This window comes from Natrix helvetica (genome assembly GCF_964273705.1).
Source record: "Natrix helvetica genome assembly, chromosome: 2".
Taxonomy (NCBI): Eukaryota; Metazoa; Chordata; class Lepidosauria; order Squamata; family Natricidae; genus Natrix; species Natrix helvetica.
Window position 1 is genome coordinate 7262827 of NC_138552.1, and position 69435 is coordinate 7332261.

Sequence of the window (69435 nt, forward strand, 5' to 3'; positions counted from 1 at the left end):
TCGGAGGAAATTGATGAAGAGGAGGTGAGAAGGCATGCAACTGTATGGGACAAATCATAACTATGGTGTTAAATAACATGGATTGACAGCTGAAGTCGATCCAGGCAGTTTGCAAGCAGCCCTCAAATTATGACTACGACAACTGACACCCAAATATCCTTTTGCTAAGAAAGAGTCGTTAGTTGCGTTTTGTGCCATTTTACAATCTTTTTTGCCACTGTTGTTAAGCCAATCGCTGTGGTTGATAAGTGAATCACGCAGTCATTAAGTGAACTGGTTTTTCCTTACTGATCTTGCTTGTTGAAATCTGGCTAGAAATGGTGATTCCATAATTCTGGGAGAGTGCATTGAACAGTGATAAGTACACGTCAGTTGCCCAGCGTTTGCATTTTGATCAGGTGGCCATGGGGGATGCTGCAATGGCTGTCAGTGTGAAAAATTGGCCGTGAGTCACTTTCAGGGCTGTCGTAACTTCAGTTGGTCGCTAAACAAATGGTTGTAGGCCAAGGACTAGCTGTAGAAAATGAGGTTGAATGGGCTCTAGAAAATAGCATTAGCCACAAGGCTGCAGAGCTGATGGCAGAGCAGAAGGCGATTTGAACATTGCACAGGAAAACAAGTGTTGAGGGATCTGAGACTTGTAACCAGCACGAGAACCAGTTTGGTGTAGTGCTTAAGGTGCTGACCTGTAAACCAGGAGATTGTGAGTTCTAGTCTGGCCTTAGGCATGAAAGGGTGTATTACTTGGAACTCTGACAGCAGCTTTGGACCAGTCCGTTTCTTTCCCCCCATCCCACCTCACAGAGTTGTTATTGTGAGGAAAAAAGGACGATGAAGGAATGCTGGATATGTTTGGAAGAGGAAGAGAGGGAGGAGGAAGAGGAGAACTGTGTGCTTTCTGAGCTTGGTGGGTTTTTTTTTTTTTTTGCAGATGTTTCATTATCCAAATAGGTAACATCATTAGTCCTAGAAGGAAGTGGGTTTGTGAAGAGGAGGAGGAAGAAGGAAGAGGGAGAGAGAGGGAGAGGAGGAGAAGAAAAGGGAAGAGAAGAAGAAAAGGGAGGAGAAGAAGGAAGGGGGAGGAGGAAGAGGAGGAGGAGGAGGAGAAAGAGAAAGGGGAGGAGGAGGAAGAAGAAGAAGAAGAGGAGGAAGAGGGAGGAAGGGGGAGGAGGAGGAGGAGGAGAAAGAGAAAGGGGAGGAGGAGGAAGAAGAAGAAGAGGAGGAAGAGGGAGGAGGGGGTAAGGAGGAGGAGGAAGAGGAGAACTGTGCAGTCCTCGGTGCCTTCTGAGCTTGGTGGGTTTTTTGCAGATGTTTCATTATCCAACTAGGTAACATCATTAGTCCTAGAAGGAAGTGGGTTTGTGAAGAGGAGGAGGAAGAAGGAAGAGGGAGAGAGAGGGAGAGGAGGAGAAGAAAAGGGAAGAGAAGAAGAAAAGGGAGGAGAAGAAGGAAGGAGGAGGAGGAGGAGAAAGAGAAAGGGGAGGAGGAGGAAGAAGAAGAAGAAGAGGAGGAAGAGGGAGGAGGGGGTAAGGAGGAGGAGGAAGAGGAGAACTGTGCAGTCCTCGGTGCCTTCTGAGCTTGGTGGGTTTTTTGCAGATGTTTCATTATCCAACTAGGTAACATCATTAGTCCTAGAAGGAAGTGGGTTTGTGAAGAGGAGGAGGAAGAAGGAAGAGGGAGAGAGAGGGAGAGGAGGAGAAGAAAAGGGAAGAGAAGAAGAAAAGGGAGGAGAAGAAGGAAGGAGGAGGAGGAGGAGGAGGAGGAGGAGGAGGAGGAGGAGGAGGAGAAAGAGAAAGGGGAGGAGGAGGGAGAAGAAGAAGAAGAGGAGGAAGAGGGAGGAAGGGGGAGGAGGAGGAGGAGGAGGAGGAGAAAGAGAAAGGGGAGGAGGAGGAAGAAGAAGAAGAAGAGGAGGAAGAGGGAGGAGGTGGTAAGGAGGAGGAGGAAGAGGAGAACTGTGCAGTCCTCGGTGCCTTCTGAGCTTGGTGGGTTTTTTGCAGATGTTTCATTATCCAAATGGGTAACATCATTAGTCCTAGAAGGAAGTGGGTTTGTGAAGAGGAGGAGAGGGGAGAAGGAGGAGATCCTTGATGCTCTGTGACCTTGCCTGTTTTCTTGCAGACATTTCATTACCCAACTAGATGACATCATCAGTACTAGAAGGGAGTGTGGTTTGTATAGAGGAAGAGGAGGGGGAGATGGAAGTAGGAGGGGTAGAGGTAGGGGGAGGACTGTGGGGTCTTTGTTCTCTGAGCTTGGTAGTTTTCTTACAGGTGTTTCATTACCCAACTAAGTAAGATCATCAGTGCTAGAAGGGAGTGTGGTTTGTGGAGAGGAGGAGGAGGAAAACTGTGGGGCCCTTGGTGTTTTCTAAGCTTGGTGGTTTTCTTACAAATGTTTCATTACCCAGCTAGGTAATTTTAATGCTAGAAGGGTGTGGGGTTTGGGAGGGAGAGGAGGAAGAAGAGCTGGAGGAGGAGGAGGAGGAGGAGGAGGAGGAGGAGGAGGAGGAGGAGGAGGAGGAGGAGGAGGAGGAGGAGGAGGAGGAGGAGGAGAACATCACCAAAGGTGACAATAATAAAGGAGGATATTTGTAGTTCAGGGTTGAAATGAGGTCCTTGGTGCTCTCTGAACTTGGTTGTTTTCTTACAGATGTTTCACTACACAACTACATAACATTATCAATGCTAAAAGGGAGTGGGGTTTGCGGAGTGGTGGAGGAGGAGGAGGAAGAAGAAGAGGAATACATGTGTGGAGTCCTTGATGTTTTCTGAGCTTGGTTGTTTTCTTGCAGACGTTTCACTACCCAACTAGATTACATCATCAGTGCTGAACCAGAGCGGGATTTGTGGAGAGGAGGAGAAGGAGAACTGTGGGGTCCCAGCACTGATGATGTTATTTCATTTGGGTAATTAAACACCTGCAAGAAAACAACCAATTTCGAAGAGCACCAAGGACCCCTCAAGGTGATAATAATTCCCAAACTGTTCCTTTATAGGAAATACTCCATTGACACCAAAAGCTTTTGCAGCCCAAAGTGGAAGAGTGCTGTTTTCCCAGATCATCTCAGAGAGAAAAAAACCTATTGAACTTTTTATTTTAGATTTTCATATTTTAATTGCTAAACACTGAAAGAGCATTGGTTCGCATTGACATTTAGCTACCATTAAATATAGCTAACATTTATTACTCTCCAGTCACATATTCATTTTTTCACCTTATTACCCCTTATTAAAAATTGCAATTTAGCCACAATTGCTGGAGGTCTCTGGAAACTTAACTTTTACAGCTTTGGAAACCATGCGGAGGCCTTGAAACCTGGGCTAAGGTTGTTTGCAACAGAGGAACATGGTTGAATGGTTGGTAACCCTTAACCAGGTCACACAAAACTCAGAAGCTTCTTTTACACAACCTGCTAATTTTCTCTAGCTTGGCCTACTGCACAAACTTAGTGTCAGGGTTCCAAATAGCATCCAAAATAGTAAATCAGAGTCCAAGACAAAGTATTGCTCAAAGTTCCAATTTATTAAGAGAGCCATGTTGGCACATCTGGGAAAACCCAAATCTGAACGCTTCCTGGTTTTCCCCACCCAGTTGAAAGTTCAAGATCTTGCCCCCACACCCACAAGTCCATCACATGATCCAATCTCCCACTGCCATGCTGGCAGTTCCACTCATCCAATTCCCGTCAGGTGCAGAGGTGCAAAGACAATGGATGACCTTGGCTTTCTAGAAAGGATGTTGTTATGGCTACATATCATCTAACTCCATACAATCACCCCTCCCATTTTCCCACAATAGAAAATGCATAGTAGAATAATAGAAAGTGTGGCAGGCCAAAGGTCCAAAAGAAAAGATGGCTGCAGGGCTGACACCTAGCTTATATAATTGGATATTGACAATGCAAACCCTGGAGGAATCAATCTGAGAGCAAGTCTGGCTAATAGTGAGCAGGCTGGCCAAGAAACCAGGAGATGGTGAATTGTAGTCCTGCCTTAAGTATGAAGATCAGAAGAGCGACTTTAGGCCAGAGGTGTCATACTCGATTTCATTGAGGGATGTATCAGGGTTATGTTTGACAGCGGTGGACTGTGGAGTAGGCATGGCCGGGATGGGCATGACTGGGGTGGGTGTGGCCAGCTTGACGTCACTCATCATTTTCTTCCATGATGGCCCCCTTCAGCCCTCTGCCAGTGAAAACGGAGCCCAGGTGGCAGAGGTGGTATTCAGTAGGTTCTGAACAGTTCTGGAGAACCGGTAGTGGACATTTTGGGTAGTTTAGAGAACCATTAAATACTACCTCTGATTGTCCCCGCCCCCCATCTATTCTCTGCCTCCTGAGTCTCAGCTAATCAGGAGGGAATGGGGATTTTACAGTATCCTTCCCTTGCCAGGCCCACCAAGCCACACCTACTAAGCCATGCCTTGCCCTCCAAGCCACGCCCACAGAACCTGTGTGGACCTTTTAATCTATGTTTTTGCTGGCAGGGGCATCATGGGCCAGTCCACCACTGTTTCCACAGAACCCCACGGGCCAGATCTAAGCAACCCGTGGGCTGGATCTGGCCCTCGGGCCTTGAGTTTGACACCCATGCTTTAGGCCAATCACCAGGAGTGAGTTCTAGTCCTACCCAAAGCACAAAATTTGACTGGGTGATTTTGGGCCAGTGACTAGGAGAGGGTAAGTTCTACTTTCACTTTGTCACAAAAGTCAGGTGGGTGACTTTGGGCCAATGAGAAAGGAGATGGTTGTGTTCTCGTCCTCCTTTAGGCATCTGGGTGACTTGGGGCTAGTGGCCAGGAGATGGTGAGTTCTAATCCTGCCTTAGACATGAAAGCCAGATGGGTGACTTTGGGCCATTCCTTCTCTTCTCTCAGCCCAACCCACCTCACAGGGCTGTTGTTGTGGAGAAAAGAGGAGGTAGAAGGAATATTAGGCATGTTCACCACCATGAGTTACTTACAAAGTAATAAAGGTGGAAAAAAATCTAATAGATAGATGATGGATGATGGGTGATGGGTGATGGGTGATGGGTGATGGGTGATGGGTGATGGGTGATGGGTGATGGATGGTGGTGATGGATGGACGGATGGAAGGATGGATGGATCAGACCAGACAGATATAATGAAACAAAACCAGGTTGGACCAAGACAACTTTTTCATCACTTTCCACCAAACTGGAGGGGGGGAATGAAATATATATATAGAAATGGTTAAAACCAGGTGCAAGCTGTGCTTTGGAGTACTTTGGAGTGCTGTTACCAAACTTCTCCCTTTTCTTATTTTAAGGCTATCGCCCTTTATAGCTAGATAAATGTTTGCTCTCAGACATCTGTCAGCACCAAATGCTCAACAATGTTAATCCCCCATGATGGATGTCCCTTATGGATGCATAGAAAGGTACCTCTGGGGTCATTAGTTACCATTCCCTTTTTTTAAAAAAAGGGATATGGAGAATTTATAATGATGCCCAGCCTCTCCCGGATCGAGAAGAAAGGTCTGATGGACACCGATATCCATTCTCCTCTTTCAATGGGGCGTCAATGCAATTACTGATAATTTATAAAAACTAATAATTTAGCAAAATAATAAAAAAAAGGAGAGCTTCGAATTGCTTTGGCCTTTGTCACTGTATAATCAGCTGAGCTGAGACTTTTCTGTGGATGTGCCGTGAACAGAAATGATGATGATGATGATGATGATGATGATGATGATGATGATGATAATAATAATAATAATAATAATAATAATAATAATAATACTAATAATAATAATTTGGACTGAAAAACCAGAAAACTAATAATGACAATGCACGACTACAGTTTACATCCACGTGGTGACACTGATAGACTATACCTGCCCCGAAAATCAGGTGGCAGAGGATTATTACAAGTGAAGCAAATAGTTGAAGAAGAAAAACATGCACTGGCAGATTATTTAAAAGAAAGTCAAGAACATCTATTAATCGAAGTAAAGAACAAAAATCTACTGAAGGCCCAACAGACGAAACAAGAATACAGAAAAGATGTGATAAAATCAAGAATGGAGAGTTGGCAGAACAAAGCATTACATGGTCAATTTCTGGAAAAAATAAAATATAAAGTGGACAGTGAAAAAACTTGGTTATGGTTAACAGCAGGTACATTAAAGAAAGAAACAGAGTCACTAATCCTGGCTGCGCAAGAACAAGCTATCCGAACAAATGCCATTAAGGCCAAAATCGAAAAATCCTCTGATGATGCCAAATGCAGACTCTGCAAAGAAGTTGATGAAACTGTTGACCACATACTCAGCTGCTGTAAAAAAATCACGCAGACTGATTATAAATTGCGGCACAATTCAGTAGCACAAATGATCCACTGGAATTTGTGCAAAAATTATAATATTAAAACAACAACAAACTGGTGGGAACATAAGCCTGAAAAAGTCACCGAGAATCACATGGTCAAGATCCTGTGGGATTTTCGTATACAAACAGACAAAATACTAGCACATAACACACCAGACATCACACTGATTGAGAAAAGTAAAGTTACAATCATAGACATCGCAATACCAGGTGATGGCAGGGTCGACGAGAAGGAACATGAAAAAATCGCGAAATACCAGGACCTAAAAATTGAAATTCAATGATTATGGCACAAACCAGCAGTGGTAATCGGCACACTGGGTGCTATTCCAAAAGCACTGGAATTACATTTAAAACAGTTAAAACTTGACAAAATCACCATCAGTCAAATGCAAAAAGCTGCAGTGCTTGGATCCGCACGTATCTTACGAAAATACGTTACGACGTCCTAGGCCCCTGGGTGGGGCCCGACTAGTAATCAATGCCAAATCCGGCGAAACAACTGGCAGCTGTGATACAATTGAATAATAATAATATCGCTGTTCCTGGAGATGCCAAAGTCGAAGAAAAAGAACTAGAAAAAATAATGAAATATCGCGACTTGGCCATCAAAACTACATGGCTATGGAGGAAGCATGTAACAGTGATACCCATTGTCATCAGGGCACTTGGCATGAATAAAGTATATAATAATAATAATAAAATTATTTTATATTAATTCTTTAAAAAAAAATAAAAGTATTAAAGTATTAAAAATCCTTTGTTATCTCCTTTGCTTCCCATTATTATATACTTTATTCATTAAACATGAAACTCAGCCAACTGAACATTCAAAAATGCATTGCAAATACCAGTGACTGGTGCTAATGGTTGATACGGTTTGCTGCCAGCATCCTAGGTATCAACCAAGGACCTTCTTAAAATATAAGATGCTCCAAGTAGCTCAGTTTTTTGCAGTTCCGCTGGTGTTATTGCAGGGAGCTGCAATTTGTTGGTGTCTCTTGTAAAATTCTTGGACCTGGTGCCAAGTGCCCCGATGACAATGGGTATCACTCTTACATGCTTCATCCATAGCCATGTAGTTTCGATGGCCAAGTCGCGATATTTCATGATTTTTTCTAGTTCTTTTTCTTCAACTGTGGCATCTCCAGGAACAGCGATATCAATAAACTATTCACTTCGGCCCTCTACAACCGTGATATCCGGCGTGTTGTGCTTCAAATGAAGATCCGTTTGTATTCAAAAGTCCCACAAGATCTTCACCATCTCATTTTCGATAACTTTTTCCACTTTATGCTCCCATGACTTCCTGGATATGGGTAAATCATATTTTTTCATAATGACCAGTGAATTAATTTAGCAACTCGGTCGTGTCTAGCTTTATAATCAGTTTTGCGCGATTTGGCTACACTCACATATTAAATGTGAAACAGTTTTGACTTTGTCATTGCAAAGTTGGTAGTTTGGATTGTCAGTGGATTTTTGTATCTTTGTTTTCATGACATTAGTTTGTAGTGCTTGTTCTTGAGAAATAAAGATTAAATCTTTCTTTCTTTCTTGACAGTTCCCTTCTTAAGCCATGCCCATCTCAAGTTGTTATCACATTTTCCTTCAATGTTTTTCAATTGCTGTCCATGTAAAGTTTTGGTTTTCTATCCATTTCATTGTGTCATCCAGCTGTTTTTCCTTATATTCTGCCTTTGTTTCTGTTGTTTTTATCATGTTCTTCATTTCCCAGCCTGCCGCAACTTTTCTGTACTTTGGTTCACATAATCATTCAAACTTCGTTTTTCTTCTTCTACAGTTTGATGGATTTGCAATAGCCCTCAATCAAAAATCAAACAGGTACCAGGGGTGCCAAACTGAGCCATCTTCCTGCCTTTAAGGACACCAACCCTGAGAAAACAATTTACAACCACACCAGAGGCACCTGGTTCCCAAAACATTGGAACGGGACCTGATTGGACTGCTCCCAAAGTGGTGGAGGGATTTGGACATTGGAGAATTGCTTTCAATATATGATTTTCACACAGATTTTCCTCAGAGCTTGCCTCACTTGTGCTGCACCCAGCTCCCTCATCAAAGTACCTTTTTTCTAGCACCTATAGCAGTGATGGTGAACCTTTTTTTTATATATATTGCAAAATTTTTATTGATTTAAAAATATATAGGGAAGGGTAAAGGGGTGTACAAAAATTTGTTTGCAGCTTCCACACTGGTGGTGAAAATCCCTCCAAGAAACTCACAAACTTAACAATCTTAAAAATAAAATATAAAAGAAAGCATCAGAACAAATTTAACCAATATTATCAAACATGTGCTCTACTATTTTTCTTTGTTACTTTCTGTAATATCAACAATTACAATTATTCCAAATACATTCATTTTTGTGATCTGTCTTTTCGATATTGCTTTTTCTTCCCTGCCCCCCGGAGGGGCCTCAATGCCCCCCCTCCTTATCTTGCGTCTTGCTGTCTTTTTCTCTACTCCCACTAAATTCCTCCTCTGGGGGGGGGGGGAAGATTTTTTTTGATAAAGGCTTCCGCCTCTTGAATTGTATTAATTCTGATCCTATTTCCCTCCCAGAACATCATCATCCCCTCTGGTAACAGCCATCTAAACCAGACCCCCATGTTGTATAATTTTTTTGATAAGGAGGAATATTTCCTCCTTCTCTCTCTTATTTTTTGGGGGATCTGTTTGAGAATGGTGATCTGTTCCTCTTTGTATTTCAATGGTCACTCCCTTTGGGTCGCAAGCACCTCATCCCTTGTGGATCTCCTGACAAATTTAACATGTACCTCTCTTGGAACGTTATGACTTCTGGCATATGCTGAATTTATCCTCTTATTTCTCTTCAGATCGTATAAATCTTTCGCCTTTTACTAAGTGAACCTTTTTTGGCTCGCGTGCCATAAGTGCGGGGAGCACAGGGGGGTCGTTTGCAGGTGTGCCGCATCCATAATGCAATGTGTGACACCCCCCCCATGCACATCCGCGCACTACAGGTGCCCCCCCCATTTTTGCATGCTTTTTTCATGCAAAAAACAGCCTCCCCCGCCCCGCCCCCGGTATCCCTCCAGAGGCTTCAGAGACCTTCAGGAGGCTTCCCTGAAGCCTCCGGAGCAGTCAAAATGACCCTCTGAGCAAACAGGAAGTCTGTTCCCGAACGTCCGGTTTGCCTGTAGGGCCTGTTTTTTTGTGCTTCTTCAGGGGGGACGTACGGGGAGGCTCTTTTCACCCTCCCCAGGCTCCTATAAAGGCTCTGGAGACTTGGGAGGGCAAAAAATGGCTTTAAAAAAGGGTGAACTCAGCTGGCCAGCATGCACAGGAGGCTTCAGGGAAGCTCATTGCGCTCTGGAGGCTTCAGGGAAGCTCATTAAGCCTCCGGAAGGCCCTGACAAATGGCTCTGCATGTCACCTGTAGCACGCGTGCCATAGGTTCGCCATCACTGACCTATAGCGTCAAGAAGCATTCTTTCCAGAGGTAGCCATAACAAAATTCTTTCTAGAAAGCCAAGGTCATCCTTTGTCTTTGCACCTCTGCACCTGACCAGAGCTGAATGGGTGAAACTGCCAGCATGGCAGTGGGAGATTAGATCATGTGATGGACTTGTGGGTGGGGTGGGGGCAAGATCTTGAACTTTCAACAAGGTGGGGAAAACCAGGAAGCTTTCAGATTTGAGTTTTCGCAGATGTGCCAACATGGCTCTCTTAATAAATTGGAACTTTGAGCAATACTTTGCCTTGGATTCTGATTTACTTTTGGATGCTATTTGGAACCCTGACAGAGAGAATGGAGATTTTGCAGTATCCTTCCCCTGCCACACCCACCAAGCCATGTCCACCAAGCCATGCCCACAGAACCAGTAGTAAAAAAAATGGAATCCCACCACTGGTTCGTTCCTAGGAGCCAAGCTGGGGTCTGTCTGACAATTGTGTTGTTAGGTGTTTGCAACTAGCAAATGGGCTTGCTTGCAGTGTCAAAAGTTATTTTTATGCAGGAAAGTTAAAATGCTTATTTAAAACTTTGGAAGCTGGGAAATGAAACTCTCACCTTTGCTTTTTATAGTTCTTTGTTCGCTTGCAACAATCTATAATGTATTTTACTTCCAGTGATAAACTGGCTTTCAGTAGATGTTCTGTAGGGTTTTAATGAATAGCTCTTTGGCCTTCAAAAGGAAAGTGGTGCTGTGGAACATGTCAATTCCTGACATCCACTGCATCTTTTCCCATGATCCTGTGGAGGAAGAGCAGGCAGAGCTGGGAGAGGTGGAGTTAAGCATGTCATCAACTTAGGGTTATTACGTGGCCACAAATGGTACAACTCCAAACTCAGAACTAGATCCAGAATAGCAATAACACTTAAACTTATATACCGCTTCGTAGTGCTTTTACAGCCTTCTCTAAGCGGTTTACAGAGTCAGCATATTTACCCCGAACAATCTGGGTCCTCATTTTACCCACCTTGAACTGCATTCTAACCACTGCGCGACCACGGCTCATTCCGAATGCAGATGCCAGGCCTGCAGCCATCTTTTCTTTCGGATCTTTGGCCTGCCAGACTTTCTATTATTCTACTATGCATTTTCTATTGTGGGAAAATGGGAGGAGGGATTGTATGAAGTTAGATGATAGGTAGCCATAACAAAATCCTTTCTAGAAAGCCAAGGCCATCCTTTGTCTTTGCACCGCTGCACCTGACCGGAATTGGAAGGGTGGAACAGCCAGCATGGCAGTGAGAGATTAGATCATGTGATGGACTTGTGGGTGGGGTGGAGGAAAGATCTTGAACTTTCAACTGGGTGGGGAAAACCGGGAAGCTTTCAGATTCAGTTTTTCCCAGATGTGCCAACATGGCTCTCTTAATAAATTGGAACTTTGAGCAATCCTTTGCCTTGACTCTGATTTACTTTTGGATGCTATTTGGAATGCTGATAGCAGAATCACGGAGTTGGAAGGGACCTTCTGACATGTCACATGATAAAACCTGCTTCAGTTCTTTGCAGAATCCTTTTGCTTTTGTTACCTAAGCAGCAGGATGTCACTTCACCTTTCAGCCAGTCCCATTGACAAGTCATGCTTTAATTCCACCTTCCCCAGTAGGAATGCCTTCCAGGTATTGAAATGAACTTCATTTCCCAGAATCCTCAGCAATGACCTTGATGCCCCACCTTCCTCCCAATAAGGTACTCTGGGATAAATTAACCTTTCATGATGTGGACCAACTGGAATGCTTTACAGCAGGAGTGTCAAACTGACGCCCCATGGGGCGGATGTGCCATGCACAGGCCACACCCACCCCAGCTCCCCGAAGGCGGAACATGTCACAGAATGTCACGTGATGGCAACATTACGCAGCAAGGTTGACACTCGTGTTTTACAGCAATGTGGCTTTGGAAATTTGGGCAAGAACTACCAGAGTTTGTAGATGGATTGTTTTTCCTTCAAGGTCTAAAAAAAGTTAGCTCTGAGCAAAGGTTTAATTGCAAGCCTGCTTCAGCTTGTGGTTGTGGTTGTTGTTGTTGTTGTTGTTGTTGTTGTTGTTGTTCTTCTTCTTCTTCTTCTTCTTCTTCTTCTTCTTCTTCTTCTTCTTCTTCTTCTTCGCCTCCTCCTCCTTCCTCCTCCTCTCTGCTGCCGCTTCTTCTTCTTCTTCTTCTTCTTCTTCTTCTTCTTCTTCTTCTTCTTCTTCTTCTTCTTCTTCTTCTTCTTCTTCTTCTTCTTCTTCTTCTTCTTCTTCTTCTTCTTCTTCTTCCTCTTCTTCTTCTCCTCCTCCTCCTCCTCCTCCTCCTCCTCCTTCTCCTCCTTCTTCCTCCCCCTACTTCCTCCCCCTACTTCCTCCCCTCCCCTCCTTCCTTTTCCTCTTCCTACTTTCCTTCTTCCTCCTCATAATCTTCTTCCTCCTCCTCCTTCCTCCTCCTCCATTGACTATAACCTGCATGTGATGTTATTGTGATGATTCTAGACAACTCTTATGGCTAGCAAAGTCACCCTTCTGCAGCTGAGAGCTACATTTGCAACCTTCTCACAGAATTTGAGATCTCCATCTCACCCTCAGGGTGACAGACACATCCAGTTCCTGTCACTGAACTGCCTTTCCCATTTTCCGCCCTCCTCCCTCCTTCCCTCCCCTGATGATGCTACACAACACAAAGATCCTAAGCAGCCATAAAGGATCATCATGAAGTTCGTAATTCTGAGTTTCCAAGGTTTTACACCATCCGAGAGCCTCTATAAAGGGAAAACATTTATTGCTGCTAATATAACAGGAGAAGCTGAAGGGAAGCAAGTTACCCTTCCTCTCCTTCTCAAGGGAGGAAGATAAATGAATTAAATCTAAAGTACAAATGTATGTTTAATAAAACTTGGTTTTTTTTTTCCTGGGTAAACAATCTTTTCCTCAGAGGGACCTATAGCAGAATAATTGATAAGACTCTTAACATGAAGAAAGCTTCAAATTAAATAACCCAGCATTAGGCTAACAACATTTCTAGGTATTTCAGAGAATTATTTTCTGTTTCTGCTTTCCATCACTCAAGGACTGTGGATTATTAACTTAGTACACAGAGAGTGACAAATATCTGACTCAAGGGGACACAGGAATCAAAACTTAGTCTTAACAAGGTGAGTTCAAGAAAAAACTGAATTTACCTCAGTGCAATGACAAGAACATTTCATTGTATGAAAATGTATTAACAGGGAGATAGAATCAAGATCACGTGAAGGGTTATTACTGCTTTATAAGGCCTTGGTAAGGCCACACTTGGAATACTGCATTCAGTTCTGGTCGCCACAATGTAGAAAAGATGTGGAGACTCTAGAAAGAGTGCAGAGAAGAGCAACAAAGATGATTAGGGGACTGGAGGCTGAAACATATGAAGAACGGTTGCAGGAACAGGGTATGTCTAGTTTAATAGAAAGAAGCACCAGGGGAGACATGATAGCAGTGTTCCAATATCTCAGGGGCTTCCACAAAGAAGAGGGAGTCAAGCTATTCTCCAAAGCACCTGAAGGCAGGACAAGAACTAATGGGTGGAAACTAATCAAAGAGAGAAGCAACTTAGAACTAAGGAGAAATTTCCTGACAGAACAATTAATCAGTGGAACAGCTTGCCTCCAGAAGTTGTGAATGCTCCAACACTTTGTTCTGACCTAGGCTTCCTCAAACCACGAAGCAGGCTCCTTGTCCTGACAAAAAATCCTTTTTATTAAGTTACTGTGAATTCCTCTCATTCACATCCAGCAAAGTCTTTCGAGGGAGGATTTACAGTCACAGACCTTATCTGTTATGGAGAGCTGCCAGGCCAATATCTTCAAAACTTGGCAAGGAGCCACTAAGAGTCACAAACCAATTAAGCGAACTAATGGTCTCCTTCAAACTCAACTCCCCTTTTGCTCCTCTTTTATTTCCTCTGGGGGGGGGGGCATTCATCATCCACCTGTGCCCTTACTCCCAATTCAACCCCTGTTCTTTAGCTGTTCCCTTCGTCTGGCAACTCTGCACATGTGCACACTGGGAACAGGCTCCAGCTGTTCCTCTGCCTCACTAATGTCTGACTCCGAAGGCAGCTGATAACTGGCATACGGTTCTGGCCCCATCTCTGCCTCCGACACAGAGCCCTCATCAGAGCCCTCTGCAGGCTCCAGGACTGGCCCATGTTCCTCCCCAACCTCCTCACTGTCCAAATCTGCTGTCAGCTCTGCAGGCCACTGGCGGGCCACAACACACTGGAAGTTTTAAAGAAGATGTTGTATAACCATTTGTCCGAAGTGGTATAGGGTTTCCTGCCTAAGCTGGGCGTTGGACTAGAAGACCTCCAAGGTCCCTTCCAACTTCGTTATTCTGTTATTTTGTACAAATAACAAACTGTGGCAAACCTATCCAACAGCAATTCCCCCTCGTGTTTTTTCCACAACCATATCCCTGTGAGGTGTGTTGGGCTGAGGGAAAGTGACTGGCCCCAAGTAACCCAGCTGGTTTTCATGCCTAAGGTGGTACTAGAACTCACAATCTCCTGGTGATTGGGCCAAAGTCTCCCAGCTACCTTTCATGGCCGAGGAGGGGACTAGAACTCGCCATGGTTGGCCCAAAACCATCCAATCAGCTTTCAGACCTAAGGCAGGACTTGAACTCATGGTCTCCTGATTTCTACCTGGTGCCTTAATGCTATACCAAAGTGCTTCTCAGTTGGTGTACAAATTAAGCAGGATAGTAAAAATGAGAGGCAGCCAAAAAGAAAGAGAAAGAAATGTCAAACGGAAGAGGGAAAAAAGAAGAAAGAAACGAGCAAGAGAAGAAATGGATATCTTCATCGTGACTTTGGTCTGACTCGATTTATGGTTTACTTAACCACCATCCCCAATTGATATTCAATATCGGTATTGATAGTGATAGTGATGAATTATTGTTTACTTAAACAGCATATATGATTCAAATAGCCCTTAGCAGGAAAAGAAAAATGCTAATTCATCCTCTAAAAAGTAATATTTGTCTTAGAGGCTGAAGCTTTGGAAAGAAAGAAAAAAAAAATAAGTGAGCTAAAGTTGAGGTCTGTAGTAATGTATGTAGGAACCGAAGTGAAAATTGGTTACTATAAATCAGCCTGGCAAGATGAGAAGAAAGAAATGTGGTTTTTTTTCCTCCCCCAAAAAGAGAGTTTTAAAGGAATGAGAATAAAAGCTAAAAGGTTAAGGGTTCCCTTGTCCAGTCATATCCGACTCTTTGGCATGGTGCTCACCTCTTTTTCTTGACCGAGGGAGACATGTGTTGTCCAAAGACAATTTCCAAAGTCATGTGGCCAGCATGGCTATATGCCAAAGACTCACAGAATGCTATTAGCTTCAAGGATGGGATTCAGCTAGTTTGGACAGGTTCGGACAAAATGGATTCTAGTTTTACATCTGGTTCGTCGATCTGGTTGTTGCAAGGACTGGCTGGCTCCACCCACTCCGCATCTCACCTCTCAGGAGTCTCCATGTGGCCCATTCATCATGCCGGGTAAGTACAGGGGCCGCGAGGAGGGTCTGGAAGGGCAAAAAATGGGTGTTCCGGAAGTCCCAGAAAATAGGCCCATTTCTGGCCTCTGGAGGGCCTCTGGAGCCTGGGGAAGACCATTTTTGCCCTCCCGGAGGCTTGGAGCTTCCTCAAAGTTCCATTGTATTAGAGATGTCATATTGGCACATCTGGGAAAACCCAAATCTGAAAGCTTCCAGGTTTTCCCCAACCAAGTGAAAGTTCAAGTCCCTGCCCATCACCCACATGTCCATCACATGGCCCAATCAGGTACCCTCCCAACTGGAGATATCTTCTAGTCACGCCCTTCCAGGTGCAGGGCAAGATGTCCTTGACTCTCTGAGAAATAATGTTATTATGACTATATATCTCCCATATATAGGAGATATAATTGCCCCTCCCATTTTCCTACAGCTAAAGGTGGCAGGCCTGAAGGCCCAATGCAAAAGAGAGAGAGAGAGAGAGAGAGAGAAGAGAGAGAGAGAGAGAGAGAGAGAGAGAAGGGAGGGAGAGAGGGGGGAGGGAGGGAGAAAGAAGGAGAGAAGAGGAGGAGGAGGGAGGGAGACAGAGAAGGAGGGAAGGAGGGAGATAGAAGGAGGAGGGAAGGAGGGAGAGATAGAGGAGGAGGGAGGGGGAGAGAGAAAAGAAGGAGGGAGGGAGAGAGAAGGAGAGAGGGAGGGAGAGAGAGAAATGAAGGAGGGAGGGAGAGAGGGAGGGAGAGAGAGGAAGAGAGAAAAGGAGGAGGAGGGAGGGAGGGAGGGAGACAGAGAAGGAGGGAAGGAGGGAGATAGAAGGAGGAGGGAAGGAGGGAGAGATAGAGGAGGAGGGAGGGGGAGAGAGAAAAGAAGGAGGGAGGGAGAGAGAGAAATGAAGGAGGGAGGGAGAGAGGGAGGGAGGGAGAGGAAGAGAGAAAAGGAGGAGGAGGAGGGAGGGAGACAGAGAAGGAGGGAAGGAGGGAGATAGAAGGAGGAGGGAAGGAGGGAGAGATAGAGGAGGAGGGAGGGGGAGAGAGAAAAGAAGGAGGGAGGGAGAGAGAAGGAGAGAGGGAGGGAGAGAGAGAAATGAAGGAGGGAGGGAGAGAGGGAGGGAGAGAGAGGAAGAGAGAAAAGGAGGAGGAGGGAGGGAGGGAGACAGAGAAGGAGGGAAGGAGGGAGATAGAAGGAGGAGGGAAGGAGGGAGAGATAGAGGAGGAGGGAGGGGGAGAGAGAAAAGAAGGAGGGAGGGAGAGAGAAGGAGAGAGGGATGGGGAGAGAGAAAAGAAGGAGGGAGGGAGAGAGAAGGAGAGAGGGAGGGAGAGAGAGAAATGAAGGAGGGAGGGAGAGAGGGAGGGAGAGAGAGGAAGAGAGATATTGACAGTAGTAAATGCCTATGGAGATTCTCACTCATCCACGTCATGATTGTCCCAAAGGTGCTTTTTTTCAAGTAGCAACTGGGCTTTCTGGTTTTCCTTTGAAGACATTTTGCTTTACATCCAAGAAGCTTCTTCAGCTCTGATTAGATGGGGAAGAAGGGAAAGCTTCATACTCCTTTCAGACAGCTGGACATTTGCCTTCTTCTAATACCACTCAGGTAACCCTGAGGACACAGACAAACCTCCAAGTGGCCTCAACGACTCTCTTAAAGGATGCACATGACCAGCTGTCTGCAAGGAGTATAAATCTTTCCATTCCCCACCATCCAGTCAGAGCTGAAGAAGCTTCTTGGATGAGAAGTGAAACGTCTTGAAAGAGAAGCAAGGAAGTCCAGTTGCTTCCTGAAAAAGCACCTTTGGGATTGACAGTAGACATAGTACAGTCAGCAGTCACAACATTCCATTAACAGCTATCATAATGAGATGACTGTGGCATATCTTCTCTCTTTTTTATGACACTTTACTCCCTTTATTAACCGTTGGGGAACAGAAGTCAGTCTCTAATAAATTAATATGCCCAAGGAAAGTAGGGTGCAGCCAGTGCTTCCATCTGTAAGTGCCACCTCCAGGGGTTACGGGGGTCCTTGTAAGAGACCGTCACCCACCGAAAACTCAGCCAGTGCAAGAGGGAAGGAGGGAAAGGGGCTCCCCTTAGGAGAGAAGAACCAATGGGGGAAGATAAACATGGCTACAGCTTGCTGGAAGCCGGCTGCTCTTCTCCTGCACCCGAATTACTCCTTCCTGGGCATAGCTGACCGCCAACACGCCATCTCTGCACCACAAGCGGCCCTGCACCAAGCCCCAGCTGCCACCGACCCAGGGGCTCTTGCACTCGTACAGCATCCACTGGTTGGCTCTGACGGGCGCGTGGAACCACATGGTGTGATCGAGTGAGGCCATGACCATCACTCTGCGGTGCTGGTGCGGCAACAGGGCCATCCGCAGGAACGCGTAGTCCGAGATGTTCGCAGCCACTCAGCAGTGCAGCTTCATGTCGCAATCACTGATGTAGCCCTTGGCACGCACCCAGAAGAGCTGCTTGGGTTTCTGGGAGTTCTGGTGGAAAAAGTCAGGCAGGTTCACCAGCTTCATCTCGATCGGAACCTCCCGGGCCAGCATTCTCCAGAGTCCCTGCCGGTATCTCTCTAGAACAGTGATGCGAACCTATGGCACGCGTGCCACAGGTGGCACACGGAGCCATTTGTCAGGGCACGCGAGATGCTGCCTCTTCCCTGAATCCTCTGGAGCGCAAAAAACTGGCCCTACGGGCAAACCGGAAGTTTGGGAATGGACTTCCTGTTTGCTTAGAGGGTCGTTTTAAGCGCTCCAAAGGGTTCAGGGACTTTCAAGAGGCTTCTCTGAAGCCTTCAGGGCGCTCAAAATGACCCTCCAAGCAAACCGGAAGTGACCTCTTGAAGGTCCCTTAAGCCTTCGGAGTGCGGTTTTGCTCGGAGGGTAATTTTGAGTGCTCCGGTGACTTCAGGGAAGCCTCTTGAAGGTCCATGAAGCCTTCGGAGTGCTTAAAACGACCCTCTGAGCAAACCAGAAGTGACTTCCGGTTTGCTCGGAGGGTTGTTTTGACTGCTTCGGAGGCTTCAGGGAAGCCTCCTGAAAGTCCCTGAAGCCTCCTGAGGGCTTCCGGTGGGGCTGGGGAGGCTGTTTTCGCCCTCCCCAGGCTCCTATAAAGCCTCTGGAGCCTGGGCGGGCAAAAAAAGCATGCAAAAATGGGGGGTGTCACGCCTGTAGTGCACGCATGCGCACTGGGGGGTCGCACATTGCATTATGGGTGCAGCACGCCTGCACACTACCCCCCCCCCGTGCTCCCCCCACTTATGGCATGCAAGCCAAAAAAGGTTCGCCATCGCTGCTCTAGAAGGTTGGGGTCCCATAGGTACTTCTGGATCAACTGCTCCTGGGTCATCAGTTCCTCTGGGAGCGGCACAGCCAGCATATGGAACTGGTACTGCATCGAGTTGGGCTGCCCCTGTTGGAAGGAAGCCTGGTATATAAAGATGGGCTTCCCGTACTGGATGGCCTTGACCAAGCACACCGAAAAACTCCTCCCGGTACGGGTGCGCTCCACCTGATACAGAACAGGCACAGTGGGGTCCCCTGCCCTCACAAAGTAGCAATGGAGCAAATGGACTTCCAGGTCGTCCATCACGGCCTTTGATGCTGCCACCAGTGCCTGGCCCACTATCTGCCTTCCAAAAAGACACTGCGTGACCGGCACCCAGTACCGCCTTCCCCAGAAGAGGTCAACATCCAGAGGCTCCAGCTGCAAGATGCTGATCAGTAGGACGCTGTGCAGGTCCACCGCTGGCTCCAGCCCCTGTTCGGTCTCGGGCGCCTCGCCGCTTTTCCACTAGAGGACACCATCTTCGACTGTGCCATATCTTGTTAGTTGCGAAGTCATGTCCAACCCATCGCGACCCCATGGACAACGTTCCTCCAGGCCTTCCTGTCTTCTACCATCCCCTAGAATCCATTTAAGCTTCATGCCTACTCCAGCCAGCCACCTCATTCTCTGTCGTCCCCTTCTTCTTTTGTCCTCCATCTTTCCCAGCATGAGGCTCTTCTCCAGGGAGTCCTTCCTTCTCATTAGGTGGCCAAAGTCTTTGAGTTTCATCTTCAGGATCTGGCCTTCTAAAGAGCAGTCAGGGTTGACCTCCTCTAGGACAGACCGGTTTGATCACCTTGCAGTCCAAGGGTCTCGCAGGAGTCTTCTCCAGCACCAGAGTTCAAAGGCCTCCATTCTTTGGCGCTGAGCCTTCCTTATGGTCCAACTTTGACAGCCATCCATTGCAACTGGGGAAACTGTAGCCCTGACTATACACACTTTTGTTGACAGAGTGATGATTATCACTGGGGAAAAAAAATAAAATGCTGAGCAGAACAAATGAGGAAGACCATTATTTTTACATCTTGAGATGTGAAATAAATGTGTTCAATAAATGTGGGGCTTAATCCAACCGAGCTATTTTTTATATTCTTAGATGTTGTGATAATGCTACATAGAAGCAAAATGAGGGGGTGCTATGTTTTGTGGACTGCAAGGAGTTTACCTGCAGTTTCTAAACAGGGAAATAGATGAGTCTATTGTTGAATATGGTTGAAAATGAGGGTTTTTTCCCCAGAATAATAAAGAATAATAAAACCCAAGATAAAACTGCACCTATTGCTAAATTAGGGACAGTTATCTCTGAATTATGCATGTAGTGAATGTTGTATTAAAACAAACCATTTAAAACTAGATTGAAATATTTGGGGATGTCAGGAATTGAAATAAATACATAAGGATTAAAAAAGAAAATCAACACAATAAATAGCATGTTCATTGCTTATTGTACGAAAAGAGTGACAGGGGAGAGAGAAAGAGAGGGAGGGAGAGAGAGAGAGAAAGAGAGGGAGAGGGAGAGAGAGAGAAAGAGAAGGGGAGAGAGAAGGAGAGAGAGAGAAAGAGAGGGGGAAGAGGGAGAGAGAAAGAGAGGGGGAGAGAGAAGGAGAGAGAGAGAAGGAGAGGGGGAAGAGGGAGAGAGAAAGAGACAGAGAGAGGGAGAGAGAGGGAGAGGGAGAGAGAGAGAAAGAGAAAGAGAGGGAGAAAGAGAGGGAGAGAGAGAAAGAAAGGAGAGAGGGAGAGAGAGAAATAGAGGGAGAGAGAGAGAGAAAGAGAGGGGGAGAGAGAAGGAGAGAGAGAGAAAGAGAGGGGGAAGAGGGAGAGAGAAAGAGACAGAGAGAGGGAGAGAGAGGGAGAGGGAGAGAGAGAGAAAGAGAAAGAGAGGGAGAAAGAGAGGGAGAGAGGGAGAGAGAAAGAAAAAAGGGAGAGGGAGAGAAAGGGGGAGAGGGAGAAAGAGAGGGAGAGAGAGAAAGAGAGGAGAGAGGGAGAGAGAGAAAGAGGGGGAGAGGGAGAGAGAAAGAGACAAAGAGAGGGAGAGAGAGGAAGAGGGAGAGAGAGAGAAAGATAAAGAGAGGGAGAAAGAGAGGGAGTGAGAGAAAGAAAGGAGAGAGGGAGAGAGAGAAAGAGAGGGAGAGAGAGAGAGAGAGAGAGAGAGAGAGAGAGAGAGAGAGAGGCTGGGGGGTGGGTTTCCAGCTGAATTGTTATTTCCTAAAATCCAGAATTGCAAGTCATCATATTGATATTTCATGAATATTTTATTGCTTTTGGAAGAGCTCTCTGTTTAGAAGCCGGAGTTAATTGCATGTCACTCAACAAAAATAGGAAGATAATTGTTTTAGATGATGGGAGAGACTTCATTAATGATTGTAAAGTTGATGATTTGGCAATTGTCTCCCTACGTATCTGGAAATATTTAGCTTCACCCTTTTAACTCCCTGCCCCCTCCTCAGACTCTCTGTGCAGCTGTCACATTCAGATTCTAGTTAGAGAGAGAGAAAGAGAGAGAGATTCTGCAGTAAAAATGAAAAATATGGTTAGTATGTACATAACCTAGTTTGGTGCTATAAGAAATCTAAAAAGGCATCACATCCTCCCTCCCTGCCTCCCTCCCTCCCTGAACTTACTTACTTATTTACTTCCTTCCTTCCTCCCATTTCAACTCCTTTCTTCTTTCCTCCCTCTCTCCTTCCCTCCCTTCTTTTCTCCTTTCCTCCCTCTCTATTGTGGTCCGCCGGCAGCCTGGCAGCAGAGAGGGACAGTGAGAACATTGGGGAGGAACATGGGCCAGTCCTGGAGTCTGGAGAAGGCTCATCCAAGGGCTCTGCATTGGAGGCAGAGAGTGGGTCAAGGCCATCTGGTAGTTATGTGCTGCCTCCAGAACCTCCGGAGTCTGACATCAGCAAGGTAGAAGAACAGTGTGAGCCTGTTCCCACCGTGCGCATGCGCAGAGCTTCCAGAAGGCAAGAACAATTAAGACAAATAGGGTAACTCGGGAGTAAAGATTGGAGAAGATTGGTCCCCCCCCATAAGACATAAAAGAGGAGCAAAGGGACGTGAGTCTTTGCAGGAAGCAACTTTGTTCATTCTGGTCGGTTCAAACTCTGAGAAGCACCGTTTGTGCTCCGTTTGGCCTTGGTTAATTAGATCTCTGGCTGTGTTTCAAGGGAAATAAAGCATTACCTTAAAAGACTGTGGCAGACATCTGGTGGACTCTTTACAGACTGTTTGTGGATCATTATGGGCTGTGAACGACCATAATTCACAGCCGTTTAAATAAAAGAGGGTTTTTGGGACTAAGCGTGTGATTTATGCTTTATCAGGAAGCCTAGGTCAGAACACTCCCTTCCTTCCTGTACTCCTCCTTCCTTCCTTCCTTCCTTCCTTCCTTCCTTCCTTCCTTCCTTCCTTCCTTCCTTCCTTCCTTCCTTCCTTCCTTCCCTCCCTCCCTCCCTTCCCTCCCCCATTTGAATACCTTCCTTCCTTCTTTCCTCCATCCCTCCCTTACTTACTTCCTCCCTTCTTTTCTCCCTGCCTCCCTTCCTCCTGTTTCCACATGCTGTTTAAGAAGGTATAATGGACACTACAACCAGGACAATTCTAAGAAACACAATTGTTAAGGTGTGGAAAGGCAAAAATTAGGCATAAGGGAACAAGAGGAATCTGCTTTTTCTGCGTCGGATGAGAAGAGCACATCTTTCTCCTTCTATCCTGGCCACCTTTTACAGAGGCACAATTGAGAGAGTTTTAACAAACTGCATCGTGGAAGCAGTGCCTTAGATAGAAAGTCCCTACAGAGAGTGGTGAGGACAACCAAGAAGATTATAGGAATCTTGCTTCCCATTATTCAGGATACTGCTTTTAAGGACTATGTGCTTAGAGCTCAAACCATTATTAGAGACCCCACAGACCCACTTCATGGTCTGTTTCTGTTGCTCCCCTCTGGGAGGAGGTTTCAAACTTGCAGGCCTTCCAGATTCTGTAACAGCTTTGTTCCCTATGCCATCCATCTAGTAAACTCTCAAGATTTGTTTTTCTTGCCACGTACATGTATACATTGGAAGTAGACCGCGTTGTTTCTCTGCGTCATAGAATATATGTGGGTTTGTGCAAAATTATTTATTTATTTATTTTGTCATGTTTATGCAGTGAATAATTGGAGGTGATGACCCATTGAGAGCTGTACGCAGTGAAATTTCATTTTAATAGCATGCCAATTAGTGTACATTCAAAGTAACAATAAAGTTATTCTAAGTCTAATCTCAGAAAGTATTTTCTAAAAATACTTGTGCTTGTTGGGGATTTTGTTTCATGCTATGTGTAGCCCTTGTTTTGACAAAACTGTCAAAACACCAGTAAAAAATGACTTCTATTTAGAAATAATCTGCTTTTTTTTCTCACTTAGGAATCATTGGCATCCAAAACAATTTATAGCTATAGACCAGGGGTGTCAAACTGGATTTCTTTGAGGGCTGGATCAGCACTGTAGTTCTCCATAACCTGGCAGTGGCAGTGATAGAGGACAGACAGGGAGCGGTGGGGAGGGATGGATGGGATGGATGCCTCCTGCAGTACCCTGTACTAGTTTATGGATAAGCATGTTCTACTACAGTGATGGTATTTGTCGTCGGGTGCTAAAGCACGACCCCCGGTGTGTGCCCCACCACCTATGCATATGCGCATGATCCTCCACATATGCACATGCATCCCCCGGACTCCCCCTTTCCCGTGCATGTACCCAGTCCCCCACTCGCACATTTTTTCTTCCAGATTGGTGGAGAAGGTTTTCCAGGTCCAAAATGAGGCGCTGAGGGGGGGGGGGAAGGCTTGTGTGGCTTATTTGTGAGCCTAGAATGTGGGGTTCCACATGTATGAACCTGTCTACCATGAATGGATGAATTGATGGACAATTTGATGGATGAGTGCCGAGGTGGTATTCAACAGGTTCTGACCAGTTCTGGAGAACTGGTAGCGGAAATTTAGAGTAGTTTGGAGAATTGGTAAATACCACCTCTGGCTGGCCCCGCCCCATCTATTCTCTGCCTCCCGAGTCCCAAGTGATTGGGAGGGAATGAGGATTTTGCAGTAAACTCCTCCTGGAGTGGGGTAGAAATGGAGATTTTGCAGTATCCTTCCCCTGCCACGCTCAGAAGCCATGCCCACCAAGCACACCACACCCACCACGCCCACCAAGCCACACCCACAGAACCGGTAGTAAAAATGTTTGAATCCCATCACTGTATGGGTGGGTGCATATACACAACATACACACATTAAAAATTATTCCTTTTTGTTAAGCTACTCATAGGGGGTAGGGGTTAAGCCACCAGGGTAGAAACAAAGAGAGTTCTAGTCCAACCTTAGGTATGAAAACCAGCTGGGTGACTTTGGTCCAATCACCAGGAGCCTGCGAGTTCTAGTCCTGCCTTTGGCATGAAAGCTGGTTCAGTGACTTTGAGCCAATCACCAGGAGACTGGGAATTCTAATTCTGGCTTTGGATAATTTCTCTTCCCAGTAAAATCCAATGAAAAAGTTCAGCGAAAATTAGTTTTCAGATTGTTAAATAAACAAGTTTAAATAGAAGGACGGTATCTTAGTTCAGAAATCTTATCAGAACATTCTCATGACAAACTCTTCCTTTCAATATGTAAATCATCTCTTCTTTCTCCTCCTCCTCCTCTTCCTCTGCTCTTCCTCCTCCTCCTCCTCCTCCTCCTCCTCCTCCTCCTCCTCCTCCTCCTCCTCCTAAAAAGTCCAATTGCCTCCTAAAAAAAGAGCAGAGTTCAGTCATCCATACTGGAAGTGACTAAGAAAGGAATGACTGTGAGCACTGATAGAAGAAAATATTTGTAGCTCAAGGTTGAACTATGATATCCTTGGTGGTCTCTGAGCTTGGTGGTTTCCTTGCAGATGTTTCATTACCCAACTAGGTAGCTGTGGGAACAGCTGTTTGCACAGTTACCTCATTTGGTAATGAAATGCCTGCAAGAAAACCACCAAGCTCAGAGAGCCCCAAGGACTCCAGGAGTTTTATATGTTCCGCGTCTTGCCTGCCACTGAAATAATTCATGTTGATCCTTACAGCGGCAGGTTTCTCCCATCTCATTCATTATTTTTCATGTACAGATCTGGCCAGTCTCAGATTCCAGAAGGACGGAGCATGAATATATACAACTGTTGCCGCTTGCTCGTATCCCTGAAATGCATCTCCACTGTCTCCTTTGCTTTATTGCTATTCCTTCTAGCAAATGCCGGCCCTTTGCAATCAATGAAATTTCCAGCACCATGGAGAGCATACAAAGGGAGACCGGTTGCGCCTTTTGGAAGCTGTCATTGGTTATATATATATATGCACACAGTTATCGCTCCAAGTCTAACTGATAGGAAATCAATGGGCCGCTGAAGAATCACTGCAAACTCCAGAAAAGTCCAGCAGAAAGTTAAGGGATGAAGTCCCACCTGGCTAGCCATACTTGCATCTGATTCATTTCTAAAGTGAAGGCCTAACTTCGGGGATTTCAAACTTGGAGCTCCCCAAAGTCGGCTGCTGTCAGGGTTTAGAAGATCGCAAAGCACTTATTTTCTGAAAAAGAGACTAGCAAGAATCCTAATTTGTTTATTTTCTGGAGGGAGAAAAATGGCCCTACGGGCAACCCAGAAGTTCAGGAACAGGAGCCTCTGGGAGGGGGGCAGGGGAGGCTGTTTTTGCCCTCCCCAGGTTCCTAGAAAGCCTCTGGAGCTTGGGGAGGGTGAAAAAGGGGTCCATTGTGTGTCAAAAGCGGGAAGAGGGGAGGGCAGGGTCATGCACACATAGAATTATGGGTCTGGGCACGCCCACACATGACCCCCCTGTGCTCCCCCCACTTTGGGCACACAATGAGAAAAAGGTTGGGCGTCACTGTAGTACAGGGGTGTCCAAACTTGGGAACTTTAAGACTTGTGGACTTCAACTCCCAGAATTCTGGGAGTTGAAGTCCACAAGTCTTAAAGTTCCCAAGTTTGGACACCCCTGCTGTAGTAGAACATGCTTATGCATAAACTATTCAAATTTCCAAGTACTAACAGATCCGGTGCTATTTAGTTTGGTTTCCCCAAGGAAACTACACACTGTAGCCACTTTAATTATTATCACAAAAACTACGCACCTTAATGCCTGCCTTCTGAGGGGTACAGAGTGAACTGATGTTCTGATGTGCAGCTCTAAATCTGATTTCTTCATTTGCAAATGCACAGAGAAACTGAATTGGATTAAGCTCATGGTATGTGGAACGATTCAGCTGTGAGTCCCTCATCTCCCTCCGTTTACTACAACCAATAAAAAATATATATTTCCCTCGGTTTTGCATCCCTACACAAATAAAAGTCTTTTAAAAGCAGGAGGTTTAACACAAACATTTTAAAGAAATAAAATAATAGAGCGGGGGGCGGGGGGGGGAGAGATATAATCAAAAGAATCAACCCTGGAAGGGAGCTGAATAGTACCCATTTCCTAGACCATATCATTTGCAGCTAAGAAGCATGAAAATAAAAATAAGATTTAAGCAGTTCATTTCCCACGCCAGTGTCTGCAGTCTTTCAATCAGCCCTAATTCTTCCTGTTGACTGTTAAGATCCATAATAGTCTCCCTCATCCCAATAAAAATTCCAGCTCATGAAATGAGCATAAAGATATGCACGGCGCTGCTTACCGCTTATTTAAATGTAGATTGAGACGATTATATTTTTGCATGTTTGGTCTAGTGGTTGAGGCACCAGGCTTGAAAGTGGGAGATGGTGAATTCCAGTCCCTCCTTAGGCATGAAAACCGACTGGGTGACTTTCGGTCTGTGATGGCGAACTTATGGCACGCTTGCCCAAAGTGGCACACGAAGCCATGTTGCCCAGCACGCACGGCCTTGTCTGTTTGTCTTCCGGGTTTTTGGCACACATGCCGATCAGCTGTCCTTTGCGCACATGGCAGTGACAAAAATTGGGGTGCAAATGCATGTCAGCCAGCTGATTGTCAGGTGCGTATGCGAGCCAGAACTTGGAAGTTTGACTTTTCCAAAGCACCGACCCACGCATGGGTCAGTGCTGAAAATACACGCCATTCAGCTGGTCAACAGGTGTCCATGCACACTAGAACCGGGAAGTTTGGCTTTTCTGGAGTGTGGCCCCGATGAGCGCGATGTTTCTGCATGACCTTTTAGGCACTTGAAGCCAAAAAGGTTCGCCATCACTGGTATAAGTATAAGATGCACCTTTTCCCCCCCTAAGAGAGCGTGGAAATGTTGGTGCGTCTTATATACTGAATGCAGCCATTTTTGGCCTCCTGAAGCCCCACCCCGGCATCTCATTTTTTGTGAAAAATGGGTGGAAAATGGGCCATTTTTTGCAAAAATAGGGGTGGCTTCAGCAGGGCTGGGGGAAGGGAAAAGTGCTCCCATTTTGTTTGTTTGTTTGTTTTATTGGATTTATATGCCACCCTTCTCCCAAAGGACTCAGAGCGGCGTACAGCATTAAAAAACACATATTACAAAACTTAAACAGGTTGTTTTTCCCCAAAATGGGGGTGTTTTTGCCTTCCCCCACCCCCCAGAAACACTCTGCAGGCTTCAGCAGGGCTGGGGGAAGGGAAAATGCTCCCATTTCTGTGAAAAATGATGGCATTTTGCCTCCCACCTTCATCCCTGCCGAAGCCTGCAGAGTGCTCCTGGGGGCCGGGGAGGACAAAAACTTTTTTTTTCTTACTTAGCTCTTCGAAATCTTGGTGCGTCTTATACACCGGTGCATCTTATGTTCCGAAAAATACGCTATGTATTGGAGGTGGTGGCCCTCTGAGAGCTGAATGCAATGAAATTTCATTTTAATGTATGTCGATTGGTGTACATTTGAAGTGACAATAAAGTTAGTTTAAGTCTCACGCATATGAGAAGAGCATATTCGAAGTCTAAGTTGTTAGGTTGATAACAGATTAATTGAATCGGGCTTCCCCGTTGATTTGATTTTTCAGAAGGTCGTAAAAGGAGGATCACCAGGTGACCAGGGACATTGCTACCGTCATAAGTACGAGGCAGTTGCCAAGTGTCTGAATTTGGATCATGGAACTATGGTGATGCTGCAATGGTCGTAAGTGTGTGAAACCGTCATAAGTCCCTTTTCTACAGTGCCGTTGTAACTTTGAATGGTCACTAAATAAACTGTTTTAAAACAAGGACTGTCCCTAGAATGCAATGGCATGCTCAGCTGGGGCTATCTGTCCCCCCTATCCAAACATTTCCCCACCAAGCATAAAAATGGTAATTTTAATGGGAATGGAAGAGAAGAATAATTAATGTTTAGGAATCAATCTTCACTGCTGATTTTAATTTACCTTAATTCTAATTCCGATTTCAATTTCCAGAGCTAAGGGTAATCCTCAGCCTGGAAAAAAGTTTGCCTTCCCTTGATTAAAATGTAAATAGTGGGAAATGAAGCTCTAACAAAAATTGCGAGACAATAACCCAAACTGGAAATAGAACATTTTTTTTTCCTATCTCCGTTCAGGCAGTGTAATCAAAATAGAAATTCCATAGAGAAATGTTTCTCAACCTTGGTAGCTTAAAGATTGGTAGACGTCAGCGTTCCAAATATCATCCAGAATTAAATCAGAGTTCAAGGCATAGCTTTCATCAAAGTTCCAATTTAATAAGAGAGACATGTTGGTACATCTGTGGAAACCTGAATCTGAAAGCTTCCGGGGTTTCCCACCCAGTTGAAAGTTCAAGACCTTGTCCCCACACCCATAAGTCCATCACATGCTCCAATCTTCTTCTGCCACGCTGGCATTTCCACTTCCATCCACTTCCAGTCAGGTGCAGAGGTGCAAAGACGAAGGATGACCTTGGGCTTCTAGAAAGGAATGTTTTATTTTGACAACAACACTGTTAGATACTGGTGTCAACTACAGTGGTTTCCACCAAGGTCCTCTGTTCTGGCGGGAACAGAGGTTTAATCCTATTGGTCAAAGGGTCTGACAGCTCCCTATAAAAGGGCTGCTGTCAGACTCAACCTTCGCTGGATTGTTCTCACTTGTTGTACTTTAACAAAGAGCTGTTGTTGCCTTTAGCCTTGTGTGCATTTCCATTACCTGATCTAACGAACACATTCTACAATTCTACTCCTTACTATTCCTCCTCCCAACTACCCCACTAATGAAACAGCATAGTAAAATAATAGAGAGTGTGGCAGGCCAAAGATCCTAAAAGGAATATGACTGCAGGCCTGACATAGACTTCAACTCCCAGAATTCCCCAGTCAGCTGTGGGGAATAGGACAAGGAGTGATACGATAGAACTGCTCCAACATCTCAGGGGCTGCCACAAAGAAAGAAGAGGGAGTCAAGCTATTCTCCAAAGCGCCTGAAAGCAGGACAAGAAACAATGGGTGGAAACTAATCAAGGAGAGAAGCAACTTAGAACTGAGGCTCTCACAGGGAGGGCCTTCTCCTGGTGCCGTCCATGAGGCAATGCCAACGGGCGACACCAAGGAGTAGGGCCTTCTCTGTGATGGGCCCAACCCTCTGGAATGACCTCCCCCCCGATATTAGAACCACTACTGACCTCCGCTCCTTCCGACAGAAACTGAAAACACACCTGTTCCGACTGGCTGGTTTGGCATAATTTTAACGTTTACCTCCTGGCATACACACTCTTACTGGTTTTTAGAGGGATATTGTTTTAAATTTAACTTGATATTTTAAACTTTTGTATTGATTTATTTATTAGCTGTATGGTTTGGCATATTTTACCCTCCTCATATACATGTATTTATATAGTTATTTCTACGTTTTAATCTGTTGTATTTTGGTACGGACTGTACACCGCCCCGAGTCCCTTTCGGGAGAGGGGGCGGTATATAAACGCTAATAATAAATAAATAAATAAATAAATAAAGGAGAAATTTCCTAACAGTGAGAACAATCAATCAGTGGAACGACGTGTCTCCAGAAGTTGTGAATTCCCCAACACTGGAAGCTTTTAAGAAGATGTTGGATAACCATTTGTCTGAAGTGGTATAGGGTTTCCTGCCTAGCCAGGGGATTGGACTCAATCTACATTTAAATAAGTGATAAGTGGCCCCGTGCATATTTTTATGCTCATTTCATGAGCTGGAATTTTTATTGGGATGAGGGAGACTATTATGGATCGGAAACCATTTGTCTGGAATGCTATAGGCAGGGGTGGGATTGAAAATTTTTAGCAACTGGTTATCTGCCCAGTTGCTGGGTGGGCGTGGCCATGGTGGGCATGGCCTACTGAGCCTCCTGCACCATGGTGGGAGGAGGGGCATTTTCACCCTCCTTAGGCTTCAGAGGTTTTCCTTGAGCCTCGAGGAGGACAAAAACGGGCTCTGGAGCCCTTGTGGAGGCTGGAAACGGGCCCATTTCCAGACTTCTGGAACTTCCAGGAGGCCCGTTTTTCACCCTCCCGGAGCCTCCGTGCAGGCCCTGCCCTTACCTGGCATCCAAAATGGGCCATGTGGAGACTCCTGGGAGGGGCGGAGCCAGTCAGTCTTTTCAACTACCGGTTCGGCAAACCCGATATAAAAATAGCATCCAGTTCACCCGAACTGGTTGGATCCCACCCCTGGATGTAGGATTTCCTGCTTGAGTAGGGTATTGGTCTACAAGACCTTCAAAGTCCCTTTCAACTCTGCTATTCTGTTCTGTTATTTTCCTATTCAGTTATTTTCTAACTTAAGGGTATAATTAACTTAATGTATCTATTTCATGTTCTCTGTTTACTCTGGAAAAGAAACAACTGGGCATGAAAGGAAAGTAGAGTCGAAAAATGCATGAACGTCTGATATTGGGGATCAAGATGACCCTTTGCCACACAAGAGGATCAAAGTAGATCCTTTCATCATCTGGCTGTGTCTCAAAACCTTTGGCAGAATGGCCAAAGACGAGACAACTCTTTCTGGCAGACAAAACCAGGTATTTTCTGCTAGGGCTCCCAGCTGGAATTTGTTACAACCTCCTTGAATTTCCTTATCTATGTTGTCAAAGGGAACATCTGTTTTGAGGACAGCTTCATTCCTGTTGATCGTGTGGACATAAGCATGTTGTTTTCTTGACACTAAGTTGGTAGGTATACAGCCAACACCCCAGAAGATGAATTCAAGATCCAGAGTGATCTTGACAGACTTGAATATGCTGGGCCCTATCCAGGAGCAGTATTCACTTACTTTTCTTACCGGTTCGCAAATGTGAGCATGCGTGCTAGCTTTGAACATGCCCCATCCACGCATGCGCTCGGCCTTCCATGCATGCACTTGGATTGTGCACGTGGCTTGAAAAAGTGCTGAAATAGGACAGTATAGAGCCAGGGCAAATGAGTGGGCAGCCACCCACAATTTCCACTACAGGTGCAGGTGAACTAGTCTCAACCAGCTTAATACCACCTCTGGACCTATCTAACGAAATGAAATTCAATGTAGATAAAAGTCAGATTTTACACTTAGGCAAGAAAAACCAACTCTATAGGTACAGACTGGGTCCGTGATGAACCTATGGCATACGTGCCCAAAGTGGCACGCGAAGCCATGTCTCCCAGCATGCACAGCCCTGCCTGTTTGTCTTCTGCATTTCTGGCGCGCATGCACACACGACGGTTAGCTGTCCTTCACACACATGGCAGTGCCGAAAACTGGTGTGCACATGCACTCCAGCTAGCAGATTTTTGGGTGCGCAGGCACGCTAGAATCCAGAAGTTCAGCTTTTCTGGAGCATGGCCCTGACGATAGCACGTGCACCATTTCTGGGTGAGCTTCCTTTCACCATCACTGGACTAGGTGAAACTTGGCCTAATGCTGGTAACTGTGACAGGGATCTTGGAGTCCTAGTGGACAATCACTTAAAATGATCCCCCAAAAGTCAAAAAAATCAATGCAATGCTAGGCTGCATTAATAGAGGAATGGAATCAAGATCACGTGCAAATACCACCTCTGGCTGGCCTCGCCCTCCTGCCCCCGCTGTTCCCTGTCCTATATTCCCTTATTTATTAGCTCAGCTGATTCGTGCTTTCTGTCTCCAGGAACATGTTTCTCTATTTCTCTTTTAGCGAAAGATAATATTCTGCCTTTTAAAGAATATTTCTCAAAATATTTCATTCTTCTAGGAGAGGGTAAGGTGGCTTCCTATACTGGTTTCTGGCATGACACAGCTCAGTGCCAGTTGTTGGAGACCCTTACTCTAAGTCACAATATCATACTTTATGCAGGGGTGGGCTTCAAAAATTTCAGCAACAGGTTCTCTGCCTGGTTGCTGGGTGGGCGTGGCCATGATGGGTGTGGCCTAGTCGGCCTTCTGCACCATGGTGAGGGGGGGGAGTTTTCACTTTCCCCAGGCTCCAGAGGCTTTTCTTGAGCCTCTGGGAGGGCGAAAACTGCCTCCCCCAGCCTCCGGAAGCCTGGAACGGGCCCGTTTCCAACCTTCCAGAACTTTCCCCCTCCCTGAGCTTCCCCATTGGCCCTGCACTTACCTTGCATCCAAAATGGGCTGCCAGACTCCTGGGAGGGGTGGGGTGGGGTGGGCAGGGACAGCTGGGGTGGGATCTGGATGTTCTCCAAACCGGCCATAATGTTAGCTACGTGTTCTCCTGAACCTGGGCGAACCCGTAGCAGCTCACCCCCGACTCTATGCCACATCATTTTCGCTTTCTCTGGTTTCCACCAGATATGACAGTTAAATATACTGGCATCCTATCGCACCATGAATTCCCAAACCATTCACTTTAGAGGTGAATCCAATTTTAAGGTGAAAAAAACCCAAACACCTCTATTCAAAATCACACCATAGCCAATTGGCAAATTCAGGGCTTTATAAAAAAAATTTTAAGCAAAAAGATATGTAAATAAATGAAAATTCTGTTGCTCTTCCCTCGCTCAAAATGTGGCCTACTAGGTATGTGAATGTGCTTGCAAATCTCTCCCTTGGTATCTGTGATTTCCCTGTTGCCTCCTGACTTTATTTTCCCACCTAATTTGTTTAATTACCACTAAAGTAATGGAGGGCAGCATGCAATGGAGCAAAGATATCCCATTTGCAGCATCAGATTTAATTCATAAGAATCCTTCTGGGCCCTACCTAGATACCGCCAGCACTCTTTAAAAATGAATAATAAATTGGTGGATAATTCCCAGCTGGTGAGTTGCTTGACAGTGTGTGGTTTACATATGAGAGAAAAGATGGATAGATAGAGAAAGAGAGGGAAGAGGGAGAGAGATGATGCAGAGGGAGATACAGATGCATAGAGATGGGGGGGGGGGGAGAGGATAGATGATAGATAGATAGATAGATAGATAGATAGATAGATAGATAGATAGATAGACAGACAGACAGACAGACAGACAGACAGACAGACAGACAGACAGACAAACAGAGACAGACAGATGTAGACGTAGAGAGACAGAGACAGAGAAAGACAGAGAGAAAGGATAAAGACAGAGAGAGAGGGAAAGGGAAATTAGATGATAGATAGATAGATAGATAGATAGATAGATAGATAGATAGATAGATAGACAGACAGACAGACAGATTAGATAAGATAGATGGATTAGATAGATAGATAGAAAGAAACAGAGAGAGGGAGAGAAAAAAGATAGAGAGGAGATAAATATAAAGATACATAGATAGATAGAGAAAGATATATATATATAGATCATATTTAGATAGATAGAGTGATGGATGGATGGATGGATGGATGGATGGATGGATGGACGGACAGACAGAGATAGAGAGAGAAGGTAGACAGCTAAAATAGTGATGAGACAGACAGATCAAAGCTGGGTAGATATATGATGTTAGAGCAAATGGACTGCAGGAATCATATTCTTCTATATTTTGTAATGGTCCAGACCCCACAATGGTTACCCTATCTCTATAGCCGAGACCTTCCTACTCCTGGTTAGTATGTTGTGACCTATGATATACTCTCTCCATTGCCTAGGTGTCCTCCCTACCAGCTCCCCATCTATCCCAAGGTTGCTTTATCCGTGATATAGAGTGTTGCAAGATTTTTGCTGCTTTGGGGAGGTCATGCATGAGTTCGCATTGTGCACTCTTTCTTTCCTCTACACAACGGGAGGCAACGCCTGGCATTCAGAAGGAACAACAAAGGCCACAAGCAGTTGCTGGGGGAACCCACCTGGAAATTGGCAGGAGAAAACAGGTGGGAGGGAGGTCAAACGACAGGGCTCCTTATTCTCCAGCTTACCTACTGATCTTTGAGAGGCACCATTATGATTTTAAAGGCTACTGCTTATCAAAATGACCTTGTTCTATTTCTCCAGAGACAAGCACATGACAACAGCAATATAGTGAACCCTTAACAACATAAAGCACTTTTTAGATCAATAGAGATTAAGTGGCATTTTCTACTACACGGTTCCCATCCCCCTTCGTGTTCTGCCAAGGTCTCTTTCCAAATATCGCAAGCTGCAGAAGGATTTTTCCCTAGCTTATGAAATTTGATGGAGTGACTAGCACTTAGCCGTCTGAAAGGGGCTTGGTGGGAGGAGAATGTTTAAAATTACTTACGTTCTCCTTTGGCAAAAGATTGTGGCGATGTTGATCAAAGAGTCTCAGCTTGAGACTGCAAAAGAGGAAAAGAAGAAGGAAAAAGAAATGTATGTCATAATATTAAAGGAGGAAAATGGATTTTAATCTCCCAACGTAGTGTAATTTTCAATTAAGTGGTTTTCCAGTGAAACTGGGCTATCAATCCTCAAGGGAACTGTATCAGGGGTGGGTTCCTGCCAGTTCTAACCTCTTCTATAGAAGAGGTTCCACAAATCTACCGTGCCATTTAGAACCGGTTCCAGCTCCCTCCCCTTCGCCCATCTGCACTACGCTTGCCCCGCCCACTGCTCACTGATTGGCTGGCTCACCAATCGCCCCGCCCGCCTCTAAGAGTCCTATCTAAACTTTAAAGTCTTAAAGCTGTCAAGTTTGAACATCCCTGGGGTTTTTTTCTAAAGGATTAGGGATGCAAGGGTCTTGTAACTTGACAGCTTTAAGACTTGCACACTTCAAAGCCAGAGTTCCTGAGCCAACATGACTGGAGGAGGAATTCTGGGAGTTGAAGTCCACAAGTCTTAAAGCTGTCAAGTTTGAACATCCCTGGGATTTTTTTCTAAAGGGTTAGGGGTGCAAGGGTCTTGTAACTTGGCAGCTTTAAGACTTGCACACTTCAATGCCAGAGTTCCTGAGCCAACATGACTGGAGGAGGAATTCTGGGAATTGAAGTCCACAAGTCTTAAAACTGTCAAGTTTGGACACCCCCGGGTTTTTTTTTTTTTCTAAAGGGTCTTGTAACTTGACAGCTTTAAGACTTGTGTGCTTCAAATGCCAGAGTTTCTGAGCCAACATTTGGTTGCTAAGCAAGAGTGTTGTTAAGCGAGTTTCACCATGTTTTACAAGTTAGCCATGCCCACCCAGTCACATGACTGCCAAGCCACTCCCACCCAGTCACATGGCCAGCAAGCCACTCCCACAAAGCAGGCCACACCTACAGAAGAGGTTCTAAAAAATTTTGAAACCCACCACTGAACTGTATCTACAAGGAGGGAGGGCCTCGCATGCCCTGATAAATGGCTCCGTATGCCACCTGTGGCACGTGTGCCATAGGTTCACCATCATGGTACTACATGAACATGACAAAATAGATAAATAAATAAATACAAAAGTATGCATATACCCACATACTGTATATTATATGACACAGAGAAACAACACAGTCTAGTTTAGATGTATACATGTACATGGTGAGAAAAACTAATATTGCAAGTTTAGCAGACGGATGGCATAGGGACCAAAGCTGTTACAGAATCTGGAAGTCTTACTAGTAATACTTTGAAACCTCCTCCCAGAAAGGAACAACAGTAACAGACCATGGAGTGGGTGTGCGGGGTCTCTAACAAAGCTTTGAGCTCTAAGCACATATCGCTTATAAGCAACAGCCTGAATAACCGGAAGCGAACTTCCTATAATCTTCTCCACTGTCCTCACCACTCTCTGTAGGGACTTTCTGTCTGAGGCACTGCTGCCACATACCAAACAGGGATGTGGTTTATTAAAACACACTCAATCATGCCTCTGTAAAAAGTGGCCAGGACAAAAGGAGAAAGATGTGCTCTGCAGTGATTCATTTAACAGCTGCAGCAAGAAAGGTCATAAAATGGGGCAAAACTCACTTAACAACTGTCTTGCTTAACCACTGAGCTCATGATGTGGTCATAAATCAAGGACTTCCCTGTACAGAGCAGTCGTGGTGATTAAATCATGAGTGCTCCATATTAAATTACTTTGCAATGTTCAGATTTCACTATCATCCGAAGAGGACAGCTTACAAATTCTTCAAATCCATGCATAGGTGCACGTGTGAACCTTTCTAGACTCATTATTAACCTAAGTTTCTCCTTTGTTTTGGTCCCTAGCAAATCACCAACCTTACAAAGCAGTTTTTTTCATGGACTTCTCAATTGTTGGAGTTGGAATTAACAGTTTATCGGCTTGCAATATAGTCTCTAAAGATCCAGCAACCATGAAATATTACCAGCAATTGATTTCTTTAAAACCACCTTTCCGCTCTCCTGAATCATATACAATTCTCTCCAATTAAGATAATTGGAGTGTTCTATACTACAAAATCAATGGCTTCAGGTTTTAAGAAATGCTAAGTATGTTTATGATTTGAAAATGAAGCTAATTGAAACTATTATCTAATAACTAATACTTCGATGTGAGTTGCAGTGGTCCTTTTCTTTTCCCCCCTATTCTACTTGGGGTGAAGAAAAATTAAAATAAAATGACGTTATTCTTTGTAACGCTGACATCCTAAATGGCAATTCATGCAGATAGATTTTTTTTTACTTTTCTCCTTTTGCTTCCGATACTTTGAGGTTTTTAAATCCCTGAATGTGAATACTTTTTAATTGTGTTATAGAAATATTATTGAATAGAACACAATAGAGCTGGAAGCGACCTTGGAGGTCTTCTAGTCCAGCCCCCTGATCAAGCAGGAGACCTTATACCATTCCAGACAAGCGATTGTCTAGTCTCTTCTTAAAAACCTCCAGTGATGGAATGTCCACAATTTCTGGAGGCCAGCTGTTCCACTGGTTAATTGTCCTCACTGTTAGGAAGCTTCTCCTTAATTCCAGGTTGCTTCTCTCTTTTGATTAGTTTCCAACCATTGTTTCTTGTCCTGCCTTCCGGTGCTTGGGAGAATAATTTGACCCCCTCTTCTTTGTGGCAGCCTCTCAAATATTGGAACACTGCTACCGTATCACCTCTAATCCTTCTTTCCTTTAGACTAGCCAAGCCCAAATCCTGCAGCCGGTTCTTCCTATGTTTTAGTCTCCAAGCCTTTGATCATCTTAGTTGCTCTTCTCTGAACTTTTTCCAAAGTCTCAATATCTTGTAGTATGGTGACCAAAATTGGCTGCAGTTATTCCAGGGGTGGCCTTACTAAGGTTTTATAAAGCGGCACTAATCCTTCACGTGATCTAAGAGAAAGAAGGACTAGGGGAGACATGATAGCATTGTTCCAATATCTCAGGGGTTGCCACAAAGAAGAGGGAGTCAAACTATTCTCCAAAGCACCTGAGGGCAGGACAAGAAGCGATGGGTGGAAACTAATCAAGGAGAGAAGCAACTTAGAACTGAGGAGAAACTTCCTGACAGAACAATTAATCAGTGGAACAGAAGTTGCCTCCAGAAGTTGTGAATCCCCCAACACTGGATGTCTTTAAGAAGATGCTGGATAGCCATTTGTCTGAAACGGTATAGGGTTTCCTGCCTAGGCAGGGGGTTGGACTAGAAGACCTCCAAGGTCCCTTCCAACTCTACTATTGTATTGGTCTGGATGCTATGCCTCTGTTTATACAACCCAGGATTGCATTAGCTTTTGGGGCTGCTGCCGCACACGGCTGGCTCATATTCAAATGATCGTCCATTACGTCTCCAAGGGCCCTCTCACACATTGTCGGGTTTTATAACGTTACATTAAAAGGAAAAAGAAGAGGTGAATTTCACAAGCTCCCAATCCCTATCTCAGAATCTAAGCACACCCCTAGCAACGGTGTTCAACAGGTGCAAGTCAAAAGAAGTTCAGATGGTGTCCACAACCTGGTTGGATAATATCAGAAAAGGAGAATAACAAAGTTATTGTGTCTGGTCACCTTTACGACCATCAGAACTTATCACTGTGATTTTCAGGCTGTCAATCAAGAATCCCCTGTATGCATTTTAGAGTTCTCATTATTTTTAATGTTTTATGCCATCTTCGCCCTGCTTTCTACCACTTTAATGAGGGAGTGGTGACTATGCCCTGGAGTTGACTTGTTTCGTTTTGCTTTGTTGATGAAAGCAGTAGGAGGTTTTGCCGCTTTGTGTGTTGTGAGTAAGAGGGGGGGGGCATACAGGGCAGAATGAAACAGTATAAGAGTCATTGAAGAATTTGCAGCAATTAAAAATATAATTTCTAGTGGGGTTTAATGATACTTGCCACCTTAATTTTTTTTTTTTTATTTCTAAAATTGAAACCTTAACAATTTAATGTTTTTATGTTTTATATTGCAATGTTTTATTGTATTCAGGCCAGAATCTCTCTATGAAGGTGACACATGATTCAGCGCTGTAAAAAATAGCCAACCAGATAAGGGGGGGAGGGGATTAGAGAGGTAGAGAGATGATGGGTGGGTGGGTGGGTGGTGGGTAGTCAGACACACAGACAGACAGACAGATTATAGTTAGTGATAAAGAGATAGATAGATGGATAGATAGGTAGGTAGGTAGGTAGGTAGGTAGGTAGGTAGGTAGGTAGGTAGGTAGGTAGGTAGGTAGGAAGAGGTGGGTTCCTGCCAGTTCTAACCTCTTCTATAGAAGAGGTTCCACAAATCTACAGTGCCGTTTAGAACCGGTTCCAGCTCCCTCCCCCCGCCCGTCTGCACATCATCAAGATGAAGAGCGAGAGGAGGAATTCTGGGAGTTGAAGTCCACAAGTCTTAAAGCTGTCAAGTTTGAACACCCCTGGGTTGTTGTTTTTTTCTAAAGGGTTAGGGGTGCAAGGGTCTTGTAACTTGACAGCTTTAAGACTTGCACACTTGGAGGAGCCAACGTCATGATGATACGGATGTGCAGTCTCAATGCTCTGGGACCGCTGCCAATACTTTTACTGCTGGATGGTCCAATCAGACTTAAGCCATCCCTTAAAGATGGTGAACAGGAACGTCTTGCTGATCTCAGGGACACCACAAAGTCCCTGATCGATCCAAGATAAGTTCTTCAAGCCAGCGACAAAAAGTCCACCCCAGGCTGATGAAGTTGGGACAGCTCCAGAACATAAAGGAAGCAGAAAGAGAAAGTGTGTCCATCTGGTGAAGAAACTTTACTGTTTTGGAAAAGACTGCCCAAAATTTTTTTTAAAGTTAAATTAAATCCAAAAGCAGAAGAAAACAAGCTGCGAAATTAACCTATATTGGATTGCTTTGGATAGTGTGTTTCTTTTTCTTTGTAATTCTACTTTGTAGATTGAAGTGCTCGCAACTTTCTTTTTTAAAAGAGAACTGATCACTTTTTCTTCTTCTTCTTTTTTTAATCTATGGATTAAAGTCTTCTTTATTTCAACAAGGACTTTTATTTCTTGCTATTAATTCCATTTAAGAACTCGGTTTCTTTTAAGTTTGAAATAACATTAGAGAGTGGGAAGCAATACTGCCACTTGGACGCTGGAGGATTGAGTTTTTGAAACAATGCATTTTCCCTTTTCCTTTTGATCTCACTGACTTTATATCTTGAGGCTCTGCAATTTGTTTATAGAAAGTGATAAGAAGCAAGGGCACGAATTGTTTTTACAGGTGCATTTTGAGAGTCTTACTGGCAGTGGGAGAGAAAAAGAAACAGAACCTTCTTTTTTGAAGATCATAAATACAATACAATACAATAGTAGAGTTGGAAGGGACCTTGGAGGTCATCTAGTCCAACCCCCTGCCTAGGCAGGAAACCATTTCAGACAAATGGCTATCCAACATCTTCTTAAAGACTTCCAGTGTTGGGGCATTCACAACTTCTGGAGGCAAGCTGTTCCACTAATTAATTGTTCTAACTGTCAGGAAATTTCTCCTCAGTTCTAAGTTGCTTCTCTCCTTGATTAGTTTCCACCCCTTGCTTCTTGTTCTACCCTCAGGTGCCTTGGAGAATAGTTTGACTCCCTCTTCTTTGTGGCAACCCCTGAGATATTGGAACACTGCTATCATGTCTCCCCTAGTCCTTCTTTCTCTTAAGCTAAACATACCCAGTTCCTGCAACCGTTCTTCATATGTGTTAGTCTCCAGTCCCCTAATCATCTTTGTTGCTCTTCTCTGCACTCTTTCTAGAATCTCCACATCTTTTTTACATCGTGGCGACCAGAACTGAATGCAGTATTCCAAGTGTTGCCTTACCAAGGCATTATAAAGTGATATTAACACTTCACGTGATCTCAATTCTATCCCTCTGTTGATGCAGCCTAGGACTGTGTTGACTTTTTTGGCAGCTGCTGCACACTGCTGGCTCATATTTAAATGGTTGTCCACTAGGACTCCAAGATCCCTTTCACAGTTACTACTATTGAGCAAGGTACCACCTATACTGTACCTGTGCATTCCGTTTTTGTTGCCTAAATGTAGAACCTTACTCTTTTCACCATTGAATTTCATTTTATTAGATAGTGCCCAATGTTCAAGTTTGTCAAGATCCTTCTGTATCTTAAGCCTATCTTCTGGAGTGTTGGCTATTCCTGTCAGCTTGGTGTCATCTGCAAATTTGATGAGTTCCCCATTTATTCCCTCATCCAAATCATTGATGAAGATGTTGAAGAGTACTGGGCCTAAAACAGAGCCTTGGGGTACTCCACTGCATACTTCCCTCCATGTAGATGCAGTTCCATTGAGAACTACACGTTGAGTGCGGTTGGTCAGGCAGTTACGAATCCATCTGGTTGTGATGCTGTCTAACCCACATTCTTCTACTTTATCTAGTAGTAGGTTATGGTCTACCTTATCAAAAGCCTTACTGAAGTCCAAGTAAACTATATCAACGGCATTCCAAATGAACTTGCATTTAAGCTAATTTAATATAAGAAGCCTTGAAAGCTAGAGTGGCAGTATCTACCAGCTTGCCAAAATGGCACAATATTCAAAAGAAACATTAACTTTGCAAACCATCTTGGCCGGAATTCAAAATTTATTAGAAATAACAGAGAGAATTGAGAAGAAGATGGAAAAAATAGAGTTTATAACAGCAAAAAATGATGGGGTCAAAGTCCCAAAAATTGAAGGGGAAAATGATTATAAAGACAAGACAACTGATTACTTTACCTGTGGAGTGAATGTGTTTGAAAGTGGGAAAAGTGGAGTATGGAAAAGGGAATTAGATTGACAGGAACTCTACCCCTGATTTCAAGGCATGGAAGAAGAAAAAAGAGGAAAAACGATGGATTTAAGGAGAGAAAACTTCTCAGAAGCAAGATTGACAACCAAAGATAAAATGATTAAAATGGCAGATGGAGGTCATCGAGATTACTTAAGTGACACTATAAGCAACAGGTTGCGGAGAGAAGCCCACAAAAATTTTATTAAGGAAATAAATAGAAGATCAATTCAACAAATGACAAAAGAAATAAGACTGTATTATTACTGGAAGGATACAGGCTGATATATGAAAATTGCTAATAAAAAATAGTTAATTTTAGTAATTAGTGATTAGTAATTTAGTAATTTCTAGAGTGCTATGTTAAATAAATAATTGATAAGGATAATAAGGTACATACATGTGTTGGTTTGATGAGAGGTAATCTGATATAATTAGTGAATGAATTTCTTTTAATAAATAATATGTATAACAATAACAATGAAATGACAAGGGATATAGTGAAATATGTGTGTGTGTGTGTGTGTGTGTGTGTGTACTGGTTTAATAAAAGGAATTGGGATATAAATTGTAAACAGCAATTTGGAAAGGAGGATTAGAAACCTTGTTATCAAACATAATTAATTTTTACTTAGAATATGCTATAAAGGGGTAATGTTATTAGATGATATTAGAAATAATTAATGAAATGCTACGATGTGGTTGTGTTTTTAATTTTGGACTATTTCATGCAAAAGGATGTTAAAACAACCACAGTCAAATGAGAAGTGTGGTATGTTGATAGTAAGATATATAAAGATTTTTGATTTAAAATACATAATGTGATTTGAATTATAAGTAATGACTGTGGAAGAGATGCATGAAAGTTATTTGTAACCAATCGACACACTTCTACAATATGCAATGAAAGATGATTTTGTGTGTGTGTTGTGTTTGTCTGTTTAACCAAAAATAAAAATAAATCTTTAAAAAAAAAGACTTGCACACTACAATGCCAGAGTTCCTGAGACAACATGACTGGAGGAGGAATTCTGGGAGTTGAAGTCCACAAGTCTTAAAGCTGTCAAGTTCGAACACCCCTAGGGGTTTTTTTTTCTAAGGGTTAGGGGTGCAAGGGTCTTGTAACTTGATAGCTTTAAGACTTGCGTGTTTTAAATGCCAGAGTTTCTGAGCCAACATTTTGGTTGCTAAGCAAGAATGTTGTTAAGTGAGTATCACCACATTTTACAAGTTGGCCATGCCCACCCAGTCACATGGCCGGCAAGCCACTCCCACAAAGCAGGCCACACCTACAGAAGAGGTTCTATTTTTTTTTAAATCCACCACTGGTAGGTAGGTAGGTAGGTGGATAGATAGATACCGTGTTTCCCCGAAAATAAGACATGCCCTGCTAATAAGCCAAATCGGGCTTTTCAGAGCATGCGCCATAATAAGCCCTCCCCCGAAAATAAGTCTGCCCTCAACTATTTAAGTTCATGTGCAACCGGTCCCTGCCATTACCACTGTACCATCTACCGGTACAGCTTGTGGGGCAAAAAGAGGGCTCGCCGCAAAAAAAGCAGTAGCTGAAGCAAAGTGCTTCCACCTCCCACCCTTCCCTCCCACGCAAAAAGAGCCCGCTGCAGAAACAGCGGCAGGCCAGCAATGTGATCACCCACTCCCACCTGTTCCTTCTCACGCAAAAAACACACCACCCACCCCAAGGTAAAGCAGCCTGCCTGGTTCCCTTCCTATGTCCCTTTAGAGAGGGGTGGCAGGTGTGGGGGGAGGAGAAGCGAGGCGCGCCTCTTACCTTTCCAGGTCCGTTGCATTCCTCACCCTTTCACCCATTGAATCCCCTTGTAAAAAAAACCTCATGAGTTCACCTCGCAAGGTTTTTTTTACAAGGGGATTCAATGGGCGAAAGGGCGAGGAACGCAACGGAGCTGGAAAGGTAAAAGATGCGCCTCGCTTCTCACCTGCCCCAGAAAATAATAAGCCCTCCCCTATAATAAGCCCAAGGCCATATTTCGTGGGGCAAAAGAAAATAAGACCCCGTCTTATTTTCGGGGAAACACGGTAAATAGATAGATAGATACATTAGACAGACAGTCAAGAGAGAAAGAGAGGCAGGCAGGCAGGCAATTGGGCAGAAGATGGACAGATAGACAGATGGCGAGATGAAGAAAGATGAAGAAAGAGAGTGAAAGAGTGAGAGTGAGAGAGGTAGATAGAGGATGGATAGATGGATGGTGGGTGGGTGGGTGGATGGGTAGACAGGCACACAGACAGATAGATGAAAGAAAGCGATAAAGAGATAGAGATAGATAGATAGATAGATAGATAGATAGATAGACAGACAGACAGACAGACAGACAGATAGATAGATAGATAGATACAGAAGGATAGATAGATAGATAGATAGATAGATAGATAGATAGATAGACAGACAGACAGACAGACAGACAGACAGACAGACAGACGAGAAAGAAAGAGAGGCAGGCAGGCAGGCAGATGGGCAGCAGATGGACAGATAGAGAGATGGACAGATGAAGAAAGAGAGCAAAAGAGTGAGAGTCAGAGAGAAATATCAACCCACAGGATAAAGGAAGAATTCGCTGCAATGTTTCACCTGGGAATTGGAATCTGATAAAATAACAGAAGCGTACTTCCTGCTTTCCGCTCTGAAATTTTGGAGGTGATACATTCAAGTGCGGATTTCATTCGGACAAAGAGCTCCCTTCTATCGTATTTATGGTCAAGAGAAAATAAAATAGCTACTTATCCCTCCATCCAGGGCATTCGGCTTGCCACAAAAGGATGGTTGTTTCCTCGCAGATGGTTAGGCTCCCTTTGGATGAAATATTGACAAAAGGAACAACATTGCAACATATTCTAGAGTAGCGGGGGGAAATCAGCTCTCTAAGCAGGGTGGAGGCGATTCATTACAGCTTTTACGCATGTCTAGAAAATAGGTCAGAAATCAGCAAATGCTGAACTAAGGCCACACCTAGAGTACTACATCCAGTCTTGGTCACCACAGTATAAAAAAAGATGCTGAGACTCTAGAAAGAATGCAGAGAAGAGCAACCAGGATGATAAAAGGACTGGAAGCTAAAACATACGATGAACGGGTACAGGAACTGGGCCTGGCTACTCTAGTGAAGAGAAGGACCAGGGGAGACATGATAGCATCTTCCAATATTTGAGGGGCTACCACAGAGAGGAGGGGGTCAAGCTATTCTCCAAAGCACCTGAAGGCCAGACAAGAAATAATGGATGGAAACTGATCAAGGAGAGATTCAACCTGGAAATAAGGAGGAACTTTCTGACAATGAGAACAATCAACCACTGGAGAAGCTTGCCTTCAGAAGTTGTGGAGGCTTCATCGCTTGAGACTTTCAATAAGAGATTGGGCTGCTATTTGTCAGAAGTGGTGTAGGGTCTCCTGCTTGAGTGGGGGTGGGGGGTTAGATTAGATTACCTATAAGGTCCCTTCCAACTCTGTTAACCTGTATTTTATTTTCCCTGAAGGATTGCACAATATTACATTTATTATCCTTTATGTAAATAGCCCACTTTAATGTCAGTTGTTAGGTCAGCAGGGAGGAAGCATGAAGAGAAAAAAAAGGAACATTTTATAAAACAGCATGGATCGAATCCTATTTTAGAATTTGGAGTTTCAACATTTGTGGTGTCAGCTGGTTTAGAATGCCTTGGAGACAATATCGAAGCTGTGAAAAGAATGGGAGATAATCTTACAAGGAAAACTGGGGGATTCCAGGTTTAATTCTCACAGTGGCTAAGATTCTGAGCTTGTCGATCAGAAGGTTGGCAGTTCAGCGGTTCGAATCCCTAGCACCACGTAACAGGTATTCCTGCAACATACGAAATGACAACATTGCTTCGTTTCTTGTTCTCTTCTTTTTTTCAAGTTCTTTTCCTTTCTATTTCAACTGACACATAACTAAAAATCAATGATGGGCTGATCTAAGTTCCTTTGCATGCTTTCTACTTCCCCATTTTGGAAGAAATGTCCATCTGAGTTCAGTTCCAAGGGGGGCGGGAAGACACTGGATTCATGGAAGTAGCTTGGAAAGAAGGTTTATTGATGAACAAGATCACATGCCTTGAAGAGCTTAGGTGAAGAAAAAGGGAAGAGATGCTGAGAGTGCCTGGGTTTTATGCCCTCTCTGGGGTTTTGAATTTGAACTTGTATTCTGATTGGTTGTCAGACTCCCATGGGGCCATGCAGGGGCAACTCTGTAGGTTGTTTTTTGAGTCCAAAGCTTGGTTGAGCCTTGCTGGGTGATGGTGTAGTGAAAGGGCTTTGGGCATGAAAGAAGATGTTGGATAACCATTTGTCTGAAGTAGTGTACGGTTTGCTGCCTAGGCAAGGGGTTGGGCTAGAAGACCTCCAAGGTCCCTTTCAATTCTGTTATTCCAATCTATTCTATTCTATTCTATTCTATTCTATTCTATTCTATTCTATTCTAATTCCTACTATGGCTCTGCCTGAAGGAGGTAGATCTTTGCTATGAAGAATAGATTGGCTCTGGCCTTAATGGCCCATTGACAAAGGTGGGGGGCTGAGTTTCTGCCTCCCTTTTAGGGGAAATATTCTAGTCTTTTAATATTTTCTAAAATATCTCATTTTCCTAGGACAGCGGTGGGTGCTAACTTCCTAACACCCAGAAGCCAAATATTGTTTCTTAAAAACTTAGCATTCTCTTCTGTTTCCTCTCAATCCACCCAACTTCCCATAATATTTCAGCAAAACCTAGAAAAGCCCATTTTCCATTTGATATACCAATACCATTAAACCTTTGATCTCTTTCCGGATTTTCTCTCACACACCCGTATAGAAAACAAAACAAAAGCACCTCGCCTTTTCTTTATTTTCAAAGTCTTAATCCTTTTTTTTGTTTGTTTGTTTGTTTACAGGAAGGATGTAATTTTAAAAACTGTATTTATTTATTTTTTTAAAAAAATGCAATCTCTTTGTTTTGGACTGCAAACAGAAAGTTTGGAGGCCAAAGGGGGCGTCACTCGCACCCTGAAGAGAGGATGGTTAAAAAAAGGGATAAGGAAGCTTTTATTATAGGATTTAAAAAAAAAACAGATTCGAAAATCATCGTTTATCGGGCACCCAAGAAACACGGCCAAACAGCAAGTTTATGCAGACCTGCAGAAAATCGGCCTGATTTGCCCACCCCCCACCCCCCCACCCCATTTCTGTCTGGCCCTAATTTACTGTTCTAATCAGCAGACTTATTCCCTGCCTTCTTAGAGGCTCCCACCCTCCTTACGGGTGGGAGTAAATCAAGAGCAGATCTAGCCCTTTGGCTTCCCCAGTATGAAACGCTATAATAATAATAATAATAATAATATATTTATTTCTTAGCCGCACCCTCTCCCGAAGGACTCGGGGCGGCGTACAACAAAACATTCGAAATAAATATGCAAACAAAACAAACATATAACAAGATACACTAAAACATACATACATATATATAAGGAGGAGATCGATTAATAAAAACAATTAAAATACTGTAATTTAAAACCCCTAGAAATTAAATGTAATTAAAATACCCAGTTAAAAAACCCGTCAGGAGCGATATGGTTAAATCAAAGTTGAGCCAGGCCAGCTGCTTGGAATAGGTGGGTCTTAAGCTTAATACGAAAGGAGCGGAGGTCAGAGGTATTCCTAATATCCGGAGGGAGGTCATTCCACAGGGCTGGGCCCGCCACAGAGAAGGCTCTACTCCTAGGCGCCGCCCCACGACATTGTCTAGCGGACGGCACCTGGAGGAGCCCCTCTCTGTGCGAGCGAATTGGTCGCAGGGATGTATGGGGCAGAATACGATCCCGCAAGTAACTAGGTCCTAAGCCATGGAGCGCTTTAAAGATAGTTATCAAAACCTTGAAACGCACCCGATAGGCCACAGGAAGCCAGTGCAGCTCGCGCAGGAGCGGTGTCACGTGGGAGTACCTGGTACTCCCCATAATTACCCGCGCGGCTGCGTTCTGGACCAACTGCAGCCTCCGGGTGCATTTCAAGGGAAGCCCCATGTAGAGAGCGTTACAGTAGTCCAAGCGAGACGTCACCAGCGCATGAGTGACTGTGCGCAAGGCATCCCGGTCCAGTAGGGGGCGCAATTGGCGCACCAGGCGAACCTGGTGGAACGCCCCCCTTGCCACGGCTGTCACATGGTCATCCATGGACAGCCGGGCATCTAGGAGGACGCCCAAATTGCGCGCCCGCTCCACGGGGGCAAGATGGATGCCCCCAATGGCCAATGATGGAGTTAATTGGCTGAACCGGGGGGCTGGTACCCACAGCCACTCCGTCTTGGAAGGGTTGAGCTTGAGTCGGTTGTCATCCATCCAGATCCGTACGGCTTCCACACACCGGGACATCACTTCGATGGCCTCGTTGGGGTGGTTCGGGGTGGAAAAGTACAGCTGAGTATCATCAGCGTACAGATGGTATCCCACCCCGAAACCACGGATGATCTCACCCAGCGGCTTCATATATGTGTTGAACAGGAGTGGCGAGAGGACCGACCCCTGTGGCACCCCACAGGTAAGGGGGCGTAGGGTCGACCTCTCTTCTCCTGTCAACACACGCTGCGTCCGGTCAGAAAGGTAGGAGCCGAACCACCGCAAAACGGTGCCCCGGACCCCCAGCCCCTCCAGCCGGCGCAGCAGGATACCATGGTCGATGGTATCAAAAGCCGCCGAGAGGTCTAATAGGACCAGGATAGAGGAACAACCTCTATCTCTGGCCCTCCAGAGATCATCTACCAACGCGACCAAGGCCGTCTCCGTGCTGTGACCGGGGCGGAAGCCGGACTGGCGCGGGTCTAGATAATCATTTTCCTCCAGATGTCGTGGGAACTGGCAGGCCACCACACTCTCTACAACCTTCGCCAAGAAGGGAAGGTTGGAGACAGGACGATAATTAGCCAGCTCCAAAGGGTCCAGGGAAGGCTTCTTGAGCAAGGGTCTCACCACCGCCTCTTTCAAGGCGGCCGGGAGAGACCCCTCTCCCAACGAAGCATTCACTAGGCCCAGGAGCCAGTCTCGTGTAACCTCCCAGGATGCCAGTACAAGCCAGGAGGGACACGGGTCCAATAAACATGTGGTGGGTCGCAGTCGTCCACGCAATCTGTCCAAATCCTCGATGGCAACCGAGTCAAACTCCTCCCAGATAGAAACCTCAAGACTCGCCATGGGCGTCTCCACTGGATAATATACATAAAATGAGTTACTGCAAATAAGGCTAAGCTTAGCGTTATAAAGCTGTCACCTCCGGGAGTTGCTTTCCTAATAGGCCAACACCCTTCCCTTGTTATCGCATGCAGTATTTTATTTTTCGGTTTCATTCTTTATTTCCCCCCCCCCTCCCATATTTATTTATTTATTTATTCCACCCTCGCCTCCTAAGGAAAGCTGGCCTGGAGATTAGACAGAGATATAATCCGTTATCATACCCAAATCTGCCTTGGATTACCTTCCCAATAAACTTACCAAGAAAACAACCACTTTATAAAGTCTTAGTAATGCCAGAGGTGGGTTCCAAGGCCGAGTAGGTAGTAACTCGACTGTGCATGTGCCTGAACTGGTTCTATCGGCGGTGCCGTAGGAGCTGCCATCTTGTTTTTTGCCTTTGCGCATGCGCAGAAGCAATTGCTTTACTTCTGTCCATAGGTGCATAGCGCACATCAAGTGCATCCCTGAGCGAACCAGCAGTAAAAGAAGCTGCAACCCATCCCTGAGTAAGGCCACACCTGGAATACTGCAACCAATTTTGGTTACTACACTACACTATCCATACTGCAACGTAAAGGTTCCCCTCGCACTGCTAGTCGTTCCTGATTCTAGGGGGCGGTGCTCATCTCCGTTTCAAAGCCGAAGAGCCAGCACTGTCCGAAGACGTCTCCGTGGTCATGTGGTCGGCATGACTCAACGCTGAAGACGCACGAAACACTGTTCCTTTCCCACCAAAGGTGGTTCCTGTTTTTCTACTTGCATTTTTACATGCTTTCAAACTGCTAGGTTGGCAGAAGCTGGGACAAGTAACGGGAGCTCACTCCTTTATGCAGTGCTAGGGATTTGAACCTTTCTGATTGACAAGCTCAGCCTCTTAGCCACTGAGCTACTGCGTCCCTAACCATTCATTACTGACCATTAAAACATACAATGGCATTGAAAAAAATGACTTATGACCATCTTTCACACTTACAAACTTGCAGCATCCACATGGTCACGTGATCAATATTCAAATGCTTGGCAACTGGCATGTACTTGTGCCAGTTTCACTGTCCTGGGGTTGTACCTTATTGGGCTAGATTTCTCTCTTTTCATCCAACCAGACCAGTTTATTCTACTGGCTAAGGCACCAGGTTAGAAACTAAGAGACTGTGAGCTCTAGATCTGCCTGAGACATGAAAGCTGGCTGGGTGATTTTAGGCCAATCACCAGAATGCTATAAGTTCTATTCTCTCTCTCTCTCTCTCTCTCTCTCTCTCTCTCTCTCTCTCTCTCTCTCTCTCCCTCCCTCCCTCCCTCCCTCCCTCCCTCCCTCTCTTTCTCTCTCTCCCTCTTTCCCTCCCCCCTCTCTCTTTCCTCCCTCCCTCCCTCTCTCTTTCTCTCTCTCTCTTTCTCTCTCCCTCCCTCCCCCCTCTCTCTTTCCCTCCCTCTCTTTCCCTCCCTCCCTCTCTTTTTCCCTCCCTGCCCCCCTCTCTCTCCTCACAGTGTTGTTGCTGTTGGGGGGGAGAATAGAAGTAGTATGGAGTATTAAATATGTTCACCACCTTGAGTTGTTTTTAAAACTAATAAAAGCGGGAAATAAATAAATAAACGAAAAAAGTTTTTTTTCTACTTTGAAAACTAGAAGATATTGTCAGGGTTCCAAGTAAAAACCCCAACGAAAGAAGACTCCGAGGCTTGAAGTTCCTCAAAGTTCCATTTCATTAGAGATGCCACATTGTCACATCTGGGAAAACCTGAATCTGAAAGCTTCCAGGTTTTCCCCACCCAAATGAAAGTCCAAGTCCCTGTCCAGCACCCATATGTCAATCCCATGGTTCAATCAATCCACCATCCCAACTGGAGATGCCTCCCAGTCACACCACTCCAGGTGGAGGGCAAGATGTCCTTGACTCTCTGAGAAAGGAATGTTATTTTGACTATATATCTCCCATACTCCATATAATCCCCCCTCCCAGTTTCCCACAGCATCAATTGTGGCAGGCCTGAAGGCCCAATGCAAAAGATGGCTTCCAGGCCTGACAGATATACTTCCATAGACAATTCCTCCCATTTCCAAGTAGAAATTGTTTTACTTGCCACCTGGTCATTCCAGGAAGTTCTAGAGAAATAGGTGGAACCTCAAGAGCTCAGGATCCTCCAAAGATGTCCAACTTTTAAAAAAGAACATGAGAAAAAAATGAATTTCTTTCTCCATGTTGAGTACGTTCTCCAGCTTTTCCATTAACTTATGGAAGCTCTTAGGATTCTGGTCTTTTCTGAGCATTTACCCTGCCATAGATTTTACTTTGGCAGATCTTGCACAATCTTCTTCCCCAACAATTTATGAGGATATGCTTGCTTGGATCCTCCGACTTCTTGATTTGGAGGGGGGAAAGGCCACAGATAAAATTTCCTCCCAATGTCTCGTCTCTGGGACTTAATTGAAATATATAAATCTGCAGGGTGAAATCTGTAGCAGGGCAAGTTGTCCAGGGAAAGAAATATGTCCATCTATACTTGCTGCCATTTTGTAATAAAAGGTGGAACAAGTGAATCTTATGCTCCTTTCATTTAATCCCAGTGCTTTGGTGAAGAACCAGTTTGGTTTCTCCTCCATCCCCTCCTCCTCCTCCTCCTCCTCTTCTTCTTCTTCTTGATTGTGATTCAGCTGCCGTGTCAAAACATTAAACCTTCCTAAATTCTCCTCCTAAATGAGTAAGAACATTGTCAATGATTGTCAATGGTAAATAGAGAACAGAATTCATAGCCTTCTACCACTGATGAAGTTATCTAGTCTCCTCCTCCTCCTCCTCCTCCTCCTCCTCCTCCTCCTCCTCCTCCTCCTCCTCCTCCTCCTCCTCCTCCTCCTCCTCCTCCTCTTCTTCTTCTTCTTCTTCTTCTTCTTCTTCTTCTTCTTCTTCTTCTTTTTCTTCTTCTTCTCTTCTTCTTCTTCTTCTTCTTCTTCTTCTTCTTCTTCTTCTTCTTCTTCTTCTCCTCCTCCTCCTCCTCCTCCTCCTCCTCCTCCTCCTCCTCCTCCTCCTCCTCCTCCTCCTCCTCTGCTTCCCCCCTCCTGCTCTTTCTCCTCCTCCTACTTCCAACTTCCAAAAATCTTTCAGCTACAGGCATTTTCAATCTCTTTCTGTCTTTACATAAATGGCCAGAGTTAATTGGGAGACTTCATCTGCCCTGTTCCTTTTTAAATGTTTAACACCTCGGATTTATTTGAGTTCCATAACATAACATCTGTATTTTTTTAAAAAAAAATGCTAAACTAATCAATCAATGCACACGCGCAATCAATCAACATGCATTCAAGATCAGCACAATCTCAACATTCTAAATTATAGAAATATGTTTAAAAAAACATGGAGAGATGGCTCAGAGAGTTTTGGCGTCTGAAAAACTGGGTCATGAGAGTTTGGGCTAAATAAGGAACTGAGTCTTGGTGAGCATATGAGAAGAACCAGGAGCGTCTGTTGATAGCAGAGGGAGGTAAAAATGAGTCAAGAAGTCATCCAAAACTGCGTGATCCAAGCTGCTCTGCTTTTTATATGCACCTCACATCCTCTTGGCTATCAAAGCATCTGTTGGTGCAGTTGGTATAGCGGACTGTTCCCTTGCTGGTGGAAGACCACTTTTAAGAAGGAGAAAACTATGTTTGTGTTAGCAAAGTCAGTGGGCCTCAGCTGAGTGCAGATGAGTCTTCCCATTTCCCCCATTTTGAAGCGGGATGGGAAAAAATGCATCCCAGGTTGAGCTCTCATTGAGCATTTTGCAAACAAATCCATTTCCCACGCATTGGTGGTCTCCAGCTTTTCTCCAGAGTTGGAAAGGATCTTGGAGGCAGTGGTGAGATTCAAATACTGCATTTTTCAGATTATAAGACGCAAAAGGGAGTGAAAATGTCTGTGCGTCTTATAGATTGAATATTGCAGAAGCTCCGCCTACTCGCTGGCCATTTTTTGGCCTCTGAATGCCCAATTTTGGGGCCTTTTTCAGGCCTTTTTTTCAGGTTATTTTTGAGGCTTTTTCGGGCCCTTTTGAAGTTTTTTTCAGCCTTTTTTTTCTTTTTGAAAAAAACAGCCTGAAAAACCCTCAAAAACAGCCCCAAAAGCCTCAAAAACAGCCTGAAAAAAGCCTAAAAAATGGGCCAAAAGCCTCAAACGTGGGTAGAAAAAAGGCTTGCAAAGGGCTGAGAAAAGACCCCAATAAAGGGCTAAAAATGCATCATGCAGAGGCCAAAAACATTTTTTTTTGTTTTCCTCTTCTAAATTTAGGTGCGTCTTATAGTCAAGTGTGTCTTATACTCCGAAAAATACGGTAATTTAACAACCCGTTATCTGCCCTAATCAGAGGTGGGTTGCTATTGGTTCAGCCCAGATCAGGCAAACTGGTAGTAAGGGCAGCAGGTGGCTCTGTCCATCCACCTGGACGCTTCTACACATGTGCAGAGCCATTGCGCGCAAGCGTTGCTCACAAGCGTGCCCAAACCGGTAGTAAAAAAAAAATTGGCAACCCTCCTCTGGCCCTAATGATTTTTTCCAACAACCAGTTCACCAAAACTGCTCAGAAGGTTAACGACCGGTTCTCCGGAAGGGGTGCGAACCGACTGAATCCCACCACTGCTTGGAGGTCTTCTAATCCAACCCCCTAGACAAGGGGTGTCAAACTTGCAGCCCATTACACGCTGGACCCGCCCACCCCCGTTTTAGCAAAGGGGAGAAAAGTCGTAATGATGACAACATGATGGCATAATTTTGACACCCCTGCCGTAGATCATTTTAGAGAAACGGCTGTCCATTCTCTTCTTAGAAACCTTCAGTGTTGCAGCAGCCACAGTTTCTGAAGGCAAACTGCTCCGCCATTTAACAGCTCTCACTATTAGGAAATTTCTCCTTAGTTGGTTCTTTCCTTGATCAGTTTCCATCCATTGTTGCTTATTCTTGTCTTCAGGTGCTTTGGAGAATAGGTTGACCCCCCCTTCTTTGTGGCAGCCCCTCAAATATTAGAAGACTGCCTTCATGTTACCCCCTAGCCCTTTTCTCAAGACTAAACGTGCCCAATTCCTAGAATCTTTCATCGTATATGTTAGCCCCCTAATCATCTTTGCTTTCCCATATATTACACGGGATGGCGAAAACATAACGATGTATATTTTATATGTAGATTTTTCTATCTTTGAATACTGCTCCCCTGCTTGGAATCCGCACTGCATTTCGGGTGTTAAAATATTAGAGAGGGTCCAGAGGTATTTTACAAGAAGAGTACTCAACTCCTCTGCTCGTAATAAAATTCCGTATACCACCAGGATTGAAATTTTAGGCCTGGATAACTTTGAACTACGCCGTCTACTCTCCGTCCTGAGCTTAGTGCACAAGATAACCTGCCACGACATCCTACCTGTAAATGGCTACTTTCACTTCAACTGCAATAACACAAGGGCTATCAATACATACAAACTAAATGTAATCCATTCTATGTCAGGCCTGCAGTTATATTCCTTTTTAGGATCTTTGGCCTGCCACACTCTCTATTGTTTCATTAAGCTGTTTCATTAGTGTAGTAATTGGGAGGGGGAATAGAAAGGAGTAGAGTTGTGGAATGTGTTGTTGTCATTCCTTTCTAGAAGCCCAAGGTCATCTTTTGTCTCCGCACCTCTGCACCTGACCGGAACTACATGGGTAGAAATGGCAGCGTGGGCAAAGAAGATTGGACCATGTGATGGATTTATGGGTGTGGGGATAAGATCATGAACTTCCAACTGGGTGGAATCCCAGGAAGCTTTTAGATTTGGGATTCCACAGTTTGTTGCCAACATGTCTGTCTTATTAAATTGGAACTTTAAGGATAGCTCTGCCTTGGACTCCGATTTAATTCTGCATGATATTTGGAACGCTGACATTCTAATCTTGATTGCAGGAAAAATGATTTCAGCAATAGAGTAGAAAATGTGTGGAACACCCTTCCTGATCCTTTCGTTAGTTTCTCTGACCCCCAAACCTTTTACTTTAAACTGTCTACTGTGGAGCTTACGTGTTTCTTAAGAGGTCCCTAAGGAGCTGCGCATAAGCTCACCAGCGTGCCCACCGTCCCTATCCTACTGTCCCCATTTATATGTCCTCTTTTTATGTGTTTATGGCTATGTTTTGCTTATTTATATCCACTTATTTGTGGCATTTTTTCATGTGTTTTTCCTACTTGTTTCCTTTTATTTGTTGACAAATAAAATAAATAAATAAATATTCAAGGGGAAAAAAATTGAATTATTTTGGACCGGTAGGATAAAACCACTGAAACAATGGTTAGCAAGTCGATCTCAGGGTGATCAAAAAGGAAGCTGTTTTTTATATTTTCCAATTACCGCTGGTTCTTTTTGCTCTCGAGTGGATTGAAGAAAAAAAATTGGACTCTTTTGGCCTCTCAAACAGCAAGAAATTCTGAATGGATCATCATCTTATGAAAAAAGGAGAAAGCATCACTCTGTGTCAGGCCTCAGATTAAGACCTCAGACCTCCCAAAACTATAGTAGTGTAAGGAGAAACCCATTATGAAAGAAAGAAGATTTTAGACTCTAGATTGTATAGAGGTTGTTTACAATATTAAATTTATTGGAAAGGGTACCTGGGTGAAAATTTGGAATGTAAAGGCACATAGGCTAGTCAAGCAATTGCATAATAAATACCCTGATAAGCCAAAGGGTCACCCTAGGATGGGGGGGGGGGGGTAGGTGGTTAGGCTTTTGATTTTAACTCCCTGTGTTAATCTCATTACAGGACATGATCTTCTGATGGGGGGGGGGGGGGCTGTCAGGCCTGAAAGCTATCTTTTGCATTGGGCCTTCAGGCCTGCCACATTTAATACTGTGGGAAACTGGGAGGGAGGATTATATGAAGTATGGCAGATATAATCAAAGTAACATTCCTTTCTCAGAGAGTCAAGGACACCTTGCCCTGCACATGGAGGGGCGTGATTGAGAGGCATTTCCAGGTTTAGATGGTGACTTATTGGGCCATGGGATGGACATGTGGGTGCTGGGGAAGGACTTGGACTTTCTCTTGGGTGGGGAAAACCTGGAAACTTCGGGTTTTCCCAGATGTGCCAATATGACAACTCTAATAAAATGGAACTTTGAGGAAACTCAAGGCTCAGAGTCTTCTTTCATTGAGGGTGTTACTTGGATCCCTGACATTCTTCTTTTGAAAATAAAACCATTATTATCAAAGGGAAAGGTTTATGTTTATCTACTAGTGGGCTACCCTGTCAATTTTTTTGGTCCACTGGTATGTCAACAGAAAACCAACTCCATACCGATGGTGTTACCTTCTTGGGTCAAGAAACATCTTCCAGAAAACATCAAGCTCAGAGAGTACCAAGAACCACAAAAGTTCAATCCAGAGCTAGATTCTCTTCTAGGAATTTGGTACTGGGTATCCCTGAAAATAAGACCCAGTCTTATTTTCTTTTGGGATCGAAAATAAGCCCTAGGGCTTATTTTCTGGGGATATCATTCCCCCCCCCCCCTGTGAGACCCACTTCTTCTGTTTGCTTGTGGCAGGGCAGGCTGTATGGTGTGTCAGTGTTGCCGCCAGAAGGCATGGGAGATGGAGTTGCCCCACGCTCCACAAACTATCTTACCCCAGGGCCTCTGCAGCCAGCACATCCATGCCCCGACAATTGTTCTTCATCTTGGAACACAATGATATTTGGATTAGAAGACCTCCAAGGTCCCTTCCAACTCTATTATGCTATGTTCTATGAAGGTGAAGAGAGACTTTTAGCATCTTTTTGGTGCTGTTCCCCCTCACCTCCCTCAGTATCATCAGTGACAGGCATGGTTAAATTATACAGCACATCATTAAAACATAGAATTATATTCTGCAAGCTGTTGTGATAGCTACTAATTGGAACAGCTTTAAAGGGGTACTAAATAAATCTAGAAGAGAAAGCTATCAGGGGCAATTAGTCAGGATGGCTTTGTAATTTATCCTAGAGCAGAAGGAGTGCAATTGCAATTCCTGGGAACACTGTGGCAAGAAATGTTTGCAGTCATATTCTTGTGGAAGACATGCGGAAGTATCAGGTTTGTGAATATTACAATATGCTCATCTTTCTTATATTTTGCTAATGCATGTTTTCTAAACCACCCAAAGAACAATTAGCTGCAGGTTTCCCTTCAATAAACCAGTTTTCTCACAAATGGAACAATAATCTTCCTCCCTTCTTCTCTCCCTCCCTCCTCCGTCCTTCCCTTCCTCCCCCTCTGCTTTCTTTTTCTTTCTTTCTTTCCTTCCTTTCCTCCCTTCCATCTTTCCTCCCTTCCTTCCTTCCACCCTTCCTTCCACCCCTGCTCCCTTCCCTTTCCCCTCCCCTTCCTTCCTTCCTTCCACTCTTCCTCCCACTCTTCCTTTCTCGTCCTTCTTCCTTCCTTCCACCCTTTCCTTCTATCCTTTCTCCTTCTCTTCCTTTCCCTCTCCTTCCCCTATCCATCTATCCATCCTTCCTTCCTTCCTTCCTTCCTTCCTTCCTTCCTTCCTTCCTCCCTCCCTCCCTCCCTCCTTTCCTTCCTCCCACACTTCCACTTTCCCTCCTCCTTGCCTTCATTCCTGCCTCCATCCTCCCAACCTTCCTCCCACCCTCCCCCTCTCCTTCCTTCTCTCTCTCTCTCCCTTCCCCCAAAATTCTTTCCCATGTTGGTTCAAGAAGTAAGATTTAGTCTTCCTTCTTGCCCCTGATCCACTTGGTAGAGCAATTCCAAAGATATTCTTTCCCTTTTTATTGTCTCCATATTGCATGGGCTTCATTTTGCGATGGGGAAAAAAACATCCCAGGTGCAAATATTTCAGGGAATGAGTGGATCAAAGCTGAATGCACAACAGCCTCCAACCTCACCTGGGCCGAAGAAAAGCACCCCAAGGAGCAAAGAGGAGCAGGCAAATTGGATTTTACACTCCAGAACATATTCACCAAGGGCTTTCTGAAGCAGATAATCATTAGCAGCACTTCACTGATTTGCAACCGTCTCCTTCCCAGACACTGTAGCTGCCTCTCTGCTTTATTTTTGAAAGCAGAGTGATGCTTTCTCCTCCTTTGTCAGAAGATACATTCAGAATCGCTTGCTGTTCCAGAAGCAAAAAGAGTGCAATTTTTTTCAATCAACTTGAGAGCAAAAAAAAGCAGCGGTAGTAGTAGAACTCAAAAAATAGCTTCTTTTTGATTACCCTGAGATCAACTTGCTAACCATTGTTTCAGTGGTCTTATCATACTGGTCCAAAATAATTCAGGTTTTTTTTCCTGAATATACATCATTATGTTTTCCAGCAGTCAGTATAATATATTGGAAAGCACAGAAGATTAGAGGGCTACAATATATGAAGAAAGACTCTAGGAATTGGGCATGTGTCAGGCCTAGAGCCATCTTTTCTTTTGGATCTTTGGCCTTTCTATTATTCTGTTATGCATTTTCTATTGTGGGGAAATAGTAGGGGGGGGGGATTGTACGGAGTTAGATGATATGTAGCCATAAGCACATTCTTTCTAGAAAGCCAAGGTCATTCTTTGTCTTTGCACCTCTGCACCTGACCAGAACTGGATGGGTGAAACTGCCAGCATGACAGTGGAAGATTGGACCATGGGATGGGCTTGTGTGTGTGTGTGTGTGTGTGGGGAGATCTTGAACTTTCAACTGGGTGGGGAAAACCGGGAAGCTTTCAGATTTGGGTTTTCCCAGATGTGCCAACATGGCTCTCTTAATGAATTGGAACTTTGAGCAATACTTTGCCTTGGACTTCGGTTTTTGGATGCTATTTGGAACCCTGACAGCATGTTTAATCTAATGAAAAGTGTTAGCGGTGACATGAAATCAGTCTTCAGATATTTGAGGAGATGCCACAAAGAAGAGGGAGTCAACCTGTTTTCCAAAGCACCAGAGAGAAGGACAAGAAACAAGAGATGGAAGATAATCAAGGAGAGCAGCAACCTGGAATTAAGGAGAAACTTCCTAATAGTGAGGACAATTAACTAGTGGAATGGTTTGCCTTCAGAAGTTGTGGGTGTTCCATCAGTGGAAGGTTTCTAAGAAGAGATTGGACAGTCATTTATCTGAAATGGGTCTTGGGGGTTGGATTAGAAGACCTCCAAGGTCCCTTCCAGCTCTGCTATTCTGCATTCGGTATTCACATTTTGTGACAGAGAAAAGCTGGAGACCACCAATGCATGGAAAATGGAGTTGTTTGCAAAATGCTCAGTGGGCTGAGATCTTTCCATCCCACTTCAATATGAGGAAAATGGAAAGACTCATCTGCACTCAACTGAAGCCCGCTGACTTTATTAACGCAAACATAGTTTTCTCCTTCTTAAAAGTGGTCTTCCATCAGCAAGGGAACAGTCCGCTGTACCAAATGCACCAAATGAACTGATGCTTTGATAGCCAAGAAGATGTGAGGTGCATATAAGGACTTACCTTGTGGCAATAAGAGTGGCCAAACGTCAGTATTGTGCCACCCTTATAGCGTCCGCAGAGAACCGCCCTGCCGCCCTGTTTCGGGTGACCCGCTCCCTTTTGTCACAGGGGCAACGGGACCCCCCATTGCTGGGCCGGGCAGAGGAATTTGGAGAGTTCCTGCAGGATAAAATCGATCGGATTCGAAGGGGATGGACCCACCTCAGTGCTCCAGTGGGGACGTCTGAGGCTAGTCTTGAGAGACCATGCTGGGAGAAGTTTGACCCTGTTGTCACCGAAGATTTGGACAGGTTGCGCGGGCGACTGCGAGCCACTACATGTTTATTGGACCCGTGTCCCTCCTGGTTGGTACTGGCCTCCTGGGAGGGCTCACGAGGCTGGCTACTAGGGCTGGTGAACGCTTCGCTGGGTGAGGGCCTTTTACCAGCCGCCTTGAAAGAGGCGGTGGTGAGGCCCCTGCTCAAGAAGCCTTCTCTGGACTCAACGGAGCTAGCAAATTACCGTCCTGTCTCCAACCTTCCTTTCTTAGCGAAGGTTGTTGAGAGTGTGGTGGCTCAGCAGTTTCCGCGCCACCTGGAAGAAGCTGATTATCTAGACCCGCGCCAGTCCGGCTTCCGACCCGGTCACAGCACGGAGACAGCCTTGGTCGCGTTGGTGGATGATCTCTGGAGGGCAAAGGATGGGGGTTGTTCCTCCATCCTTGTCCTATTAGACCTCTCGGCGGCCTTCGATACCATCGACCATGGTATCCTATTGCGCCGTCTGGAGGGGTTAGGGGTCGGGGGCACCGTATTACGATGGTTCCGCTCCTACCTCTCTGGCCGGACGCAATGTGTGTTGGCAGGAGAGGAGAGGTCGACCGCGAGGCCCCTTATCTGTGGGGTCCCACAGGGGTCGATCCTCTCGCCTCTCCTGTTCAACATATATATGAAGCCGCTGGGCGAGATCATCCGTGGTTTTGGGGTGGGATATCATCTGTACGCTGATGACACTCAGCTGTACATTTCCACCCCAAACCACCCCAACGAGGCTGTTGAAGTGATGTCCCGGTGTCTGGAAGCCGTACGGGTCTGGATGGATGACAACAGGCTCAGGCTCAACCCCTCCAAGACAGAGTGGCTGTGGCTTCCGGCTTCCCGGTTCAACCAGCATATGCCATCGCTGACCATCGGAGATGATCAATTAGCCCCGGTGGAAGGGGCGCGCAATTTGGGCGTCCTCCTTGATGCCCGGCTGTCTATGGAAGATCATGTGGCAGCCGTGGCGAGGGGGGCGTTCCACCAGGTTCGCCTGGTGCGCCAATTGCGGCCCCTTTTGGACCGGGAGGCCTTGCGTACAGTCACTCACGCGCTGGTGACGTCTCGCCTGGACTACTGTAATGCTCTCTACATGGGGCTCCCCTTGAGGTGCACCCGGAGACTGCAGTTGGTCCAGAATGCAGCCGCGCGGGTAATTATGGGGAGATCGAGGTTCTCCCATATAACACCTATCCTGCGCGAGCTGCACTGGCTTCCTGTGGCCTACCGGGTGCGCTTCAAGGTACTGGTTACCACCTTCAAAGCGCTCCATGGCACAGGGCCTAGTTACCTGCGGGATCGCGTCCTGCCCCATACATCCCTGCGACCCGTCCACTCACACAGAGAGGGACTACTCCAGGTGCCGTCCTCCAGAGAGTGCCAGAGGGCAGCGCCCAGAAGTAGGGCCTTCTCTGTAGTGGGCCCCACCCTTTGGAATGACCTCCCCCCAGACATCAGGACTACAACCGACCTTCGCTCCTTCCGTATGAAGCTGAAAACCTACCTGTTTCGACTAGCTGACCTGGCATAATTCTACAACCTCTCCAGCCCTGGGCATTTTTAATTGGTAATTTTAGTTTTTAAGGGTTAATTTCACTGGGGTTTTAACTTTTTTAGGTATTGTAACTTATTTATTTATTCTTACCTCCTCTGTACGCTATATAATACTTTTGTACGTCGCCCCGAGTCCCTGTGGGGAGAGGGGGCGACTAATAAGTTCAAGTAATAAATAATAAATAAATAAATATAAAAAAGCAGAGCAGCTTGGATCCCAGTTTTGGATGACTTCTTGACTCATTTTTACCTCCCTCTGCTATCAACAGATGCTCCTGATTCTTCTCATATGCTCACCAAGACTCAGTGCCTTATTTAGCCCAAACTCTCATGACCCCTTTTTTCAGACACCTAAATGGAGCCCTCTCTCCATTTTTTTTTAAAAAAGCCCCCATATTTCTATACTTTAGAATATTGTGATTGCGCTGATCTTGAATGCAACAGTGCATGTTAATTGATTAGTTTAGCATACTTTAAAAAATACAAATGTTATTCTATGGAACTCAAATAAATCCGAGGTGTTAAACATTTAAAAAGGAACGGAGAGCAAATAGATGAAGTCTCCTAATTAACACTGGCCACTTATGAAAAGACGAAGTGACATTAAAAACACAAACAGCTGAAAGATGTAGAATATTAGAAGGAAAGAAGTTGATAGTTGAAAGTTGGGAAAGAGGAGGGGGAGGGGGAGGAGGAGGGAAGAGTGGCGAAGGAGTGGGGAAGAGGGGGAGGAGGAGAGGAGGAGGAGGAGAAGAAGGAGGAGGAAAAGGAAGAAAGAAGTAGTAGTAGTAGTAGTAGTAGTAGTAGTAGTAGTGGAGGAGGAGGAGGAGCAGAGGAAGAGGAGGAGATTGAGAAGAAGAAGAAGAAGAAGAAGAAGAAGAAGAAGAAGAAGAAGAAGAAGAAGAAGAAGAAGAAGAAGAAGAAGAAGAAGAAAAGAAGAAGAAGAAGAAGAAGAAGAAGAAGAAGAAGAAGAAGAAGAAGAAGAAGAAGAAGAAGAAGAAGAAGAAGAGGAGGAGGAGGAGGAGGAGGAGGAGGAGGAGGAGGAGGAGGAGGAGGAGGAGGAGGAGGAGGAGGAGGAGGAGGAGGAGGAGGAGGTGGTGGAGGGGAAGGGGAAGGGGAAGAGGAGGAGAAGGAGAAGAAGAAGAGGAAGGAGGGGAGGAGGAGGGGGAGGAGGAGGAGATAACTTCATCATGCTAGAAGGCTGTGGATTTTTCCTTTCTATGTATTTACCAGTGACTTGCCGTATCAGTGTTCTTACTCATCTAGGAGGAGAATTTAGGAAGGTGTAATGTTTTGACAGGGTAGCTGAAGCCACAGTCACAATATTTGTTTGGTGAGTCAACCCCTAGCTATAAAATGCAAAGTCTATGTAGTTTCCTCCCACCCCCATCCCAAAACCAACCCAGATGAATGACTTGTGAGATGAGCAGAGCAATTTCCGCAAAATTGTTTTGACACAGAATTTAAAAAAAAAAAAACTTCTAGGAGCTTCCAGCCAAGAGGCAACTTCCTCCCAGACTAAATTATCTTTTCTGCTTTCTTCTCCCAAGCTTGAAAAACTGTAGCTTTACCAATATTGTTCTGCTTTGGGTTCCTGAAGTCTTATTAGTAGCAGAAAATGGAAGTTGAGTTTTTTTATTTTTATATTAAAAATGGGTTTTGAAGTGAGCCAAAAAATCAGAAATAGATATTTGGGTCTTTTCCTGCTATGAAAGAACTACATGAGTTATTGAGCACAAAAATGAAATTACATGTTTTAATAAGTACAGAATTCATAGCAGTAGATCCAGTGGTGGGATGCTGCCGGTTTAACAACCGGTTTGATGAGTGCGCGCTCAAAGAGCTTGCATGCAGCGCTGAAAATGGAGCATTTAGAATCTCAGCTGTTTACCTTCCAAGTCAGCAATGGTGAGTAGTGTCAGGCCTGCAGCAATCTTTTCTTCTGGACCTTTGATCTGCCACACTTTCTATTATTCTACAATGCATTTTCTATTTTGGGAAAATAGTTGAGGGGGCAGGGATTGTACGGAGTTAGATGATATGTAGCCATAACAAAATTCTTTGTAGAAAGCCAAGGTCATGCGTTGTCTTTGCACCTCTGCACCTGACCGGAATTGAATAGGACGAACTGCCAGCATGGCAGTGGGAGATTGGACCATGTGATTGACTTGTGGGCGTGGGGGAAAGATCATGAACTTTCAACTGGGTGGGGAAAATCGGGAAGCTTTTCAGATTTGGGTTTTCCCAGATGTGCCAACATGGCTCTCTTAATAAATTTGAACTTTGAGGAATGCTGTGCCTCAGACTCTGATTTAACTTTGGATGTTATTTGGAACCCTGACAAGTAGAACAGTGAGGGGGTGGGAATCAGCTGTGCCACGCAATTGAGATAACCTCAAAAGCAGGAAATAAAGGACAGGGAGGGCGGGGGTGGGTGAGAGGGGCAGCTGATTGTCAGAGCTACCGGTTTGCCTGAACCAGTCCGAACCGGCTGAATACCACCTCTGAGGAGATCACTAAACTGGTGCCATTTTCTCTGCCTTACAAGGCAGGTAGGAAGAGCACATTAGAACAGAACAGAGTAACAGAGTTGGGAGGGACCTTGGAGGTCTTCTAGTCCAGGGGTCACCAACCTTTCAGACCTCGGGGACCACTAAATTCATAATTTTAAATCCCGTGGACCATTAATATGATTTTTAAAACGATAAATAGCATTTAGTGCAATATAAAAAATGCACATACTTTTTCTGCAGGCCACCAAAACTTTCTCGTGGACCACCGGTTGGTGACTGCTTTTCTAATCCAATCAGGAGATTCTATACCAGTGTCAGAGAACCTTTTCAGCACCAAGTGCCAAAACATGAGCATGCATACATTGGGGGAGCACTGGAGACCGGAAGAGTTGGGAAGCTGAGCTTCTGGTTTCTGGTGTACAAATGCATGCAGCTCACTTGGTCTTCTGGTTTCTGGCACGCATGCATGCACAAAGATGCGCCGGAAACTGGGAGCTCAACTTCTTGGTCCGTGCATGCACACCAGGGAGATGAACTTCCAGTTCCAATGCACACCAAGACCAGCTGGCTGGCACGAATTGGGCATGCCAGAACCCGGGAGAGCAATGGGAGAGAGCTGGCGCGCCCGCAGAGATGGCTCTACATGCCATTTCTGGCATGCGTGTCATATGTTCACCATCACAGCCCTATACCACTCCTGACAAGTGGCTATCCAATCTCTTCTTTAAAAACTCCAGGGCTGAAACACCCGTAACTTTTGAAGGCAAGCTGTTCTGCTGATGAATTGCTATTTGGAACGCTGACATTCCAACTGCGCTGTGAAGCGGTTTATAAGTCTGAGCGGTATATAAGTTCTTCCTATTTCCTTTCAGGCCAAACCACAGAGAAATTCTGAGAGCATTTAATGGATGTTAAGCACATAAGCAACATCTTCACTGGTATTTTGTTCCTGTTAGTTTGTCTTTCGTATCCTGGGAATTAATCTTGTGATCATCAGCAGTCTTTTAATAGCAGGGCGATATAAATATGCTGATAGGTACTTCTCTTCCCGTAACATGGAAGGCACTTTAAAACACAGATCGCACTAAGAATAATACAGTGCATGCTGAGAAGGGGTTTCAGCTTCGACAGACAGGTTTTTGTCTCTCGTCCTCCCGGATGCCTTATTTCCACATGAACTGAACACTTGCACATTTCACGGGCTAATATCTAGACTGAGCCGCTACATGCTTCCTATTACACACTTCCCTGAATGTGCTGACACAATTTTCAGGTCAAACGTGGCCTTGAAAATGTATACTCTTGTTAAAAATCTTTGTTTCCGCCCCCCTCCCCCAAAAAATGTTAGGCAAAGTTGCATTTTCAAAGGTACCTACATGGAACAGTTGCAAACAAAATGTTATGGCCCCCTCAGAGCCCAGTTAGGAGGAGGAGGAGTTGGACCTGGGATCATCCAATACGGAAGGCATGCCAGGGGCTTAGGATGATGCTGTTCCAGGTCCCTCAGGCATTGGGGGAGGTGGTCAACCAGACAGAGAAATGCCTGCCTGCCTGCACAGACAAAGAGGAGGATCAATTCATTGCATAGAGCTGGAAGAGACCTAGGAGGTCTTCTAGTCCAACCCTTTGCTCAAGCGTTTAAGTTTAAGTTTAAGTTTAACGTTAAGTTTAACGTTAAGTTTAACGTTAAGTTTAAGTTTAAGTTTAAATTTAACGTTAAGTTTAAGTTTAAGGTTAAGGTTAAGGTTAAGGTTAAGGTTAAGTTAAGTTAAGTTTAGTTTAGTTTAGTTCAGTTCAGTTGTTTAGTTTAGTTCAGTTTATCTCTTGGGTCTGGACTCTGTGGACTGGGACCCTAGACCTTGTCCGGTGAGTGTGCTCTTACTCTGGGGCTTTGTTTGTGTTACTGGGGTTTTGTTTGGGAGATGGAGGGTGGCTACCTTCAGTGGAAAAGCTTGCCCAATCAGTGGAATAGCTTGCCTTCAGAAATAGTGGGTGCTCCGTCACTAAAGGTTTTTGATAGAAGAGAAGAAAAGAGTTGGAAGGCACCACTTCAGACATATGGATATCCAACATCCTCTTAAAATTGTTGGAACATTCACAACTTCTGGAGGCAAGCTGTTCCACTGATTAATTGTTCTAACAGGAAATTTCTCCTTAGTTGTAAATTTCTTCTCTCCTTGATTAGTTTCCATACATTGTTTCTTGTCCTTCCTTCAGGTGCTTTGGAGAATAGCTTGAGTCCCCCACTCTTCTTTGTGGCAGCCCTCTACATGGGGCTTCCCTTGGGACGCGCTCGAAGACTGCAGCTAGTCCAGAACGCAATCGTGCGGGCTATTTTTGGGAGTAACTAGGTACTCCCACGTAACACCGCTCCTGCGTGAGCTGCACTGGCTGCCTGTGGTCTTTCGGGTGCGTTTCAAGGTGTTAATCACCATCTTTAAAGCGCTCCATGGCTCAGGACCTAGGTACTTGCGGGATCGCATCCTACCACACACTTCCCTGCGACCGATTCGCTCTCACAGGGAGGGGCTCCTCCGGGTGCCGTCCACTAGGCAGTGTCAACGGGCGACACCTAGGAGTAGAGCCTTCTCTGTGATGGGCCCAACCCTCTGGAATGACCTCCCCCCCGATATCAGAACCACCACCGACTTTCTCTCCTTTCGACGAAAACTGAAGACTCACCTGTTCCGTTTAGCCGGCCTGGACCATTCATAACCTTATTATACCTCTTGGCAGATATATTTTAACCTGGTAATTTTAATTGGGTATTTTTTAGGATTGTTGATATACTGTTTTTATCTGCTTTACCTGTACAGTGTTGTATTGCCTCCTCTTCTATGTTTTTATGTTTGCATGTTTGTAGTCTATTTTATCTATTTCATTTGACTGTACACCGCCCTGAGTCCCTTTGGGGAGAGGGGGCGGTATAAAAATCGAAATAAAGGTAAGGTAAAGGTAAGGATATTGGAAGACTGCTATCATGTCACCCCTAGTCCTTCTTTTCATTAAACTAGACATACCCAGTTCCTGCAACCGTTCTTCATATGTTTTAGTCTCCAGTCCCCTAATCATCTTGGTTGCTCTTCTCTGCACTCTTTCTAGCATCTCCAGATCTTTTCTACATCGTGGCCACCAAAACTGAATGCCGTATTCCAAGCGTGGCCTTATCAAGGCATTATAAAGTGTTATTAACACTGATTAGGCAAACACGGATCTGTAAAATGGGCCCAATTTGAGAAGTTAACTTGGGACCATCATTCCATCCTAATTAACTTTCAGGTTGCCATGAAAAGAAGCAGAAAAAACAAAGTATGTATTTTTAATCCCTTTCAAAACATATTGGTGCAACAAATAAATCCGCAACTCGTAGTTATGGGAATTTTTAGCTAACGGCTGTGTAGAAATGTGCTCACTTAAATACAGACGTTTCAAAATGAGGATCTGAAGCTAAATGAACCTCCCCGTTGCGACCAATTATTGTGCCTCATTGTTTGGCTCCTGTCCACTTTTCAATTTGTGGTCTTTGAATCTCCGGGCCATCAAAATCCCAACAATAGACTCAATAATATCCACACAGCTAATGTGACAGCCAGACAAATGATGGGCCATTGGATAAAGCTCAGTCAAAGATTCTCTATTTGTCAATTCAATGAAATCAATTTGATGGCCAGACATGGAGAGCCATCTTTCCTTATTGGCATTGATTGACAGGCAATGATGTGGGCAGAAAGAAAGAAAGAAAGAAAGAAAGAAAGAAAGAAAGAAAGAAAGAAAGAAAGAAAGAAAGAAAGAAAGAAAGATGTAAGAGAAAGGGAAACTTTATACCGGAACATATCTTAGACTGTGTTACTTTTTTCATTCTTTTTTATATATTTTTTTAAAAAATCACTAATATTTATTGAGGCTGGCTGCTGGTTCTTTACCGTTTTAGACCTCATTTTTGTCTCCTAGGAATCAGAATTCAGTCTGAATGTTGATGAACGATTCCTATTGAAATAGATTGCCAATTTAATCATCCCAGCAGAAATTGTTCCCACTGTAACGGTTTGCAAAGACGTACAATCACTCAAAACTATGTTCAGCTTTTCAGGGCAGTTGACTCTGCTGTCAGTAGGCCTTTTTTTCACAGATTATAGATCCAAAAATGGGAATTATTGCTGCCTGTATAAGCTGTTACGTCTAAGCTGGGTTGACAAAATCAGAAATGAGGAGGCAATAAACCGCCAGGGAAAGCCAAGGGAAATCATCTAAACCATCAAAAAGCAAAAGTTAGAATATTTTGGACATGTAGATGTGACACCTGGAAAAATACGGTATACCTCACTTAATCCTTCAGGGAAAGATTGAAGGCAAATGAGGTCCAGGCAGAAGAAAAACATCATGGCTTCAAAATCTAAGGGACTGGTTTGGACAAAACTCAACAGCACTTTTTTGTGTTGCTGTTGATAAAAATAGGATTGCCAATGTCCGATGACAGATATAGGAGGAGGAGGAGGAGGAGGAGGAGGAGGAGGAGGAGGAGGAGGAGGAGGAGGGGAGGAGGAGGAGAAAGAGAAAGGGGAGGAGGAGGAGGAGGAGGAGGAGGAGGAGGAGGAGGAGGAGGAGGAGGAGGAGGAGGAGGAGAGGGAGAGGAAGAAGAGATTGGGAAGAAGAAGAAGAAGAAGAAGAAGAAGAAGAAGAAGAAGAAGAAGAAGAAGAAGAAGAAGAAGAAGAAGAAGAGGAGGAGGAGGAGGAGGAGGAGGAGGAGGAGGAGGAGGAGGAGGAGGAGGAGAGGGAGAGGAAGAAGAGATTGGGAAGAAGAAGAAGAAGAAGAAGAAGAAGAAGAAGAAGAAGAAGAAGAAGAAGAAGAAGAAGAAGAAGAAGAAAGGAAGGAAAGAAAGAAAGAAAGAAAGAAAGAAAGAAAGAAAGAAAGAGGGAGGGAGGGAGGGAGGGAGGGAGGGAGGGAGGGAAGGAAGGAAGGAAGGAAGGAAGGAAGGAAGGAAGGAAGGAAGGAAGGAAGGAAGGAAGAATAATCAACAGAGAGTAATCTTCATTCTGTTGACTCGGTTATTTTATCAAAAGAATGAAAAATAGGCAAAGAATACTAAATGAAACAAACAGAATTCAGTTGTCCAAATAGTTATTCTAAGAACTTTTAAATAGTTTTTAGAGATTATACAGATTTGGGGGAGTAGTGCCACTTTGAATCTCTGATGCCTACAAACCCAAGACCCAACTTTATTAAGAATCATTTATGACAAAGAATCTGATTTACATATGAGACATCTTCTGTGGCGAGAGGGAGTTCTAGTTCTGTTTTAGGTATGAAAGCTGGCTGAGTCATTTTAGGCCAATCACCAGATGATGATGAGTTTGAATCTTCCTTTAGGCCTGAAAGCTGGCTGGGTAACTTTGGACCAATTACCTGGAGATGGAGAGTTCTAGTTCCTCATTAAGCATGAAAGCTCACTGGCTGACTTTGGGCCAATCACTGGGAGACGGAGAGTTCTAGTCTTACTTTAGGAGAATTCACAACTCTAGAAATTGTCAATTCTCCAACACTGGAAGTTTTTAAGAAGAGATTTGACAGCCATTTGTCTGGAATGGAATAGGGTTCCCTGCCTGAGCAGAGGGTTGGACTAGAAGACCTCCAAGGTCCCTTCCAACTCTGTTGTTCTATTCTATTCTATTCTATTCTATTCCATTCCATCCCATCCCATCCCATCCCATCCCATCCTATTCCATTGAACTCCATGTTTTCTATTCTATTCTATTCCATTCCATTCCATTCCATATTCCATTCCATTCCATATTCCACTCCACTCCACTCCACTCCATTCTACTCTACTCTACTCTACTCTACTCTACTCTGGCTTGAAAGCTGGATGGTTGACTTTGGGCCCGTCACACATTATCAGCACAATTCACCTTACAGGGTGGTCATTATGGGGAAAATAGGAGGATGGAGAAGTACTAGTTATGTTCACCACCTTCAGTTACCTTTAAAGTAATAAAGGCAGGATAAAAGCCAAATCAATCAATCAATCAATATTGAACAATCAAGAAACCAGACACTAGGACTCCTTATTAATATCCTACTGCATTCAGAACAACTTCTAAATTAAAACAAGAAACCACATGTGTACATAAATCTAAGAAAATGAGCCACTCAGGAAGCAGAAGGCTTTGATTTAAGAAAAAGATAAGAAAATTTAAGAAAAGGATACGGCCCTTTAGATCAAGCACACGTTCTTCGTTAATTGTACTGTTGATTTCTGTGTTATCCTAAATTAATGCTA

General features: G+C 44.6%; 1 pseudogene across 1 annotated transcript; it reads right to left on the reverse strand.

Annotated features, from left to right (window-relative positions):
* Nucleotides 1-17459: 17459 nt before the first annotated feature.
* On the reverse strand, nt 17460-55999 carry LOC309385717 (acyl-coenzyme A thioesterase 8-like; annotated as a pseudogene). Its single transcript has 4 exons — nt 55971-55999; nt 34227-34281; nt 18602-19136; nt 17460-17916 (listed from the first exon to the last, which is right to left on the reverse strand). The product of its transcript is annotated as an acyl-coenzyme A thioesterase 8-like (transcript).
* Between the last annotated feature and the right edge of the window lie 13436 nt (nt 56000-69435).